The sequence below is a fragment of the Zalophus californianus genome, chromosome 9 (assembly GCF_009762305.2).
Source record: "Zalophus californianus isolate mZalCal1 chromosome 9, mZalCal1.pri.v2, whole genome shotgun sequence".
Lineage (NCBI taxonomy): Eukaryota > Metazoa > Chordata > Mammalia > Carnivora > Otariidae > Zalophus > Zalophus californianus.
The window spans coordinates 9,566,033-9,635,273 of NC_045603.1; the positions used below are offsets into that span (position 1 = coordinate 9,566,033).

Genomic DNA, 69,241 nt, shown 5'->3' on the forward strand with positions numbered 1-69,241 from the left:
CTGGGTGAGGTGGGGGAGATGAGGCAGGAGTAGGGCGGCTGAAGGAAGGGGGAACACAGCTCTGGCAGTGCCACATAAGTCCTGGTGGAGTATTTGGATCTTATTTTGAATGAGTCAGAAAAGTCAATAGTTAAGGAACAAAAGAAGAGCTTGGAGACTTTTACAGACCCACTGCGTGTCTTTTGGCCTACTTCTTCTCTCTCAGTCTTGGTGAAGAGGAGGTAAAAGAGGGATGATGTCCACTTAACACCTGCCTTGCAGAGTTTTAAAGAGATTCAGAAGGAGTCTGGCAAGGGGGCTCTTCTGCGGAGTCCCGCCTGCAGGGAGACGCTGAGAGGGTGCGACTCCAGGGTGCCACTGCCCTGCGGTCCTGGATGTTGATGGGCAGGATCCACCTGGGTGGTGAGGACTGGATAGAATGGATCCCTCCCCCTTTACACGCACACACGCACGCACGCGCACACACATGCACACACGCTGCAGATTGGAAACCAGGATCATGTGGCCTGGGTTCATGGCCTGCCCTGCTGGCCCTGACTGGACCCTGGGCCTGACCCTCACTAGGCCTGGAGCCCAGAGCTCAGTGGCCGACGTTGTCAGAATTTTGGCATTGGGCAAGTGACTTAACCTCTCTGTGCCTCAGTTTCCACGGCTATAAGGTGAGGAGAGTAACCATGGCTCCCTCACAGGGTGGCCGTGCGGGTTAGATAGAGGGTTGCCTTGTGCAGAGTGTCCAGTGTGTGATGATCATATAAATATCAGAAACACACTACCGTCGTTATTCTTTCCCCTACAGCCTTTCCCTCTCCCCCCGTCTACTTCCTCTTTCTCTCTCCTTTCTCTTCCCTCTCCCCCCTGCCCCCCTTTAGTATTTTAGCTTGTCTACCCTCCATTTTGATAAATCCCAGGGACCTCTCTTGTTCCTCCCGAGAGCCCTGGTGGCCAGGGGAGAAGGGACTCTCTTGCCCCAGACGAGGACACTGAGGTCCAGAGGAGAAGCGACCGGCCAAGGTCTCCCGTGGGTCAGGGTAGAGCTGGGCCTGGAACAGGGTGTCCTGGGGCCCAGCACCGGCTTCTGTGAGAAGAATCTCACCCTCAAAGGCTGGCAGGTCTATCCCGGCAGGCCAAGTGGCGGGTGTCACAGTGTGATCAAATGCTGGCTCCTGGGCCCCACAGCAGGCCGACTCCCCAGGGAGGGAGGGAGGGAGGGCCCAATACGCCCCGAGGGCGGTGCTGCCCCCGAGGAGGGTGGAGGACAAGCGGTGGAAGGGGCTTCCTGGGGCTGGGGCTGCTTTCCCCCAGCTCAGATGGGGAGACTGCCTGGGGTCACACAGCCTGTGTGGGGAGGGAGGGTGCGCTCCCGGCCTCCACATTCTCGCTGCTGCCCACGTGGCCTCTGCAGCAGGGGCCGCAGAAAGTGGGGTGGGATGAAGTGAAATCGGCAGAAGGAATATGGCTCTGACGTTTTCCGCCACTCCCGGCACTGCTGTCGGAGTCTCTGTTGTGTTGTGTCGTGTGTGTCGTGTGTGGCTTTGTATGCATCCTCGGGTTGTGCCTGTGTGTCTGGGATGTGGGGAGGGCACCCCGCAGAGAGTCTGGCACCTACTAGGGACTCAGTGCAGGCGAGTTTCTCTCCCTTTCCCGAACCGGATGATACAGGCAAGAGCCTGTCCTCTCCACCAGGGTCATGCAGGTCCCAAATGGGGAAAAACCTGGGCAGAGCTTCACTTACAAGAGGACCATTCCCAGTTTCACCAGCTCCCCTGGGACCCTGGAGGCAGATTTGATTGACAGGTTTCTGTACCACTCTCCCGAGAGTGGAAGCCAGATCTGCATTGCTTTGGAGGCTGTACCCAGTGGCATGGAGAGCAGAGCTCCGGTGTGACTCTGGAGCCCAGTAAACACCCACATACTTTTGGAGACATCACCCAAGTCCCACCTCAGTGATTAGGACCAGTGGCTGTACCCGCCCCCCCAGTTTGGCCAGATGGGAAGACCAAGGTCCTGGGATTTGAACATGGGGCCCCACTGTTACGGTGTAAAGAGAGCAATGGGGAGGAGTCCATACCCTAGGATTGGGGGGTGGCCTGTGGCGGGTGCCCCTTTGCCCATAGACAGCAGAGTGTGAGGTGGAGCGGATGCTTTACTTTCCCTTAAATGTCACCAGTGTTTGCTTTTCTTCTGCCATCTGCTTTGCACCCCAGGGAGGAGAGAGACCGAGCATCGGGGTATAGGAAGAGAGGCCCGAAACCCAAGCGGCTTCTGCTGCAGGTAACCCCGCCAGCCTTGGTGCTCGTCCACAGGTGCCCCTGCTCCTCCCACCAGTCTCCCCCACCCTGTGCATTTGCACCAGCTAGTGGAGCTGAACCACCTATCGTCCTTGCTCTGCCCAGGGCGCTGTGGGGTGGGAGCCCTTAGTGGGTAAGTCTCCACAGGGGGAGGGTGGGGAAGGAAGACAGCCTTGGGGGGGGGAGGTGCTGTGGGGTTTGGGGGAGGGTGGGTATATGGCTGATGGGAGCCTAAAATTTTGAAAGCTTAGAATCTTGTAAATAAGCCTTTATGAGACTCAAAGTCCCCAAAACATTGTAATATTTGTAGGACCTCAGAAACATAAACTTTAGGATTGAGGAAACGTGGGAGCCTAGAGTTTTAGAACCCAAGAAAGGGAGACTCAGAGTTCTGGAACTGTTGTCTTGGGATGCCCTAGGAATGTGGCCTTTTTGAGAAAGGAGAAACCTACGGGACCCCCTTTTCCAGGCCTCTGCCAGAGGTGGGCATCTAGACTCCAGAACACCCCAAGTTACCCAGGTCCTGGGGCCACTTTGCTGACTTCACTGCTTTGCTTGGGAAGCGGGTGGAGTTTGAAATGATGTGGTATGAGGCAAGTCTCTTTGCCTCTCTGAGCTTGAATTTTCTCATCTGTAAAATTGGGATGATAAGCATACCTGCTCTCCTTAATGGAATAAGTTTCACCCAGGTGTTCGAAGCCAAACGATAGGGCTTCTCGGTCTACACAGTGTGAGCCATGGCCAGTCTCCTGCCCACCCTTGAGTATAGATCACCTGAAGCTTTGGACAGAAAAGATGGGTTTCCCTTCACGCAGTGGGCATTTTCCTTGGGGTTTGGCATGAATTGGGTCCCAGGAAGGAAGGTAGTATCTGTCTGTCGGACGTCTTCCCCGAACTTAGCAACTTAGAGCAGTAAACACTTAGCATATCACAGTCGGGTGGGTCAGGAATTCAGGAGTCCTGTAGCTGGTTTAGTGATTCTAGTTCACGTTACAGTCGTGATATCAACCGGCGCCCACTCATCTGGGTGTTTTACTGGGGCAGGGCTGTCTGCTTCCAAGGTGGCTACTCAACGTGCCCACAAGTCAGCCCTGGTTGTTGACAGGAGGCCTGGTACTTTCCATGTGGACCTCTCCGAGGCCTCCTGGGTGGCCTCACAGTATGGCCACTAGCTTCCCCCAGAGCCAGTGATCCAAGAGCGAGAGCAAGGGAGGAGCACAGTGTCTTTAATGAGCTAGCCTTGCAAGTCCCACACCACAGCACCCGGGGCCCGAGGGGACCTGGGTGTGAATTGCTTGAGGCGGGCCTTGCTGGGGCAGTCTCAGAGGCCGGCCACTGCTATTTCTGCACCATCACAGATGGTGATTCCTTCATTCCTCAGATGAAGAAACTGAGGCTTTAGGAGGCCAGGCGTCTCCCCGGGGTGACACAGCTGGATTCAAACCTAGGTCTGAGCCCGGGGGCTCCTGGGTGCCTGTTAGTAGCTGCGGTCCTCCCTTGGTGAGGTGGAGAAGGGCCAAGACCAAGCGCATCGCAGTGTTGAAGTTTCCTGGGCTCGTGATGGCCGCTGCGCCAGGCTGAAGGAGCAGGTTTTGATTGGGCTGCAATAGGATAAGCCTTCCAGACATGGTAGTCCTGCCCCGACCTCTCCCTGGCCAGCCCTCCTCCTGTCCCATAACAGCCTGTGTCCCCGGCCGAGTGACGGGCATTAGTGGGCAGGACGGGAGAACGGAGCCTGTGTGTGCGATTTCTGCTCCCAGCTGGGGGATGTTTGACCTACAGGCCCCATCTCATGGCCTCATTCTCTTCCTAGGGGCTCTTGGCCTCTGGTGACATGTGGCAGCAGAAGGTACTGTCCCGGAGGGATCCAGGCCCTCCCAACACCTTAGCACCAAGGATCTTTCTTGGATCTTTACACATCTTGGCCAAAGTCAATAAAACAAATCCCTAGAGTACAAAACTCCAGCCCTTAAGTGGTGGAACACGTGCCCTCCAGCCCCATCCTAACAAGAGTGCCATGTGGCATCTGCAGAGGGCTGGGCCCGCAGCTCCGAGCGGAGGAGTACCCCAAGAATCTTAGGGCATCCGCCTCACACCATCTCCTTGGCCTGCTGGCTGTTTCAGCCTTGGGGGTCCTTTAGTAGGCAAAAATTCCTTCCCCGTGATGAAGAATAACTCCTTAGTTTATCTGCTTCATAGATCCAGATTTGCTTTTTCTTGGTCAATTTTCAGTCCGTACTCTTGGATGCTCCTCTGCTGTGCAGCCCCTGTCCCTGAGCCACCTGCACCTCCCCACCCCGGAGAGATGAGGTGGCACCAGGCTGGGGCTGGGGCTGGTCAGGGGTGGCATTCTGGGCTGGGGTGGGGGCTGGGGTAATGGCTGGCTCTGGGCCATGCAGCACAGAGAAAGGCACTCCAGGCGGGAGGAACAGCATGAGCAAAGGCGCGGCAGCGGCCGGGAGGGCAGGGCTGACCCGCCGTGCCCTGGCTTGCCCCCGCAGCGGCTGTACAGCATGGACCTGCGGAGCTCCCACAAGGCCAAGGGCAAGGAGAAGCTCTGCTTCTCCCTGACGTGCCCACTCGGCAGCGGGAGCCCTGAGGGGGTGGTCAAGGCAGGGGCGCCCGAGCTGGTGGACAAGGGCCCCTTGGTGCCCGCCCTGCCCTTCCCGCTCCGCAAGCCGCGCAAGGCCCACAAGTACCTGCGGCTCTCACGCAAGAAGTTCCCGCCCCGCGGGCCCGACCTGGAGAGTCACAGCCATCCACGGGAGCTCTTCCTGCAGGAGCCAGCAGCCCCGGACGTCCTGCCCGCGGCCAGCGAGTGGGAGCCCGCTGAGCAGCCCCCCGAGGAGGAGGGTAAGGTGGCCCCTCGGCCCCGTCCCAGAGCCCCTGAGAGCTGGAGAGTCCCCTTGAGTCGTCATGTCCAATTGCTACAGTGCCCAGAGAGGGCCCAGGGTGCTCTTGAGGCCACACAGCCCGCGGGGGCCCTGGCACCACCCCAGCTCTTCCTGTGGTCCCGCTGTGGGGGGGGTGGTCCAGGCAGGGAAGACACTCCTCCCGGGTGTCCAGCCTCGAGCTAGGCCTGGGGCTGGAGCCGGTGCTAGGCGGGCGGGGTTCTGGATGCCCCCGCCCCCCTTCCCTATGGTGTCGTCAAGGCCGTGCTCACCTCTCCGTCTTTCTGTCTTTCTCCCATGCCTGCCGCAGATGCAGACCTGGCCGAGGGGCCCCCTCCTTGGACACCCGTGCTCCCCCCAAGTGAAGTGACAGTGACCGATATCACCGCCAACTCTGTCACCGTCACCTTCCGCGAGGCCCAGGCGGCTGAAGGTTTCTTCCGGGACCGCGGCGGGAAGTTCTGAGTCACCATTTTTACTCTTCGTAAACTGTTTGCTTTTGGGCTTGGGGTGGGGACTTCCAGAGATGGGGAGGGGTTGGGGGCGGGGTAATTATTTTATTTAAAAAAATATGGAACAGGAGCAGGGGGCAAGATCCCGACACCTTCCCGCCACCTCGCCCGTTTCTCTGCGCCTGATGTTTACAGAAAGGCTCGGTGGTCTGTTTTGGGGGCTGGGGCTGGGGCGGCCTGGCATCGCCCTGCCCAGGAGGGGGTCATCTCTGGGCCAGGATGGAGACAGGGCCACCCATCCCTGGACGCCTCCATCATCATTCTTCTCTAGAGACGCAGCAGCTGGTCCCAGGAACCAAAGGAGAATGGGAGGGCCCAAACCCTCTCCCTTGAGCCCCCCACTCCCTCGTTTCTGGTTAGTTTCCCTTTTCCTTTTTTGGGGGTGGGGGGGGTCTTTATTTTTAACTTTCCACTCCAGCTTTGCGGTGGGACATAGAGGCTGGCTTTGACCAAAAATGACCGGGTCAAGACGAGGGGCCAGGAGGAAGGCTTTGCGGTTGTTGGGGTGCATCCCATACCCTTCCCTGGGTGTGGCTGCCAGCTGAGCCCCTTCCACTGGGAGCCCCCCCCCCCCCCCGCCCACATCACCTGGCCTGTGAAAAACACTCATGTGCACACCCAGCCACACAGGCATGCACACCCGGCCCCGGGACCCCGTGACTGTGGGCAGTGTGTCTGCAGATGCGCACAGTGGGTCTTGTAAACCTCCTGTTTAGAACCCCGACCTGGTAAATTGTGGGGTGACTCCCAGTGCCTCAGAACTTGTCACGGGCACCCCACGCTTACCAGCCTTGCCCAGCACGTCATGTGACAGGATCTCTCCCGACTCAGTCTGCTCACAGCTGTCTGCAGAGGGCCGGATGGCCTCCGAGGCTCCAGGCATGCATTGTGGTTCTTTGGCTTTACCTGGCCAGCCGCAGGTACGCCGTGGGTCAGCACAGGCTCTGAGGCACATGGGCCCTGTCCTGCCTCCCCCGAGGGGCTCTTGTTTTCTCTGACTCAGGTGACTTTTCAACCCTACCCATTCCTCTCTTTTGCTGCTCTCCCAGAGAGGGAGGGAGCATCCCACCACCTTCTCAGGGCAGCCTTCAACTCCTGAAACCCTTCCTCCTTCCATTCTGTGTCCCCTCCCCATTCATCTTAAATGCCACAGCTGGGAGTGACCTAGTGTTCCTGGGGGGGACCTCTGCCATGTCTTCCTGCAGTGGGGCTGCAGTGGATGGTGGGTCAGGCTGTGTATGAGCCCCTGCCTGCCTGGCCAGGGGCTGTGGCCGCCAGGAGGAGGGGCTCTCGCCTCCTGGTTTGCACAGATGTGCACTGTGGCCAAATAGCTTCCCAGGCCTCGAGGGGGGGCTGTTCCCCTGCTCCAGCCCTGTAAGGGAGAAAAAGCCAGGTGGGGCTGGGCACCGGGGGAGCAAAAGTAAAAGGCTGGCTCCCTCCACCCTTCCCCCATCATCAGAGTTGGGCACTGGGGGGAGGGGCCCTGCCTGCCCTCTCCCAGGGCCCTCTCCCCACTCTGCTTTGTCCTGAGGAAGTCAGCAGAATCCCGCTGAGGCGAGGATAGGGTGATTCTTCTCCCAGACCCCTTCTTCCCAAGTTCCCAAACCAAAGACAGCCTGGACCCCGTTTTTGTTTGGGGTGCCCTGCTGGCAAGATTCCTAAATCCCTGAGTCTCTCCCCTTCCTCCTTAATCCTTCGTTGTCCAGGGTCAATTCAGTGCTTCCATTCGGGGGTGGTCCCCTTTGGTTGTTCCTCCCAGCCTAGGAAGTTGACTCTAGAGGAGTATGTGAGGGTGGACCAGGGAAGGAGGGGCAGCAGAACTTCCCCCCACAACCCCACCCTTTCCAGCTGTGAGACCCTGGGTCCAGGAAGGGCAGCCTGGAGTTGGGGGGTTCTCCCAGGACACGGGCTCCCAACAGATGTGAGGGTGGTGGAGCGGGGGCGGGGCCGGGGGGGGGGCCCATCTAATCGAATGCTATTGGCCATGGCTTTGGGGCTGGGCTGGCGGCTTGCAATAGAAGGCATACACCCCATCCCCCAGGGGACATGGGACCTCTTCCTGCCTCGTGGGCACTTTCAAAGAGCGGTTTGTGCAATTTGCGGGCTCGGGGGGTTCTGGGGGGGCCGTTTGTGGAGTGAGACAGCTGATGTTCTGTCTGCTGCAGCAGGATGCTTCTTGCCTCTTCCTCAGCCCTTTAAGGCGCGCAGAGTGTCCTGCGTCTCAGAGAGGGGCTCCCCACGGCTCCCCAGGATGGAGACCTCTATGAGGGGCTGGGTGTGGTCTTGCAGGCCTTTGCCCAGCCCTGAGCGTTCCAGCGGGGCCTGGGACACTGAGCTCCCACCCCACCCCACCCCATCCCAGAAGGCCAGTACTCTCAGCGGGGGGGGGGGGGGGGAGGGACGCTTAGAAAGAGTTGGACCGTCTGTCTTTCCTTCCCCAGCCCCCACCCATTTTGAATGTAGAGAGCCCTCTTGCTGTGGGATGGGGCGAGGAGAGGGTTCCCCCACCCCTGGCTGGGCCACTTGCAATGCCCAGCCGAACCCTGTCATCCCTCCAGGGGGATGATCCCATCGCTGACTCCCCTCCTGCAGGGGGAGGCGCTATGCCCATGTAAGGTGGCTTAGCTTTGCTTTGTAAGTGGCCGGCCTGACCTCCACATCTCAGCACAAGAAGGCTGCCTTTGCACGGAATGAGCGTCGAGCTTTGTTCAGACAACGTGAATGTATTTGGGAGGGTTGGGGGCGCGGGCTGATTCCAAGCACATGCCTTTTCTGAGTGAGTGTGTGCTGGGAGGGCTAGAGCGGATGCAGAGCGCGGTTTATTTTTGTACTGATATTGGTAAGAGACTGTATAGCATCTATTTATTTAGATGATTTATCTGGTAAATGAGGCAAAAAAAAATTATTAAAAATACATTAAAGATGATTTTGAAAAAAAGCTCTCGCATTCAAGCCTTCGCTCTGGCAGTGTCACAGCTGGGCCGAGGGAGGAGCTCCAGCCCCCAGGGTGGCAGCCTGGGATGGAGGTCCCGGGTCTGCCGGTTACCAGCCATGATCTTAGGCTGGCCAGCCCATTTTCGGAGACCTCCAGATGTACAGTGAGATGAATTGGGGTGGGGGGTGGGGAAATGGAAGCTGGCGCAGAGATGGGCAGATGCCCACCGTGGGGGTCCCTGCAGGGTATCATCAAAGGTGGAGCGGGGCTTCTGATCTCTTCACCTTTTCTCTGCTTCCTGCCCAGTGTGTTCTATTCTAGAACCCGGGGTGGGGGGGCGTGACGGGGAGGGGGTCAGTATCCCGAGTCTTTGTAATTGCAGGTTCTGGAACGCAGGACTGTCTCGAGCTAACGGTCCTCTGCTGTGTAGCCATGCTCGGCGCAGCTGTCTGAGCCCAGAGGGTGTGGTCGGGGCCAAAATGAGTGACAGCTGGGAGCGTCCTCTAAGTTTCTCTGCATTTAGGTTCACTCCGGGCTCAGGGTAGAGACTGGACGGGAGCACGCAGGGCTGGTGACAGAGAGCAGGTAAGAATCAGCTCACGTCCCGGCCCTCCTCGCGGCCACCCAGGTGGGGAGTGATGGTGGCCACAGCTATGGACATGTCCATGGAAGGGGGGGAACGGAGAGGCTGGAGGCGGACTTAGGTGGTAGAATTGTCGAGACCGGGGCAATGATTTGGTGGGAGGGTTAGGGAGGCGTCACGATTATGCCCGGGCCTCTGGTTCAGACAACCGAGTAGATGGTGGTTCTTCATCTGGATGGAGGCTGAAGGAGAAGCAGCATTGGAAGTACCTTGGTGACCCCCAGAAGCAGAGCCTACGACAGGGGTTTTCTCTGGGGAGTGATCCCAGGAGCAGGAGTGAGGGAGTAGCATGGGTCAGGGAAGGAAGAAAAGCCATGGGAAGGTGCATTACTGAGGTCACCGTGTCCTTCCACCTGGGATGACCTGACAAGTACAGCTCCGTCTCCCAGAGTTGTCCATTCCCAAATGCTCCCGGGAACGGGAGCATTCTTCACTGCCTGCCATCCATCTCAGGCCAAGGGCTGCCCCTGGGTGCGCTAGCCCAAGCCCCCAGCTTCTGAGCTGTGCATGCGCCTGCTCCCACCATCCGTTACCCCCTCTCGTGCTGCTGGAAGAGCCTGGGGCAGCCAGCGGAGACAGGCAACCGTGCGCCCCACCCGCAGCTGAAACAGAGCTGCGGCCAAGACACGGCTGGGGGCGCTTGGGGGCCACTGATGGTGTCTGACACGGCCCAGCCCTCGCACTCTGCTCCCCTCTGTGCGTTCTCCATACAGACTTGCTCTTTCACGGAGTCTCCAGAGAGGTGGCCAGGTATAATTTCTAAATAAAGACTTGACACTGAGAGTCCTCAGTGCTGCAGCTGGCCCCAAGCCTGTCACGGACGCTGCTCATCTCCCTCTGCCCCTCGCTCGGCCCCGGTGCCCACTGGTCCAGGCTGTTTGCCTGGTGGGGTGACCCAGCCTCTCGCCTGGGAGGAGTCTGTGCCCTCGCTGACTCGTCTTTGTCAGATCAGCTGCATCTGCTGCAAGTGCTGTTTATGATTGCCACGGGGCCCCAGGAGGGACCTCAGCGACACCTGTGCCTGCAGCGTGGAGCAGCAACCCTGGTGTCTCGGGTCTTCGAGGCCAGTTAACGCCTCAGTTAAGTGACCACTGTTTTTGCCCAAGGGACTAGGTGGCAGTGGGGGCTTCTGAGGAGTTCCTTCCACTGTCCCCTGGTGGACGTGTTCCCTCCGCTGGAAACTAGGGCCAGGGTCTAAACTGCAGGGGTGAGGAGGGCCAGTGTGGCGCCTGCCCCGCCGCTCTCCCTGGACGCCCCACCGTTGGTTCGGCATATACACTAGATCCTGGAGGGCAATGGCCCGACTCTGCAGGGTGACAATGACGGTGAAGGGCCAGGTGGTGTGGGCAGAGCAGACAAACCTTATTGCGGGTCGGTGTCCCAGTCTGGTAAGCGTGAGCTGCCCACTTCTCCAGCAGGAAAGGAATCCCGCGTAATCAGCTTGCCGGGAAGGGTCCGGCTGCTCTCCCTGAGGGATGATGCTCTATCGAGGGCCAACCTCAGTGCCTGCCTCTGACAGGTGCGCCATTCATCAGCTATGGGAACGAGCCGTGGGAGCAACTTTGCGAAAGGAAGCCTAGGCTGTTAGGCCATGCGTCACCTCGCGTCATCCACTGTGGTCATTCCACGGGTGGGTTTATTGTGCAGGTGCCGGTGGCAAGGACAGAGGCTGGCTGTCACCCTGTGTCCGACGTGAGATCTTTATGCTGAGTGCTCTCCGACGGGCACAAATCTGAGATACAGTGTGCCCCCTTCAGGAGAACATGGTCAGACGTAAGAAATCCATCCCAAATGTCCACCAACCTGAGCCTTCGGGCCCTTCCTCCAAACTACGCCAAGACGGTTTCAGCATCTGTTGTGGTCACCTCAGAGGCCGATGAGCCCCCCACCCCAAATTTGGTGCAGATGTTGAACTGTGTGCCACACACACACCAAAGGGTGTGTGAAAATACCGATTCCATGCATAATTGAGATCTTTGGGGCGAGGAGAGAGAGTCGGGGGGGGGCCTCTCAAGCGGGTCCGGCAGGTGTCCTGCTCAGTCGGGTAACTCCCGACTCGTGGGGGCTTGTCTTGCATCGACACCTCCTCCTGGGCCGTTCATCGCCCCACTCAGTCTGTGAGCCTCCAAGCCAGCGCCACGTGTGCACCCCTCATTCCTGCTCGGGCACGTCAGCGGCTCTCATAATCTCGGGGCAGGTTAGTGATTTCCTCCTGGGGCCAGAGAGTGCTTCCCTGCTTGGTCCATGCCGGGATCAGGGAAGGAGGCGGAGGTGAATCTTGAGAAGGAAAAGTGTAATCTGGAGGCGCATCTGCCTCAGACAGGGCCTTCCTATGGTCACTGGGCGAGGGTCCTGCCTTCCCTAGTCAGGGTGATGGGCTTCCCCTGCCAGCCTCAGGGGTCAGAAGACTTCTCAGACCCCTTCTCCCAAATGTTTTCATCCCAGGGCTTAGGCTTCCCTGTCAGGGTCTCCAACTTGGCGTAAGAGGCCTGTCCAGGCAGCGTGCAGCCTCCTCTGCACCTCTCATGGCTAAATATCGGGCCCAGTGGTCCGCGTGATGTGCCCCATGGCTGTGTGAGGTCAGGGGTCTTGAAACTCTGTCATACGTAAAATGTGAAAAAAATTTATATATATATATATATACATGAAATAACTCTATTTTCCCAAACAAAAAACCTACGAGAAGCTCTCTGGCGTTCCCAGCATAGCCTGGATTGATAGCAACTGAGCTGACTGCCGTTTTCTTTCTCCGCACTTTCCCACTGAGCCCACACCATCCCAGTGCGTCCTCTGCCATGGCTTCTGTTGGATCCCCGCCTCCCCCCCGCCTCTCCCCGCCTCCCCGAATTCATATACTCGAGCCCTAACCTCCAGTACCTCAGAACATGACTTTATTTGGAGGCAGGTTCTTTACAGAGATAATGAAGTGAAAATAAGGTCAGACGATGAGCCCTAACCCAATGTGACTGATGTCCTTATAAAAGGGGACTGGGGCCCAGAGACAGACATAGAGGGAAGACGATGTGAAGGACATGGAGACAGGACAGCTGTCTCCAAGCCAGTGAGAGAGGCCTGGAACAGATCCTTTCCTCATAGCCTCAAGGAACCAACCTTGCCAACACCTGGACCGCGGACTTCCAGCCTCCAGAGCCATGAGTAAACATATTTCTATTGTTTTTAGCTGCCTGACCCCCCCTTTGTTGGAGTGGACCCAGTGAACTGCTACCGTGTCCATGAGAGTGGAGTCTGAGACTAGGCTTGGGTGCGGGCGCTTTATTTGGGAGGTGGTCCTAGTAAGCGAGAATGAGGGCTGGGGGCCATCGAGGCTGATGCTGTGGGCAACAGGAGCTTGAGTCCATGTAGACTTTCTGAGAAGCTTTCAAAGCCTCCCCCAGAAGGACCGTGCTTACCCACGGGCTCCTATCCCTCAGCATCCAGGATGCCCGGGGGATCGACTCTCTCGTACTTATGAGCTGTGTTTGTGCAGAGGGTAAGGGAGCTCCCACCCGGGGTCGGAGGAGCTGGGGAGCCAGAGGGGGCGGAAGCTGCACCCTGGTCGGGAGGGAAGGAGGGTCCAGCACCGGAGAGGCTGCGTGGGGAGCCACCTGCGATTGAGAAGTGGTAGGAGGATCACCTCCGCAGACGGAGGGGCCCAGAGAGGGAGGCCGCCTTGCCGAGACTCTGCTGGGGCAGCCCGCAGCCCTCCTGTCTTTCCAAAGTCTCCCATCTGTCCTTGCAAATCTGAGGGGAAAGGGGAAGAAACAGCCAGGCCCCAGGACTGCACACACCCCTGCATTGCACAACAGGGCCTTTGGTTGGCTCCTGGACCCCGCTTCTTAGAAGGAATCAGATGGCATCTGAGCCTGGTGTGATCCCACCAGCCCTGCGCTCGGGTGCTCTTTCCTGAAAGTCTCAACTCTCCTGCCCTCAGCCAGTGGCTTCCAGTGGTTTCTTCAGCCTTTCTCTGCACCAGGTACATTCAGACCTTGGGAGGGCGCGGGTGGGATGCGGGCTGGGCGCACCCCAGGCGGGAAGGAGTCTTGCTGAGGAAGCGAGGTGGCCCAGGGAGTCTTGGGGTGGCCAAGAAGGGCAGGGGCAAGATTCTGGTTGAATGACCAAGCCAGAGGTCAGCCTGACCCTGGAGCCAGCCACCTGCCAGCCCTTGGTTACTGGGCTGTGCTGCACTTTGCTCACGAGGAAGAGTGAATGTTCATCTGCTCAGCTCTTCATGCACTTTCCCCTTTATTCTTGCATCTATCCAACCATCCAGCCAACACCGCCTGCATTTCTGGTTCAAGTGGGCAAAGCTGAGCTGAGCCTTTACCTCTCCTCCTTCCTAAAATCCCAGTAAAATGACAACCAAGCAACCAATCAGCAAAATGAAAACTAAAACGAGAAATATGGATAGCAGGACTGGAAACCTGGAAAGGGGGGGGGCATTCAGCACATGACAAAGGTTGAGGAATTTCCGGAAAGTGTAATGGTGGCCGAGGGCAGAGTAGCAGAGGGAACAGAGCACGCAGGCAGAAGGTAAAGAGCACATCTAGAAGGACAGGTGAAGGCAGGGATGGCTGGCCTCCAGGTGACAGAGCCGAATTTCTCAAACAGACATCGAGATCACCCCCGGCTCTGGGTGTTGTGACCTGTTCGTCTAGGGTCTTATGATACGTGAACAGAGTAGTCAGCGGGGACAGGAGCTCCCCAAAAATGACTGACCAGGTAGGCTCCTACGGTGGGGAGGCATCCCCAGTGCTTCTGATGGGGACATCAGGGTCAGGGAACATAGCAGGGAGGAGGGAAGACAGCAGTTCCAACAGCTGTGAAACCCCCCTCCACCCCGTCCTCAGCTTTGTACCAACTTCTTGTTGAAGAAGGGCCTGGGTGCGTGGACTCTCCCAGTCCTGCCTTTCCCCAGCCAGCACCTCGCTGCGGCTGATGCCGGTAATTACCGTGTAGCATGCCAAGGCTGCCAGAACTGATTGGTGAGCTTCAACGACACACAAATTCTCTTGCAGTCCTGGAGGCTGGAAGGCCGAGATGAAGGTGCTCGTGGGGTTGTTTCTTCTTCTTCTTCTTCTTTTTTTTTTTTTTTTTTACAATTTTACTATTTAGTTTTTTTACTATATGTCATTTTTTAAAAATTTTTTATTGTTATGTTAATCACCATGCATCATTAGTTTTTGATGTAGTGTTCCATGATTCATTGTTTGTGCATAACACCCAGTGCTCCACACAGAACGTGCCCTCTTTAATACCCATCAGCAGGCTAACCCATCCCCCCACCCCCCTCCCCTCTAGAAACCTCAGTTTGTTTTTCAGAGTCCATCGTCTCTCATGGTTCGTCTCCCCCTCCGACTTACTCCCTTTCATTCTTCCCCTCCTGCTATCTTCTTTTTTTTTTTCTTAACATATGTTGCATTATTTGTTTCAGAAGTACAGATCTGTGGTTCAACAGTCTTGCACAATTCACAGCGCTCACCATAGCACATACCCTCCCCAATGTCTATCACCCAGCCACCCCATCCCTCCCACCCCCCCACCACTCCAGCAACCCTCAGTTTGTTTCCTGAGGTTAAAAATTCCTTATATCAGCGAGGTCATATGATACATGTCTTTCTCTGATTGACTTATTTCACTCAGCATAACACCCTCCAGTTCCATCCACGTCGTTGCAAATGGCAAGATCTCATTCCTTTTGATGGCTGCATAATATTCCATTGTGTATATATACCACATCTTCTTTATCCATTCATCTGTCGATGGACATCTTGCCTCTTTCCACAGTTTGGCTATTGTGGACATTGCTGCTATAAACATTGGGGTCCACGTACCCCTTCGGATCCCTACATTTGTATCTTTGGGGTAAATACCCAGTAGTGCAATTGCTGGATCGTATGGTAGCTCTATTTTCAACCGTTTGAGGAACCTCCATACTGTTTTCCAGAGGGCTTGCACCAGCTTGCATTCCCACAAACAGTGTAGGAGGGTTCCCCTTTCTCCACATCCCCACCAACATCTGTCGTTTCCTGACTTGTTAATTCTAGCCATTCTGACGGGTGTGAGGTGGTATCTCGTTGAGGTTTTGATTTGGAGTTCCCTGATGCCGAGCGATGTTGAGCACTTTTTCATGTGTCTGTTGGCCATTTGGATGTCTTCTTTGGAAAAATGTCTGTTCATGTCTTCTGCCCATTTCTTGATTGGATTATTTGTTCTTTGGGTGTTGAGTTTGATAAGTTCTTTATAGATTTTGGATACCAGCCCTTTATCTGATATGTCATTTGCAAATATTTTCTCCCATTCTGTCGGTTGTCTTTTGGTTTTGTGGACTGTTTCTTTTGCTGTGCAAAAGTTTTTTATCTTGATGAAATCCCAATAGTTCATTTTTGCCCTTGCTTCCCTTGCCTTTGGCGGTGTTTCGAGGAAGAAGTTGCTGCGGCTGAGGTCGAAGAGGTTGCTACCTGTGTTCTCCTTTAGGATTTTGATGGACTCCTGTCTCACGTTTAGGTCTTTCAACCATTTGGGGTCTATTTTTGTGTGTGGTGTAAGGAAATGGTCCAGTTTCATTCTTCTGCATGTGGCTGTCCAATTTTCCCAACACCATTTGTGGAAGAGACTGTCTTTATTCCACTGGACATTCTTTCCTGCTTTGTCAAAGATTAGTTGACCATAGAGTTGAGGGTCCATTTCTGGGCTCTCGATTCTGTTCCATTGATCTATGTGTCTGTTTTTGTGCCAGTACCATACTGTCTTGATGATGACAGCTTTGTAATAGAGCTGGAAGTCCCGGAATTGTGATGCTGCCAGCTTTGCTTTTCTTTTTCAATATTCCTCTGGCTGTTCGGGGCCTCTTCTGGTTCCATACAAACTTTAGGATTATTTGTTCCATTTCTTTGAAAAAAGTGGATAGTATTTTGATGGGGATTGCATTGAATGTGTAGATTGCTCTAGGTAGCATTGACATCTTTGTTCTTCCAATCCATGAGCATGGAACGTTTTTCCATTTCTTTGTGTCTTCTTCAATTTTTTTCATGAGTATTTTATAGTTTTCTGAGTACAGATCCTTTGCCTCTTTGGTTAAATTTATTCCTAGGTATCTTATGGTTTTGGGTGCAATTATAAATGGGATCGACTCCTTGATTTGTCTCTCTTCTGTCTTGTTGTTGGTGTATAGGAATGCCACTGATTTCTGTGCATTGATTTTATATCCTGCTTACTTTACTGAATTCCTGTATGAGTTCTAGCAGTTTTGGGGTGGAGTCTTTTGGGTTTTCCACATACAGTATCATATCATCTGCAAAGAGTGAGAGTTTGACTTCTTCTTTGCTGATTTGGATGCCTCTGATTTCTTTTTGTTGTCTGATTGCTGTGGCTAGGACTTCTAATACTATGTTGAATAGCAGTGGTGATAGTGGACATCCCTGCCGCGTTCCTGACCTTAGGGGAAAAGCTCTCAGCTTTTCCCCGTTGAGAATGATATTCGCTGTAGGTTTTTCATAGATGGCTTTTATGATATTGAGGTATGTACCCTCTATCCCTATACTCTGAAGAGTTTTGATCAAGAAAGGATGCTGTACTTTGTCAAATGCTTTTTCTGCATCTATTGAGAGGATCGTATGATTCTTGTTCTTTCTTTCGTTAATGTCTTGTATCACGTTGATTGATTTGCAGATGTTGAACCAACCTTGTAGCCCAGGGATAAATCCCACTTGGTCGTGGTGAATAATCCTTTTAATGTACTGTTGGATCCTATTGGCTAGTATTTTGGTGAGAATTTTTGCATCCATGTTCATCAAGGATATTGGTCTGTAATTCTCCTTTTTGATTGGGTCTTTGTCTGGTTTTGGGATCAAGGTAATGGTGGCCTCATAAAATGAGTTTGGAAGTTTTCCTTCCATTTCTATTTTTTGGAACAGTTTCAGGAGAATAGGTATTAATTCTTCTTTAAATGTTTGATAGAATTCCCCTGGGAAGCCATCTGGCCCTGGGCTTTTGTTTGTTGGGAGATTTTTGATGACTGCTTCAATTTCCTTAGTGGTTATAGGTCTGTTCAGGTTTTCTATTTCTTCCTGGTTCAATTTTGGTAGTTGATACATCTCTAGGAATGCACCCATTTCTTCCAGATTATCTAATTTGCTGGCATAGAGTTGCTCATAATATGTTCTTATAATTGTTTGTATTTCTTTGGTGTTGGTTGTGATCTCTCCTCTTTCATTCATGATGTTGTTGATTTGGGTCATTTCTCTTTTCTTTTTGATAAGTCTGGCCAGGGGTTTATCAATCTTGTTAATTCTTTCAAAGAACCAGCTCCTAGTTTCGTTGATCTGTTCTACTGTTCTTTTGGTCTCTATTTCATTGATTTCTGCTCTGATCTTTATGATTTCTCTTCTCCTGCTGGGTTTAGGCTTTATTTGCTGTTCTTTCTCTAGCTCCTTTAGGTGTAGGGTTAGGTTGTGTATTTGAGACCTTTCTTGTTTCTTGAGAAAGGCTTGTATTGCTATATACTTTCCTCTTAGGACTGCCTTTGCTGCATCCCAAAGATTTTGAACAGTTGTGTTTTCATTTTCATTGGTTTCCATGAATTTTTTTAATTCTTCTTTAATTTCCTGGTTGACCCATTCATTCTTTAGTAGGATGCTCGTTAGCCTCCATGTATTTGAGTTCTTTCCGACTTTCCTCTTGTGATTGAGTTCTAGTTTCAAAGCATTGTGGTCTGAAAATATGCAGGGAATAATCCCAATCTTTTGGTATCGGTTGAGACCTGATTTGTGACCTAGGATGTGATCAGTTCTGGAGAATGTTCCATGGGCACTAGAGAAGAATGTGTATTCCGTTGCTTTGGGATGGAATGTTCTGAATATGTCTGTGAAGTCCATTTGGTCCAGTGTTTCATTTAAAGTCTTTATTTCCTTGTTGATCTTTTGCTTAGATGATCTGTCCATTTCAGTCAGGGGGGTGTTAAAGTCCCCCACTATTATTGTATTGTTGTCAATGTGTTTCTTTGCTTTTGTTATTAATTGCCTTATATAATTGGCTGCTCCCATGTTAGGGGCATATATATTTACAATTGTTAGATCTTCTTGTTGGATAGACCCTTTAAATAAGATATAGTGTCCTTCTTCATCTCTTATTACAGTCTTTGTTTTAAAATCTAATTTGTCTGATATAAGAATTGCCACCCCAGCTTTCTTTTGGTGTCCATTAGCATGGTAAATGGTGTTCCACCCCCTCACTTTCAATCTGGGGGTGTCTTTGGGTCTAAAATGAGTCTCTGGCAGACAGCACATTGACGGGTCTTGTTTTTTAATCCAATCTGATAGCCTGTGTCTTTTGATTGGGGCATTTAGCCCATTTACATTCAGGGTAACTATTGAAAGATATGAATTTAGTGCCATTGTATTGCCTGTAAGGTGACTATGACTGTATATTGTCTGTTTTCCTTTCTGATCTATGCTGCTTTTAGGCTCTTTCTTTGCTTAGAGGACCCCTTTCAATATTTCTTTTGGGGCTGGTTTTGTGTTTGCAAATTCCTTTAGTTTTTGTTTGTCCTGGAAGCTTTTTATCTCTGCTTCTATTTTCAATGACAGCCTAGCTGGATATAGTATTCTTAGCTGCATATTTTTCTCGTTTAGTGCTCTTAAGATATCATGCCAGTCCTTTCTGGCCTGCCAGGTCTCTGTGGATAGGTCTGTTGCCAATGTAATGTTTCTACCATTGTAGGTTACATATCTCTTCTCCCGAGCTGCTTTCAGGATTTTCTCTTTGTCTCTGAGACTCGTAAGTTTTACTATTAGATGTCGGGGTGTTGACCTATTTTTATTGATTTTGAGAGGGGTTCTCTGTGCCTCCTGGATTTTGATGCCTGTTTCCTTCCCCACATTAGGGAAGTTCTCTGCTATAATTTGCTCCAATATACCTTCTGCCCCTCTCTCTCTCTTTCTTCTTCTTCTGGGACCCCAATTATTCTAATGTTGTTTCGTCTTATCGTATCGCTTATCTCTCAGATTCTGCCCTCGTGATCCTGTAGTTGTTTCTCTCTCTTTTTCTCAGCCTCTTTATTTTCCATCATTTGGTCTTCTATATTGCTGATTCTCTCTTCTGCCTCATTTATCCTAGCAGTTAGTGCCCCCATTTTTTATTGCACCTCATTAATAGCCTTTTTGATTTCGACTTGATTAGATTTTAGTTCTTTTATTTCTCCAGAAAGGGTTTCTCTAATAACTTCCACGCTTTTTTCAAGCCCAGCTAGTATCTTTAAAGTCATGATTCTGAACTCTAGGTCTGACATCGTACTAATGTCCGTATTGAGTAGGTCCCTGGCAGACGGTACTACCTCTTGTTCTTTTTGCTGAGGTGATTTTTTTCGTCTTGTCATTTTGTCCAGAGGAGAATAGATGAATGAGAGAACAAAATGCTAACAGGTTAACAACGTCCCCAGCAAATATAGTCTATACAAATCAGAAAAGACGTGAAACCAGGGGAAAAGAAAGGGAAAGAAAGAGAAAAAAAAAGAAAGAGATAAAAACAAACAAAAACAGAACAAAACAAAACAAAAACAGAATATGATCAAATATGATCAGGCTAGTGCATAGATCAGTGCCACACACTAGATTTTGGGTGTATTTTGGTCTGTTAGAAGAAAGTGCCTCCTAAAATTTTAAAGGAAGAAAGACATATATGTACAAAATAAGGGTTGATACAATGAAGGGATGGAAGATGACTGTAAAGATGAAAATTATAAAAGTCTTTATAAACAGAATTGATAAGAAGTTGTTTGAAAGAAGAAAGAAGATTTAAAAAAAAAAGAAAAAAAAAGGGAGAGACTGTGATCAGGCAGGAGACTAGAACAAAGCCATACACTAGTGATTTAGGGTATATTTTGATCTGTTAGAAGAAACTGTATCTCAAAATTTTAAAGAGAGAAGAACTTATATATATATGCCAAAAATAAGGGTAACTACTATGAAGGGATAAAATATGACTCTAAAAATGAAAAATAAAAAATGTTTTTTTAAAAAAGGGATTGATAAGATGTTGGTTGAAAAAGGGAAAAAGAAAAATTCAAAAAAAACCCCCAAAAAACAGTTAAAAAATTAACTTTGAAAAACTAATGAATCATGGTAAAAAAAGCCATGAATTCTATGTGCAGTATTCCCCTAGCGCTGGAGTTCTCCCATTCTCCCTGATCAGTAAACTTGGTCTTGGCTTGCTGGCTGTTTGTGCTGATCTTCTGGGGGAGGGGCCTGTTGCCGTGGTTCCCAAGTGTCTTTGCTGGAGGCGGAATTGCCCCGCCCTTGTCGATCCAGGCTAAGCAAGCTGCTCGGGTTTGCTCTCAGGAGCTTTTGTTCCCTGCAAGCTCCTGGTACAGCTTTGGAGGACCAGGGTGAAAATGGTGGCCTCCCACTCTCTGCCCGGAGAAGCTGAGAACTCGGGGCCCCGCTCCTCAGTGCGCCCCCCGAGAAAAGCAGTCAATCACTCCCGTCTCCGCGGTCTCCGGCCGCACTCCACGCCCACCCGGCCTGTGACGGAGCGTTTCTATCTCTGGCACCCGACCCCGTGTGGAGTCTCCAAACCCAGCAGATCCCTGCGGTGCGCTCCCGCGCCGCTCCTCCCGGGGGAGGTAGGGGAGTCTCCCCGGATCTGCCGCTTGTTAGGTCCCTGCTGGAGTCGCAGTGGTCCGACTGGGCCACGGATCACAGTTTATGGCCACCCCGAGCTGAGAGCCCGCGCCTCGGCTCCGTCTCTGCAGCCGGCTTCCCCGCTCTGATACCTGGGAGCTCTGCCGCACTCAGGCACCCCCGGTCTTTCTGTGACCCCGAGGGTCCTGAATCCACACTGTCCCGCAAGGGTTCCACCCCCAGCTTAGCCACTGGAGCGACGTCCCTCAGCAGAGCCGACTTCTAAAAGTTCCGATTTTGTGCTCCCCGGCTCTAGCACTTGCCAGGAGCGGCCGACGGAGGCCCCCTCCCCCGCCGTCTATCCTCCCGAATATCGCCTCTGATTCACTGCTCCGCACGTCCTACCTTCCAGTAAGTGGTCGCTTCTCTCTTCAGAGAGTTGTTGCTACTCTCTTCTTCGATCTCCTGTTGAGTTCGTAGGTGTTCAGAATGGTTTGATCCCTATTCAGCTGAATTCCTGAGACCAGATGAAATCCAGGTCTCCTACTCCTCCGCCATCTTGCTCCGGGGTTGTTTCTTCTGAGGCCTTGCTCCTTGGCTTGCGGATGGCCAGCTCTCCTTGTGTCCTCACCTGGTCTTCCTTCCATGTGTGTCTGTATCCTAATTCCTCCTCTTCTTTTTTTTTTAAAGATTTTATTTATTTGAGAGAGAGAGTGAAAGGAGAGCACAAGTGGGCAGAGGGGGAGGGAGAAACAGGCTCCCCACCGAGCAGGGAGATCGAGCCCAGGACCTGGGGATCATGACCTGAGCCAAAGGCAGACGCTTAACCCACTGAGCCATCCAGGAGCCCCGATAATCTCTTCTTATAAGGACACCAATCCTACTGGATTAGGGTTCACCCCTGTGACATCATTTAACTTCAACCCCTCCGTAAAGGCTCTGTCTCTAAATGCAGTCACATTCTGAGGTCCTGGTAATTGGGACTTCAGCACAGGAAATTTGCAAGGGGGTGGGGTGGGGTGCCTGGCTGGCTCAGTGGGTAGAGCCTGTGACTCTTGAACTTGATCTCCGGGTTGTGAGTTCAAGTCCCACACTGGGCGTGGAGCCTACTTAAAAAAAAAAAAAAAGGAATTTTGCAGGGGACACAGTTCAGCCCATAACACTTAACCACCAATACCCAACTTGTCTTCCTGCTAACAGAACCTTCATTCATTTGGGAAGAGAGGAAGCTAATGACCCAGCGACCCTACGAAATGCCGCTCCCCACCGCTAGGGGCGCTATATGACCAACGATAGGCTAGGGAGCCATTGGCAGTCTGCGGGCGAATTGCGGCTCATCCAATGCTTCCTCATGATTAGATGCAAGTCATGCATCTTCAGCAGGGACATCACCAAGGTGATGCTGTGTTCTCACGGGACCCCAAGTCCTAGCACACGATGTCTGTTTGCCCCATTGCTCATCATGTCCTCTTCGATCATTTGTTTAGGGTGGTATCCACCAGTTACTCCTTTTCCTGTTGAAATGAAGAACCATTTTCTGGAGGAGATCATTTGAAACTATACAACTATGCCCGATTCTTCATCATATTTTTTTTAAAGATTTTATTTATCTGACAGAGCACAAGCAGAGGGAGCAGCACACAGAGGCAGAGGGAGAAGCAGGCTTCCCGCTGAGCAGGGAGCCCAATGCGGGACTCGATCCTCAGACCCCAGGATCATGACCTGAGCCAAAGGCAGACGCTTAAACGACTGAGCCACCCAGGCGTCCCTCTTCATTACATTTTCAATGTAGTTATGTATTTATATTAGTACAGATTCATGGTCTCCCTATTTCATTCAATGGGCTATAGTTCATTATATCATTATTTACTTGAATGCTCAGAATTTCTCAGATTTGGCTAGTGGGAGCCCTTGTAAGCTAGTTCAACTACTCTAGCTTTAGGTTATGTTTAATATTCAATATTCTTAAAGTTCTAAAATACTTCGTGGGACAATCTCTCTTCCCTCCCAACATTGTTATTCTTTTTCAGAATTCTCTTGGCTATTCTTGCAGATTTTCTGTTTTCATATTGAGATTAAAACTGACAGGCCAAATTATGGAAACAAATTCAAAGGAAATTTTGGTTAAGATGGCTGTGAATTTATAGAAGGAAAAGAAAAAAAGAATATTTTCTGTAAGGATATTAAATTTTTCCTCACTTCATGTAGCTTCTATTTTTATGTCCTTTATTCACTTTTTAAATTATATTCATAAAGTGTACAGCCTTTTCTATGCATTTCATAATTTTTGTGACAGTCGAGAATAGTAATCCCTCCACTAACCACACATACATAAATACTTGTAAATCAGGGATCATCAGTTCATAAGAATGCTCTTTCTATATACGTTGTGTTCATTTCCAGGGCGCCATGACAAAGTACCACAAACTGAATTTCTTTAAGCAGCAAAAATTTATTCTCTGGTTCTGGAGGCTAGAAGTCTGACGTCAAGGTGTCCGCAGGCCGTGCTTTCCCTGAAGGCTCTAGGGGAGGATCTTTCTTGCCTCTTCTATAGGTGGTGCCTTTCCCTTTCCAGTGTTGCTGGCAATCCTTGGCATTCCCTGGCTTGTAGGTCCAAACTCTCCTTGAGTCTTCCCAGGCCCTTCTCCCTGCAAGTCTGTGTCTGGGTCTCCCCTCTTCTCATAAGGACACGGGTTGTATTCGATTAAAAGCCCACCCTACTTCAGTGCGACCTCATCTTAAAATAATTACATCTGCCATGACCCTGTTTCCAAATAAGATCACATTCTGAGGTTCTGGAAAAGGACACGCATTTCGGAGGGGACGCTATCCCTCTCAGCGCACACACATTTCGCATTTATTTTTAGATACTTTCTCACTTATGTGGCAGAGACTAATTGTCCCACTCTATTTATTCTCTCTTTTGGTCAGTGTATAACCCCTGAATTTCCCCAAGTTAAATGACAATCCCACATAAAGGTTACATTTCCCAGAGTCCTTTGCTGCCAGATGTGGCCGAATGACTAAGTCTTGGTCAATGGGATGTGACGATAAAGGCCAGATGGCAGCTTCTGGGGCCCTTCCTAGGAGACAGCCAGCTGGGTCCTTTGCGCCCCCCCCCCCCCGCCCCGTCTTCTCCACTTCCCCATCCTGGCTGACAGAACACAGATGTTATGACTGCACTACATTTTGGGGCCACGAGAACAAAGACCCCACACATCCCGAGAACGAGTGGAAAGCTGGAAGCAGCCTGGGTCATCCTCGCTCTGCAGCTTATATCTGGATTTTTTCTGTTTGAGATAAGTGTCCATCCGGGGCTGCCGTTCTGCACAAACCCAGGGGCGCCTTCACATGGCAGAGGACGTGAACGGAGACCTAGGAGCTTGGAGGTGAACAAAGCATCCTCAAAGGCCCCCGCTCCCGGCTAGTTTCAGCCCCTGCTTTGGGGGCTTCCAGTTACGTTCAGGTAGTCTCAATTTAACTAATACATTTTTGATAGTTCTTTAACATCCAGGAGGTTTCTGTGCCTGGAGGGCAGCACTCAACTGGATTGGTACTTAGTGCATTGAGCAATTTATGAAAGTAATAGAACTCTGGAAATCAATTTCCTTGAACATTTAAACATTATTTTTAATGTGATTAATTACAGTTCCTTAAAACCTAGATGGTAATTACAAGTCTGGTAATGATGGATTCTTCTGACCCCTCCAGACATCCTAAATAACAGGCCAAACGGACAGGATATTTCCGGCCCGTTGAGAGTGTAGGATCCGAGTCATCTAGACTGATTTCCTTACTGAGAGGCGCACTCGAAGGAGATTTAAACTGAAATCTTCCATCATTAGGCTTGGTCTCTCTCTCTCTATTTTTTTTAATTTGCAATATTTATTTGTGGCATTGGGGACTGTTAAGTTTTCCTTTGTCATACAGATTTTAATTTTGGAAACTTGGCATCTTCCTACAAACTTCTGTGTTTTCTAAGTTTGCATGGCAGTTGGGGGTCTCTTAAGATTTCATACGAATTTTAGAATGGTTTTTCCCGTTTCTGCAAAAAAAGGATATTAAAATTTTGTTGGGGATTGCACTGAATTTGTAGATCACCTTGGGTGCTGTGGACATTTTAACAATATTAAGTTTTCCAAGCCATGAACATGAGACATCTTTCTAGGTATTTGTGTCCTTGATTTCGTTCAGCAGTGTTTTGTAATTGGCCATTTATAGGCCTTATACCTGCTTGGTTAAGTTTAGTCCTAAGTATTTTTTTCTTTTTGATTACATGGGATTGTTTCTTAGTTAGTTAGTTATTTGAGGGAGAGAGAGGAGCAGAGGGAGAGGGAGAGAGAATCTCAAGCAGATTCCCTGCTGAGCTGTAGCCTGATGAGGGGCTCCATCTCACAACCCTGAGATCATGACCTGAGCCGAAATCAAGAGTTGGACGCTTAATCGACTGTGCCACCAGGTGCTCCAAATGGGATTGCTTTCTTAATTTCCTTCTCAGGTCGTTCGTTGTTAGTGTATAGAAGTACAACCGATGTTTGTATGAATTAGATTTAATACTTTTTATTGCTATCTTAAGTGTAATATTTTCCCCCTTTTCCATTTTTAGATGATTGTTGTTAATCTAGAGAAAAAGGTTTTATGTATTTATGCTGTATTCAGCTGTCTTATTTACTCTATTTTTCCCCCCACAAACTGGAGTCTCTTGGGTTTGGAGGGGGTCAAACCATCAACAACAGAAAATTTATATGTTTTTTCCAATGTTCACACAAATTATGGAATTTCTTGGTCTTATTGCACTCATTAGAACTCTATGACAATGTGGAATAAATGGTGATAGGCACCCTCCCTGTCATGTCCCAATTTAATTGAAATGGTTTGAATGTTTTACCATTTATAATAATATTCTTGCTGTCTTTTCTATAAAAATCTTTTATTTATTTTTATTATTTTTATTTTTATTTTGGCTTAGTATTTTAATGATGGCCGAATCCTATGAGGTTCTGTTCAGCGTTTATTGATATGATACCACATAATTTTTCTTCTTTAATTGGTCATGTAATGGATCATGTTGGTCTATTTCCTGATATAATAATTATACTTGCATTTTTGAGGTACACCTATATGGTTGTAATATATTATTAATCTCTTAATGTGCTGTTGATTCTATTTGTCGTTTTTTTTTTTTTAACTTATTTTTGGGGCCCCTGGGTGGTTCAGTAGGTTAAGCGTCTGCCTTTGGCTCAGGTCATGATCCCAGGATCCTGAGATCACGACCAGAGCCGAAATCAAGTCAGCTGCTTAACTGACTGAGCCACTCAGGGGCCCCTAAATTAAATCTTTAAAAAAATATTTTATTTTTTAAGTAATCTCTCCACCCAACGTGGGGCTTGAACTCACAACCCCAAGATCAAGAGTTGCACACTTCACCGACCAAGCCAACCAGATTTGTAAATATCTGATTTATAATTTTTGCATCTATATTGACTTGGGGAATTTAGTGTTCTTTGTTTTGGGGTATTATCTTTATCAGTTTTTGTATTAAGGCTGTTTCTTTACAACATGAATTGGGAGAAATTTTCCTATAACTTGTAATCTCTTATGAACACTGAAATTATATATTCTTTAGGAGTGTGATAAAAAGACTTCTGAATACAATTGGTCCTGGTGTTTTTTTATTTTTTGTCTTTTTTTTTTTTTTTTTTTAGTGGTAGATCTTTAATTATCTTTCCAATTTCTTCCATGAGAATAGGTCTACAGAAGTCTTCAATTTCAGGGCGCCTGGGTGGCTCAGTTGTTAAGTGTCTGCCTTTGGCTCAGGTCATGATCCCAGGGTCCTGGGATTGAGCCCCGCATCGGGCTCCCTGCTCAGCGGGGAGCCTGCTTCTCCCTCTCCCACTCCCCCTGCTTGTGTTCCCTCTCTCGCTGTCTCTCTCTCTGTCAAATAAATAAATAAAATCTTAAAAAAAAAAAAGAAGTCTTCAATTTCTTGGGTCAGTTTTGTTAATTTTTTTTGGTCAGGAAATTATTCATTTCCTCAAGTTTTTCAAATTTGTTTCTATAAATTCACATGAAATATTCTCTTACAATTTTTCTAGTCTTTTTTATATCAGTTATATTTCTTTCCTCATACTTTATCTTGTATATTTTTGTTGCCTTTATTCTTTTATTGGGTTCTTTCTGGATTTATTTACTTCCTTGGTCTTTTCAAGGAACAGATTTTTGAATTTATTTGTGCTTCCTACCATTTAAAATTTTCTAATTAACTTCAGCTTTGATCTTTATTAATTTCCTATCTCTGGTTTCTTTCATTGCTTTTTCTAATTTCTTTTTTTATTAACATATAATGTATTCTTTATTTCAGTGGTACAGGTCTGTGATTGCTTTTTCTAATTTCTTAAAATGGGTAGTAAATTACTATATTTTTTGGTAATGAAAAAATTCAGTCTATTCATTTTTTTCTGAGGATAGCTTTTATTTTAAAGCCACTTTTTAAAAAAGATTTGTTTATTTTAGAGAACGAGAGAGAGTGGGGGAGGGGCAGAGGGACAGACTCTTCAAAGCAGACTCCCTGCTGAGCATGGAGCCCGATGCAGGTCTCAATCCCACAACCCAAGAGATCATGACATGAGCTGAAACCAAAAGTCAGACGCTTAACCAACTGAGCCACCCATGCACCCCAAAGCCACTTTTTCTAAACAGCCCTTAAGTCAAGCCACTTAAGTCAATTTTTTTTTATAGGTAAACTCTACTTCCAACATGGGCTTGAGCTCATAACCCTGAGATCAAGACTTGCATGTTCTGTCTGCCAAAGGATCCAGCCAGGTGTCCTTCTCAGTGTAGCTTTTGCTGTGTTCTCTAGATGTGAGTTTGAAATTACATCACTTAGGGCTCATTCAGCTATAAATAACAAAATATTTGACTAACAATGACTTAAATGATGCAGATATTTATTATCTTATTTAAAAGGAAGATTGGAGGTAGGTATTTCTAGGGTAGATATTATTTCAGTGGCTTAACAATGTTATTGGAGACTCATGCTTTTTCTGGCTTTTTGCTTCATCATCCTCAACATGTTGGCTCTTTGTCCTCATCTGCATCGTCTTATGGTTGCAAAATAACTGCCACATGTTCTCTCCCACTCACAGGCAGGAAAAACAAGGGAGGGACAGGGCAATGAGACCCTACTTGCCTGAAATGTCTTTAAAAAGCAAAAACAAAACCAGAGAGCTCTCCTAGTAGATATTTTCTTACATTTGATTGGTCCTAACTGGCCACTCCTAGCTTCAAGAGAGGCTAAAAAAGTGACAAAGGGGGAATAGGATTACATGGCAGGCCTGAGTCAGTTTCCAACCATTTTCCCTTTATGTATGTATTTGGCTGCTACCTTGTTTGGCACATACAAGTTTATGATTATTTTATTCTTTCATTGTTCCTTTGTGCCATTATGCTAAGTCCCTCTTTAACCTGTTTGATTCATTAAAGTGTACCTTGTATGATAGTGTCACTATTGCTTTCTTCTTAAATTTTGATTTGCCTGGTATCTTTGTTTAACCCTTTTTATTTTCAATCTGTTTCCTTTTTTTTTTTTAAGAGTGCTTCTTGGAAATAGCATGGAAGAATTTGTTCTGTTCATATTTAGTGTAATCCACTTGATTTTACTCTTTTCATCTTATACCATGTTAATTTTTTTTTGAGAGAGTGTGCATACGTGAGTGGGGTGGGGGGTGGCGGGGAGGGGCAGAGAGAGGGAGAGAGAGAGAATTTTAATCAGGCTCCACGCCTGGCGCAGAGCCTGTCTCGGGGCTTGATCTCATGGCCCTGAGATCATGACCTGAGTGGAAATCAAGAGTCTGATGCTCAACAGACTGAGCCATCCAGGTGCCCCTGCTGTGTTCATTATTTATTGTCACTCCTTTCTTCTTCCCTTTTCCCCATTCTGGGCGGGGGTGTTGGCAGTAGAGGCAGCCAAGGCAGGGGCTCCAGGTCAGTGCCCAGCTTCCAAGTGTGGCTGATGTGTGTGGGGGGGTGCATGCTGCCATGGGCAGCGCCATCTTCATCAGACCAGCTCTGCAGCATAGTTTGGGGGCTCCTTCCTGGCTTGGAAGCCTCCAGATCTAGCTCTCCCTCTTTCCTAGAGCTTCGAGGAGCCACCCAACATCTTTTTAACAATTTTTTTTTCTTGTTTTAATCGGCTGGAGTTGGTGCTTATTGCTTCAGTGAAGAACACCGAATAACACTGTTCAACTGGTTTTATTTATCCCCCCAAGCAATTCAATGAGCAACTGCATGCACTCAACAGTTTTATCTTATTTATTTAGACACACAGTAGATACTCAGAAGGAACAGAGAATATTGGGATGACAAAATGATCCAACTATTCTAGACTTTAGAGGGAATTCTCAAATACATTTTTTTCTTGGTGCAGTAGGATAAAAAGTCCTTTATACTCATTTTTTGTGAGGGAAAGTCCTGATCTCCCTTTTAGAAAATAACCCAAGTTTTACAGACCTAAAAATTATTTTTATCTTTTCAGTTATAAAAATACATATCCACTTATTTAAAAAAAAAAGAGGAACAAAAGAATGAAGGAGGCAAGGAAGGTTTTCTGGACTCGGGGGAGGCTCAGGTGTGCCTGTGGAACTCACAAGTTGCTCCTAAAAGTCAGCAGTTTATGAAGCATTGAGATGCTCCAGGGACGGGGAGGGGTGGGGGGGCTGGGGGGGTGGGGGGTAGGCGATTGATGGTCATCAAAGATGCAAATTTCTGAATTCATTCTCTAAATCATTCTGCGGCGGCTGCTGAGAGAGAAACAGAATACTTAGAAGTGTCATTGGCAGCCAGCAGTGCTGGGAGCAAGCGAAGGAGAGGGGACATGAAGAGCCGGGTCAAAGAGGGCCAGGGAGGTCTCGAGGGAACCAGAAAACAGACAAGATCCTAAGAAAAGGGAGACAAGGAAGGAACTGGGAGCCCCTGTTGGGGTGAGGGGAAGGGTGTTGGGAGAAAAGAGAAAGGTGTGGGGGGACAGTGGGGACAGAGAGCAAGGAGAGGAGGGACAGAGACAAGGGGGCGCTGGAGCTGGGATGAGGGGGCGCGGGGGGAGAGGGGGGCCAGGCGCCTGCAGCAGGGACAGCTTCTCACCTTGAGGATCTTCCGGAGCCGACGGGTTATGTTTTTACTGTACTGTTCCAGCTTGTTCCAGGGCTGGAAAGGCTTGCCCTGGTTGTCCACAAACTCCCTCCAGCAGTCCTCAAACTCTGAGATGAAGAGGGAAGGCAGTCAGGCCCCAGGGGCAGGAAAGCCACAAGAATGCACCCTGCAATTCCAGGGACCCCTCCTTCCTTTGCCCTTCCTGGTGGTGTCACAGCTTGGGCCTCAGCTGGGCCACCACCTTTTGGTCCAGCAACCCCCCTCCCCCAGTGGCTTTTCTGTCTTGGAGCTGCAAACCCTCCCATCCCCTGACAGCTTTGCCCTCTCCCTACCCAGGGAGCTCATGACAGCCACTGGGATCCCAGATGCGTGCAGTTGCTTCAGCCCCTGCTTATTCTCCTGGAGCCAGTGGAAATACAGGCGGGAGGCAAAGAGCCGCAGGCTGATGTGGCTGTGTTTTCTGGCAAATGCAACCAGTTCCTTCGCACAGGTGGGGCAGGGGCTCCACGTGACATAGCAGGTGATTTCAAATCTCCGGTCTTTTTCCAGTTTTAGTGCCATGATACTGTCAATAAAGCGAATTTCTGCATGGCGCTTCTTCTAGGGAGGGTCCCAGATAGAAGAAAGGTCACATACGGAGGGCACCACTGGGGATAAGGGGCTCTGCCCCGTGAACTTGCCTAACATGGGGAAAGAACCTTCCTTCCTTCTTTCACTCATCCATTGATTCAGCACCCCAAAGCATCTGCAGCTTGATCTGAATCAGACCCAACCCCCTGGGAGGAGATGGGTTGGCAGAGAGACATCCCCATGGCACCATTCCCAGATGGTCGGCAGACCTTGCCTTTTGGACATCAGGAGATGTTAGAACGTGGGGTTCCCAAGGAGCAGGTCAGAATGGGAGGGAGGCAGGATGGGGCAGGTGGGCAGGGGGGGCAGAAAAGCAGGGGGCAAGTGTATGAGGGAGTTCTTGGAGGTGGGGTTGAGCGCTCAGTCCTTGGAAGACCGCTTGGCTTCTCAGAAGCAGCGACTGAACTGACATCCAGAGGACAAGTAAATATATTCTCAAAGAGGGGCAGGAAGAGCATTCTGCTGGAGGGAAGAGCTTCTGCAGAGGCCCAGGGACAGGAAAACCATGGAGAGTTCCCGGGAAGCAGGGCTAACAGACCCAGTTAAGCCTCGGTATTTTCCCCACCGGCCCTGTGTCCAGACAGCCCGCCTGGCACCTTGTTTTGAAGGCAGGCTTTGGCAGTTACGGAGCCGTCATGTGGCTTCAGCTGGTAGCACAAGTAGGTCTTCCTCCGGTGGTAGGGCTTTGGGGCCCGGGGCTGGTTGCCGAACTGATAGAAGAATATTTCTTGTTGTAGTGGATTCATTGTGGTTCTGCACAAGAGGAAGAAAACCAAAGATGCAGAGAGCATCTTCTGGTGTCACCCCAGGCTCTGTCACCCTCTGAACCCAACTCCTTGGTCCACTTGGGCCCCTGGGGTGGGGAGGGAAGGGACATTCTCCTCTTTCCTTGTTGTCCAGGAGGGCTGGGAAGGAGGAAGGAAGAGGGTGAGCTCTCCCACTTGCACACAGCCCCACCTCCGGTCTGGTGGAGCACCCACCATGCCCACACTGAAGGTCATTGCAGGCAGGGTGCCTTGGGCTGGCTGGGGGGCCCCACCCTGAGAACTTGACATCAGAACTTTTTGGCTCACCCATCTTTGTCCTGTGCCCCAGACCCCTCTGTTCAGGTCCCACGGACATCTCAACCCTGATGTCCAATGCCACAACCCTTCTCTTTGGGGATGGAGGGGCTGCACTGGTAATTCTTCTAACTCTCTGCTCTTTGCTTAGGCGTGGGCATCACAATCTTAACTGCCTGTACAAAGCACAGAGAGGCTGGTGAACAGGAAAAACTGTTGTCACCAACGGAGTGTTGTGACAGAGACTTTGGCTAAAGGTCAAATAGCTTTTCCTCCCCCCAGTTGTGATTATACTCTAGAGAGTATTCCATCTTGTATCTCGCTTGTTTTTCAGTTGCAGAGTGACCTGGCTCATGTAGGCTTGCGTGCACGGGATTCTTTTTGATAAACGCTGTCGGCTCTGCAAAGATACAAGTAGGTGGACAGAACGAGGAGCCCTCCTGCCTGCCCCAGAGTGGTGCATGAGAGCTCCAACCAGCGGAGCCCCACTGAGTGTGGACATTATTGACCAAGCAAACAGTCTGAACGAGCTGGGGAAGCTTGATGGGGCCCCAGCCCACTCTCCTTCTGGACACTCCACCCAAAGCTAACGTGACCTGGCTGACCACTGAGTCTGGCTCAGGTGACCACAGACGCTTGGAACCGGACACAGGAATCAAGCCAAGGGTGTCATTCCTCAGAGCACAGACTACGGGATACCGTGTTCCTGCAAGGCCAGAAATGTTTTCCCCATATTTCCAGCCAACTTGTTGAAACACCACAGATTCTATCAACAAAAGACCATTTCTGTCATCTGTTATGCTAATTAACAAAGCCACTAATTTCATCAACGGAAACCCATCTCTGATACCCCTTATGCTAATTAGTAAAGCTTCAGGTGCATTTTGATGACTGTCATTTAAAAGCCATCTCTGAGTTGTGGCCTTGGATTACCGGCCAGTGACCTCACCTGAAGCTGCTACTCTCAGGGCACCTGGTTGCCCTCAGCATGAAGATTAGAACAGAAACATCCATTCATAGCACACTTAGGACAACCAACTGCCCCGTGGCTTCCCAATTTTAGCACTGAAGTTCCCACGTCCTGGGAAACTCCTCAGTCCCTGGGAAACCAGACACTCAAGGCTGGACTATTTCAAATTTTAGACAAGTGCACTGTCTTAATAGCACAAGTGTTAAAGCTTGACCTTGAATGGCTAAAATTGAGGGATGATAGAAACAACTCGTAAGGAGCATTTAAAGACTAATTTAATTTTTCACACTTGGTAGTGTCTTCATGGGAAACAATTTATCTTCTTGTCTTGGAGATGATTTTTCCCTCCACAGAACAGAAATGAAACCATCCACAGAACTAAGTCTGCAGAAAGCTGCCCGCAGTTAAAGATCGCTGGGAAAATTCCCGAGGGAACTTAGAGGATGCTTTGCTTAAGATGATGAACGTCACCCAGGGAACACGGTCTATGTGGTCATCATAGCCACGAGGTGCTTGGCTTCTACAAACAGAGCAGCATCACTGATGCGCACGCACTGCTGAGCTGGTCTTCCGACCTGGGCCAGGGAAGCAGTAGGACCACTGACCACAATCTGGATGAAACCAGACCGGTTGGTACCAGAAAGACAAGTTAATCAATGTTGAAGTTTACCTAATCCCCAATCAATCAGAAGAACCCATGAGCCTGGACCCCTAACCCTGAATTTTTGCCCTTAACACCCTTACTTGCAAACCATCGAGGAGTTTAGGACCTTCGAGCATCGGCTCCCAGTTCTCCTGGGTGGCACCACACCAGCAACTAGCCTGTATCTTCAGCACAGAAACCCAGTGTCAGTTCATTATTGGCTTCCCGAGCATCAGGCAGATGAACTCTTGCTCAGGTCGGTTACAGAAATTAGAGCATCCTTTGCAAAACTGTGCAAGTCTTTAAAATAAAATGTATAAATATGCTTTTATAGCTGACTCCAACAATTGTCTCAGTCATCCTTGAATCTAAAGTCTGTAACTAAAGTCTACAACTAAGCTTAAATAAAATGCTTTAGGAAGACGCAGGGGCCACGCCTAGGGGAGAGGGCCACGGAGGCAGAGACAGGATGTGGAGGCAGGAGGGGTGGGGGTGGGGGGTTGGGGAGATGGGCACCTGCCCAGGCGGTGCCCGCAGGTCAGAGGCAGGAACAGACCCCGCAGATGGAACGATGAGGTGTCAGAGAGGGAGAGAAGTGGGGCTGGGAGGAGGAAGGAGGCAGAGAGCCAAGCGAGCAGGGGTACTTGGTCCCTGCAGCCCTGTCCCACGCTCCTTGGCAGGCTCGTCCCATCCTGGCCTGAGCCCTGGGCTCTCCAGCTCCACTTCCCTCTCACGAGGCTGCTCTTGGCCTTGGGAAAGCCCCGTATCTGTGAGTGTCCTCCCACAGTAGTCTGAGTGGTGGACCCACCCTCTCCCTGCCAGACAAAAGCTGGGGTGGGAGGCCCTAGCTTGATTGTGCTTCTTTGGACTCCCACCCACCTTCTCCCCCTGCCCCCCCCCCCCCAGCCTTACCTGACCTTGGGAGTTCCGGGGTAGCTGCCTCTCCTCAGCTGGCTTGTCCCAGCCCTGCCCTTTGTCTGGGGCACCAGGGCTCCATTCTTCTCGCTGGCCTTGCTTTGGGAAAGCCCCAATCTGGAGTGACCTCCCCGGGCTGCTGGCTGCCTCCCTGGATGCCCCACCTCCTTCCTGCTTTGCTTCAGGGGTGGGAGGGCCCTCGGGTGGTTGCACTTCCTTGGGCTCAGACCCACCTTCTCTCCTTCTCTGAGACGCCCCGCCCGGGGCAGAGCCGTCCTCGGGTGGGGCAGCAGGACCAAGTTATTGCAAAGAGAAAGAGAAAGTAGGATATGCAGAGGGGGGTTGGGAGAGCCTGGCTGGAGAGAGCTGGACGGAGGCTGGCTTCTGGGGAGGGGCAGGCTCTCCGAGGAGTGGAGTGAACCCTTTCCTCGTTACCCCTGTGTTGCCCTTAGGAGTCATCCACTATCCTGTCAGGACTCTGGGCATCTGGAAAGTGAGGTCTACAGGTCAGATCTTCATCTCCAACCCTGGAGAAGGCAGGTGTGTTGAGCAGTTCCTATACTCCATCCTCTACCACAGGCCCCAGTAGCTTTGGAAGGGGCCTATCATTATCCTGACATCTTCGATGAGGTCCCAGCACAGAGAGGCTAAGCTACTCTCTGGGGCCACACAGCAAACCAATGGCAGAGCTGGAATGCCTTCCAGGGGCACTGGCCTGGCTCCTCCCGCTTCCTCAGTGTTCCATGAGTAGGAGGGATCTTGCTGCCCCCACAAGGCCTCCCAGGTCAGGAATCAGGGACCTGGACTTGAAGTGTGCGTCCTGAAAGCTATCCTCTTGCCTTGTCACATGTCCACCAAGAACCCCGGATGGAAAAACAAAGAGCACCTGGGGAAAGTTGAATTCTAGAGAGGAGGTCTTAGAGCAGCCGCTGGCCACCCCCAGTCCGGACCGCATGCGTATATGAGTCCCTGAACTTCCAGCTTGTGGCCCCTGCCATGCACACCTCATTTTGCCCTACAGGCCCTGGGATGGCCCCAAGGGGGTAACAAGAGCACGGGCAAGAGTTGGAAGATCTGAGGGAATGGCGTCCCCTCCACACCCATCTGTTCTCATATCCAGAGGCCCCTGAAGAAGGTTCCAGAAAGAGAACCTGGGCTCGGGCCCTTCCAAGAGAGTGATCAGATCTGCGTACTCAGGTGTTGATCAAATTGACAGCTAAGATGCCTCTGGCCAGAGAAGCAGGAAGGCTGAACTCCTGCTGGCCATCAGAGACGGGCAGAGAACGGAGATGTGCGAGAGCGGGACGGTGACTATTTTGGAAGAAATGTCCTGAACGCCCCCACGGATCTCTAAGACTGGCCTTCCGCATGGTTCTTTTCTCCAGAAGGAGGGGATATTTCGAGCAGGCCACTTTGGCCCGTTTTGACGACGCAGGCGGTCGCGAGATGTGCCATCCACACGTGCCTGTCTGTGCCTCCCTGCGTGAGGCTGCGCGGGCAGGGAGAGCGGCAGGGCGGACTGGGCGGGGGGCAGCCCGAGCCCTTCTGCGTTCTCCCCTTGGCCCCCAGGCAGCAGGACAGACAGGGAGCCGCGGGGAGGGCCAGGGGTCTGTGGCCACCACCAAGTCACACCTAGCCGGCCAAGACCAGAGGGAGAAATAGCTGGTCTGAACGGGACCTGGCACGTTCTCCACAATGATTTTAGGGATGTCCTCCAAACCGACCACCGGCCCTCTTGCTTCTCCTGCCTCTGCCCGCCCAGCATCCCGCCGTCTAGGGCTGACCTCTTCCTCCTTTTCCCCGTGCCCTGGTCCAGGCCAGCCCATGGACCGCTGCCGCCGACCTCCCCCCCAGTATGTTCACGGGGTCGTTGGCTCTGGGGTCAAAGAAGCAGATGCTCCCTGTTTTACCTCTACGGCTCGTGCTTCCCTGTCTCCCTGACTTGACTCTTGGCCACCTGCCACTTTTGATTCTGCTTTTTTGGAAAAGTTCTGATGATCTCAGTCCTCCCATACCCAATCCTACATTAAAAAAAACCTCAAAAACTTATTTAAATGTAAGCTCACTCTCCATTGCTGTCTCCAGGCTGCAACCTGCCCAGAGCTTCCCCTCTGGCAGCAATGTGGGAAGGGGATAAGGGACATGGGAGTGAGGGCAGGTGTGATGGTGACCTGGTGGGAGGCGGTGGCGGTGGTGGGGAGGGGTCCAGGGCAGCAAGGATTAGAAGGGAAGCACGTTGCGGGGGGGCGGGGGGGGGGCGTGGTGGGGGGGCAGCTCAGGCATAACCCAGGAGACAGATATGCAGAATAAGGACCCTGGTTTTGCCCCACGCCTTCAGCTCAAAAAGGCCCCGGGTCATTGTCTGGGCTGAACCGTGTGACCCCAAATCCATCCGCTAAAGTCTCAACCCTAGTGCCTCAGCATGTGACTATATTTTAGGTACAGACTTTAAAAAGATGGCTGTTAAAATGAGGCCCTTTAGGATGGGCCCGAATCCAATCTGCCTGATGTTGTTATGAGAAGGGGAGACCGGGACACGCAGAGGGACACCAGGGGCTCCCCGCGGTGAGCCCAGAGGACGGACCACTAAAGTCCTAGCGCAGCAGTACACCCTCATCAAGGACCCTGGTTCTCTGAGAAGTCACATCCTCGGGAAGGATGTTTCTCACAGCTTCTGGTTTTCACACTTAGACATATTCATGCCCATATACCGTCAGTTTATTAACGAGATTTGGTTAATGTGGTGAGATGGAAGGAACCAGGTGGGGGGCCCCTTCATGCGGGAGAGGGAAGCCTTGAGGAAGGAGGGAGGATGCACAGGAGGAAAGTGGGGGGGGGCTGAGGGACTGGGGAGGGAGGTGAAGGTGGCTGGAGCCCAGGAAGGGGGCGCAGCAGCAGGGAGAGGCCAGGGGGCTGAGGACGCCCTCACCTAAGAATACTCTCAAGCTCTGTGGCCAGGAAATCATTATCTCTTAATAGATCCCGACTCCGGAAGCGCATCCCATTGTGGTCCACAAAGGTGTCCCAACAGTATTCATAATCTAAGATAAAGAGGGAAGAGGGCAGTCAGGTGGGCCCTGGGAGGCCTTCTGCTCCTGACCCCCCCGTGCCCTCCCTGCCAGGCGCCACCAATCCTGCCTCGGTTTCCCAGGCTCTCCTCCCACCCACTCTCCCTAGGGATAGTCTAGATCCTTCACCAACCCCACCCCCCGCCCCAGTCCTATTCCCTCCCACAGCCTCTCTCGTCCCCCAGCTCCTTCTGCTCTCACCTTCAAAAGACATGACATCCAGGTGGACCCCTGCAGACCATAGCCTGTAAAGCCCGTCCTGGAAATCTGGGCGCCAGAAGTAGTAGAGGCGGGCGGTGAAGATGCTCAGCGTCACGTTCCTGTATTCCCTCAGGAATCTGACCACCTCCTCTGCACAGGTGGGGCAGGGGCTCCAGGATAAGAACCAGGTGACATGGTAATGCTCGTCAGGGGACAGATCCTGGTCACAGAACCAAGAGAGGAAGCAGAATTCTGCGTGGTAGGGAGCCTCGAAATAGACCTGGGAGAGGCAGAGAAGAGAAGGGGATACTCTTGGCTGGCAGAGCAGGCAGTTTGGCAGAGCTGGGGGCTGTGGGAGGAGGGGGGAGGGCGCAAGAGTCACAGGGGCATGGTGTTCATTGATTTATCCCTCCTTTCCATCTCCCCCCACACTGTCTCTTCTGACTGAGCCATTCCTTCCCACAGTCATCGACATCAATTCCAACATCAACTCTCCATCCATCCATCCATCCATCCACCCACCCACTCACCCACCCGTCCATCCATCCATCCATCCATCCATCCATCCATCCATCCATCCATCCATCCACCCACCCACCTGTCCATCCATCCATCCATCCATCCATCCATCCATCCATCCACCCACCCACCCGTCCATCCATCCATCCATCCATCCACCTATCCATCCACCCATCCTACAGACATCCTACTGGCCCCGGTCCAGGCCCTCTGGGGTCCAGGCTGGTTCCGTGGGTGCTGTCTGCTGGGGAAGGCCACACAGCCATGCTGCCCCACAGGGGAGCCAGTAGCCCCACTTGTCTCCAGAGCACTTGACATGTGGCTTGTCTGAATTGAGAAGTGGGGCAAGTGTAAAATACACATCTCGTTCCAACAACATAGTAAAAAAGATGAATGTAAATGACCTCATGAAGAATTTTTATATTAATTATAATTTGAAATAATCTCTTAGATATATTACCCAATACATTATCAATACTAAGTTCATCAGTTTATCTTAACTCTTTAAACACTGGGTACTAGAAAACGTTAAATGACATACATGACTCAGATGATGTTTCTGTGGGTTAGTACTGGGGTACCCTTGACCCGCCCATAACGGCTCTCTCCTGCAAAGAGGCTTTGAAAAGCCTGCAATGTCAGGAGAGAGGAGAGGGCAGGGGTGTGGTGCAGTGGGACATCTCTCAGGAGTGGCAGGTGGTTAGAGGGCAGGGCTGCAGGAGGGTGGCCTGGCTCCAGCAACCGCTGAAGCTGGTCATGGGTGCCATGGCAGCCTTCCAGGGACACCTGGGCTGTGGCTGGGAGCAGGCCGGGGGCGGGCAGATGAGGGGTACGGGCTCTCTCCTGAGGGATCACAGGTCCTGAGTCTGGATGAGTCAGTGGTGCGGCCGCGGCCGAGGACTCGACCGGCAGAACCATTACTAGGGCAGAAAAGGCTCTGGTGTCCAATCGGCCCCGACTTTCCAGACATGCTCTTTTATCAAAGCCTGCTAGAGGCCAAGCTCCATGACAAGACCGGAGATGAATGCAGGTGGACTCTCTGAACAAGGCCCACAGGCTACATCAAACGTCATCCTGTATCCAGTTCCAGGAGGGCCAAGCAGGGCGCTCTTGGGTCAAAGACTTAGAACAATGTCGGGGGAAGGAGCATGCACCATGGAGAGCCCCCACCTGGCATCTTATTCCATTCTTTTCCACCTTCCCAACTGACTCAGCTCCTGCCTCTTAACAGGCCTTACCTTGTTTTGAAAGACCCCCCAGTCATAGGAGGAGTGCCCCTTCCCTTCTCTTTCCACTTGGAAGCAGAGGTAGCAGGAGTTCCGCCCGAAAGCGTAGCGCAGGCTTGGGAAGTGGAAGAAGAAGGTTTCAGGACTTATCCACCCCATTGGGTCTCTGGGGGTGAAAGACAGAAAACCAAAAATGCGGAGAGTGCTCTCTGGAGTTGTCCCTGGCCCATGGCCTCCCCTGGGCACAGGGGCTCCCTGCCCTGCCCCCACTCCAGGGCCCTGAGCCTTGTCTGCCGCTTTTCCAGGCTGGACTGTTGCGGGGTGGGGGGGTGCTGCTAGGGACAGCAGGGACGGGGGACCTCTCCCGCCGGGGCCCCTGCGGGCCTGCTTCTTCCAGCCATGCTGGTTTTTCTGCCCATTCATCCCCCAACCCACTAGAAAAATTGCAAAGAGAAATAGGAAGCCTCCATCCCCAGAGAACGGCTTTTCTAATACTTCACTTCAATTCGTTCCTGATTTTTTTAACCTATGCGTTAAAAAAAAAAAAAAAAAGTATCAGGTTAATACATACCTTCAGACGTTCAGGTTACTATTCTAAGTGCTTTAAATATCTGAACTCACAGAGTCCTCCCCAGATCCCATGAGAGCCAACCCCACCCTCAAGGGAAGGAAGGTGGGCAGGAGGTGGAGCAGCCTGGGCAAGCCCAGGGCTAGTGAGTGATGGGGCCCTGGCTCCCCAGGCTGGCTATTTCCCGCAGGGACCTCCCATGACTGCAGTGGCAGCAGCCTGCAGTCCTGCCTGGGTCTTTTTCTCGACTTCATTGTAAATATGTGCATTTCTCCCAACCATGGCATCTTTCCCCCAGCTGCAGGTGAGTGGTCCTTACAAACATGAAGCCTGAAGCTCGGTCACCAAGGTTGGGGGTAAGGTTGAGAACAGGTTGCATTTATGTGTCTGCCCGTGATTGGGAGAGCCCTGCAATAGGTGACTTCTCTTCTTGCCTCCGAGAGCTAGCCTCACACCATGTTTATAATGGTGTAAAAATTATAGAAAATCAATCAAAGTGCTCTAAACTAAATCCACCCACTTCTTCGCTCATGCTTTGGTTAAATTCTGAGCGCTAAGAGAGCACAGAAACTTCCAGAAGCCTCAGAGAGTGGCATCACCCGGCACTGTCTGGGAGGGGCAGGCTCCACAGACTTTCAGACCCAGAGGTTGGCCTGGAGGACCCTGGGGCTGGGTGGAGGTGCAGGAGGGGCGTGTTCAGAAGCAATAGTGGGAGCATCCCCAGAATAGGGTGAGGAGCCAGGCAGGAGTGGGTCCTGCAGAGAAGGAGTCCAGAGAGGAAGAGAAAGGAAGCAGGACCACAGGGAGGAGGAAGAGGCCAAGGACAGAGGCACACAAGGGCAGGGCCACCAGGAAGGAGGGGCTGCGGAAGGGGGCCCAGTTGGGGGGGGTGGCGCGGACAGAGGAGCGGGGGTACCTTGGGCGGTGGCGCCAGGGCTCCATTCTTCTCAGCGGCTTTGCTTTAGGAAAGCCCCCCCCCCCTCGGGATCTGAGACCTCCTAGGCCGCCTCCACCGAGGCCCCACCTCCTTCCTGCTTTGGCTTCAGGGGTGGGAGGGCCCTCGGGTGGTTGCACTTCCTTGGGCTCAGACCCACCTTCTCTCCTTCTCTGAGCGCGCCCCACCCCCCCCAACCACGCGGGCAGAGCTGCCCGGCGGTGCAACAGGATCCGAGTTATTGCAGAGAAAGAGAAAGTAGGATGCCAGAGGAGGTTGGGACAGCCTGGCTGAAGAGAGCAGGAGAGAGGCAGACGGGAGGCCGGCTCCAGGGAGAGGCAGACCCTGGAGGAGCAGAGTGAGCCCCCTCTTCATCACCCCTGTGCTCCCAAGTCTGGACCCAGGTGTTGCTCTCCACCTGTCTGCTGGATGAGTGGAAGAGAAAAGGAAGTGTGGATCTCGTGTCAGGACTCTGGTGTTTTCTCCTGATTCCACAGCAGTGAGGGCACAGATGTGCTTTGAGCTCCTAATTCTGTGGTGGGTCCTCTGCCTAAGGCCCCTCAGCCTTATCTGACAGAGCCAGGGGGAGAGGGAGAGATGGAGAAGGAGGGGGCAGCTTTAGTTTCTCTTCCTTCTCTTAGGACACTGATCCCCTCATGGGGCCCCACTCTCATGATACTGTCTAAACCTGATCACCCCAAAGAACCCCCCTTTCCAAACACCACCACACTGGGGTTTAGCGCTTCAACATATGAATTTGGGGGACACAAACATTCAGCTCATAACAGTTGTGACTGACAGGATTCCCGTCACTGACTCAGGGACAATATGGCTGACCCTGTCATACTGCTGCATGAGGGGTGAGTGTTGCCTTATCCCCGGAGCTGAATCTCCAGGCTCTGTGGCTGCCTTTCTGGAGGTTGGAGGTCAGAGGCTGTGTTCCCTGCTACCTCATGGGAGGCCCAGAATGTTAGTGATGGTAGCTGGGCCAGTGCTGCCCCTAGTGGGATGGGGATTTCCTCATGGGAATAAGAGAAACAGGGCGCCTGGGCGGTTCAGTCGGTTAAGCGACTGCCTTCGGCTCAGGTCATGATCCTGGAGTCCCGGGATCGAGTCCCGCATCGGGCTGCCTGCTCGGCGGGGAGTCTGCTTCTCCCTCTGACCCAAGCCCCTCTCATGCTCTCTCTCATTCTCTCTCTCAAATAAATAAATAAAATCTTAAAAAAAAAGAAGAAGAAGAAGCAAAGACACGTTGGCTGGGAAGTAGATTCATAGTGATGCAAATTAGAGGAGCTGTCCCTGAAGCTGGTGTCTCAGGTGGAGACTGTGGGGAGTCCTCACCCTCTGCCCTGTGTAATCTTGACAAAGGAGTGATGGACACTGGGTGCCTCCTGTTGCCTCCCCAACCTGGGCTCTTTGGCTGTGCAAATTCCCTTGGCTGCTTCTTTACCCTTTATTATAAGGCCCAGCCTTGACAGGGGCATTTCCATGCTATCATGGAGGTAGTTCCCCCTGGGCACTGTCTCGTCTTTGTTAGAGAGAAAGAAAAAGAGAGGGAGAGAAATTTTGGGGAGCATAGATATCTTTGTAGCACTGAGGTCTCTATCCATAACATGGCATATACCTCAATTTATATAGGTCTTCTTTTTATGTTTTCAGTGAGTCTTGCACTTTTTCATAAAGGTCTCACACATTTTGTTAGGTTCACTTCTAGTAAACTTTTTGGGAGATACTGTAGGCTTCATCTACCTGTATACTTTTCGTTTGTTGCTAGTATCTGGGAACACTGTTAATTTTCCTAAATTGAAGTTGGATCTACCACCTCGCTGAGAACTTGCTTACTATTTCTAGTAGTTTCTGTTCTTTTTGCAATCCCCACAGCTCTTGTCCTTTATTGTGGCTCCTGGGACACCGGCTTGGACAACAGCACAGTGTTGAACAGTAGCAGTCATAAAGTGGACTCTTCTGTCCTTCCATTTTAAGGGAAATTCTCCTAAGAGGGAAATAGAAAATTGTAAGTCCCAGGGTGCCTGGGTGGCTCAGTAGGTTAAGCGTCTGCCTTCGGCTCAGGTCGTGATCCCAGGGTCCTCTGATCGAGTTCTGCATCAGGCTCCAGAGAGTCTTCTCTCTCTGTCCCTCCCCACAATAAAAATAAATAAAATCTTTAAAAAGAAAAGAAAATTGTAACACCCATGTTCTTTATTTATCTTTTTTTTAAATAATTTTTTTTTAGTATAGTTGAAGTCCTATGGTCTTTAAATCTTTCTTGGCCTAAACATTTGTTTGCTAACAGTTTAATTATGATTTTTGCATCTGTGTTTATAATAAATATGGCTATAATTTTTCTTACTCATGTTCTTACTCAGTTTTTTTTTTAAGTAACCTCTACACCAAACATGGGGCTCAAACCCACAACCCTAAGATCAAGAGTCAAATGCTCCACTGACTGAGCCAGCCAGGTGCCCTCTTCTTATTTAGTTTTAAATCAAGATTATTATACCTGCCCAAAATCAATTGGGGAGTTTAACTTTTTTCCAGTTTCCAAGGAAAGTTCAATTCTGATCCTTACACGGTTGATTGAACTTATCATAAAACCTCTGGAGCTGGTAATTTGATATGGTTGTTTATGTGGTCATTTTAAGTAAAAATTGCATTTCTTTAATGGCTTATGGTTAACCCATGGGTTGTATTTCTTTTGGTATCATTTTTATCATATTTTTTCTGGAAGGTTGTCCATTCCATCTCATTTTCAAACTGATTGGTGTGTGTTCATAGTATTCTCTTCTGACTTTCTACACTTCTATAAAAGACAACCCCAGGGGCACCTGGCTGACTCAATCGGTGGAGCATGTGACTCTTGATCTTGGGTTCATGAATTTGAGCTCCACATTGAGTATAGCGATTACTTCAAAATCTTTAAAAAAATTTTTTTTACTCATAATTTAGTTTATTGTTGCTTTCTCTCTTGTTTTTTTCAAAGTACTAGCTTTTGATTTTAATGTTTTTGTTATTCCTTTTTCATATATATACATATATTTTTCATATATATATATTTCATATATATTTTTCATATATACATATGTATATATAATCTCCCACATCTTCTTTCTCTACTCATCAGTCAGCTGGGCATGTAAGTTGTTTCCACATCCTGGCTATTGTGAATAATGCTGCAGTGAACATAGAGTTGCAAATATCTCTTCAAAATACTGATTTTGTTTCCTTTGGATTTTGTCACAAGCATGATAGGCAGGTGCACACATGAGTCGTCTTCCCGCAACGCCAGCTTTGGTCAACCATAAAGCAAGATTAACGTAATTGTAAAGCAAGTTCAGGATTCCAAACTCAATGACATTTCATATGCATTTAACTTGGCTTTATACATGTCACACCAACCAAAGCACAAGACAGGGTCACACAACAAACAAGATACAAGGGTTAAGAAGTTAATGAACCAAACTCGAAGTCAGTCTGTGGGCGCACAGTTGAGACGAGGCCTCCATCCAGTCAAGGTCAGCTCTTGGCACTTGCTGCTTATTATGGTCAAACAGGGGAGGATCTGTGTTATGTTCAGAGATCAACTGGGCAGAGCCTTTGGTCATATTTCCTTTTTGATGCGGCCAGATGTAAAAGGATCAGCATCTGGAGAGATGGAAAGTTTGCTACGGTTCCTTTTAAAACTCCTTTGGAGTTTAATCAGCCTTTGCCCTTTGATCTGCTGGTTATCAGTGCTGGGGGTTGTCAGCCTGTGCTGGTTTCGGGGATATTTGGTCTTATCCGCAACACCCTTGGCTGCTTACATCATCACTTGACATGAGTCACTGCTTGACATGAGTGACTCTATCTTGCTCTCTACAGAGCTATCTTGCTTTATATACCCAGAGGTGGGATTGCTGGATCATATGGAACATACAAGGACTTCTTTTTTTTTTTTAAGATTTTATTTATTTATTTGAGAGAGAGAGAGAATGAGAGATAGAGAGCACAAGAGGGAAGAGGGTCAGAGGGAGAAGCAGACTCCCTGCCGAGCAGGGAGCCTGATGCGGCACTCGATCCGGGGACTCCAGGATCATGACCTGAGCCGAAGGCAGTCGCTTAACCAGCTGAGCCACCCAGGTGCCCCACATACAAGGACTTCTTATGGGACTCTGACCTTATGCCATTGTAGGAGCAGGTTAAGCAGTGTCTGTAAGGTGTTGTCTTTATGAAGTCCATGGGACAAGCACTTTGTGACGGGACGGCGGATGTAGGGTGTGGGAGAGCAAGGACAAACTGGAGCCTAAAGGATGAGCTCTAGAGCTTGTGAGGATGGGCAGAAACCCATGTCCTTGTTCTTGCCCCTGACTTTAGTGGTTTAGGTGTCCTGTGGGGTCCTGTTAAAAACAAACCTCAACTGAGTAAATTTGAAGATCTAATTGGCTTCATTAAATGCTTCAAGAATTGGGCAGCATCCCACTTAGCAAGTAGAGATACTCTGAGGCATTGTACCAGTGGAGGTTTTCATAGGTAGAGGGTGGAGCAAGGAAGTTGTTAGCAAAACAAAAGAAAGGGTTGTTTCAGGCCAGGACATCTTCTTTTTGGGCAGAAGGGACCAGTAGAGTTTTTTTTATCAAGCAGATGACCTCACTAGTGCTGATTACAAAATTTCAGATTGACTGTTAAAAGGTCACACATTCTTAGGATAGATTGAGCCTGCAATTGAGTCTTGGCTTGATGTCACGGGGAGCAACCGACTCCATTTTGTGTTTGTTTTTTTCTTTCTTAACACTTCCTCTGCCACAGGGTTAGCAAACACACCCCACTCCAGGGTGGGAGAAGCTCAAGGAGGATGTGGGGGAGGTTCTTACAGTTGTGGTTTCACACTAAGGAGGTGAGTCAAATCAGCACCTCAACATGGGCGCCTGTTAGAAAAGGTTGCTTTTTCACAGCGTCCCACTCAATTGGCCAAACTAAATTCTCTTGTGGCCCACCTCTATCTAAGACTACTGTTAAGGGGAATTCGGGCAAATATGGTTCAGCCTGGCCAAGTCCATGCATCAGAGCTGCTGCAAGGGGGCAGAACCCTGAGAATGCCTTTGGGATTACATGGAATCTACAGAATTGACATTTTAACAATATGGAGCCCTCTGATCCACGAACATGGTATATCTCTCTTTTTTTTTTTAACATCTTCTTTGCTTTTTCTTAATAATGTTTTGTAGTTCTCAGTGTATGGATCTGACACTTTCGCAAGATGATATTTAGTGCTGCTTTCAGAGATAGATTTTTAGTAATAGGTAACAGCAAACCCTCCTATCAAGTTTACTATAGGTCAGGCACTCTTCATAATATATGTAGATATAAATATAAACAAATTCATTTAAGCCTCACAAACATCTAGGTAAAAGTTGTGTTATTATCTCCAATTTATATGCCTATAATTTGGCTAAAGAACTTGCCAGATGTCATAATCTAGCAAGCAGTAGGGGCAGGATTGGAATTCAGGCAGCTGGCTTCCAGAGTCCCTCCTCCAGCCACTACTCTATACTGCTGGGTAATAGCTGCTGGTGTTCACACAAGAACAAAGAAAATCAAGACTGATGCTTCGTGAATGTAAGATTTTTAATCTTACCTTCAGATTCGTTGAACTAGTTCTTTGAACTAATTTTGTGACACAGCAAAATCTCTCTCCCTCAATTGTTGTGGTGGCAGGGAGGGATATTTTCATCCCTATCTTACATTATTCTGTATTTATGAAGATTTGCAGATTTTTTAGAATGAGGCTGTGAAACATCATTAGTTAGCAGGAAAGCCAATAGAAGGCTGGTAGGGCCAAATCTTAGAAAAATAAAGGGAGTGGGGGAAGGTGGATAGGATTTCCCTTGAAAAGAGTCTAAAACAAAGGCCTTACCCCATCTCCTCCCTGATAATCAGGGAATACACACTAGGACCAATACCAGAGCCCATATCTGATTGGAAAACATTGAAGAGACTAACTGAATGAGTCAATGAGGGATGTTCTGGGGGAAGAACATCACCCTGGTGAAGCTGGGCTCGGATGACCTCAGTTCCTCTTATGCCCCTTATGGCCTCCTGAGCTCTGCCACAGTCACCTGCCTGCAGCCAGTGCCCATGACAGCAGAGCTGATAAAGGAAGTGCTGTGTGCTCACTGGATGGAATATCCTGCAGCCAGGAGAACTGATGATCTACAACCACAAGAAACAGGACACTCCTAAAGGCCTGAATAGGATGGGCAGGAGGCATGGGAGAAGATATTTTCTTTCTCAATCTACTGATTACAAATTGCTTGGGTGTTTTAGTAGATGCCAGCACTATTAAAAATTTTTAAAAAAAATATACAAGAATGGGTTCCCAATAGCTTTTGTTATAGTGGTAACTAATATACCCCATGACTATGTTAACGGGTTCTCCTTTGATGGGGCCCAGTTGAAAGGCAAGGGTACAGCCTGTGACCAGAGTTGCTGAGCCAATGACTGAGTGAGCAGTGGGGTGGAACAGAGCCTCCAACCATTGTCTTGACAGGTGCGTGCTCTTTCCCAAGACGTACTGAGCTGGGCATCAGAGGGCAAGTGGGCCGTGGCAGCTACTCCAACAGCAGCTGGACATCAACATGAGGGAGCAAAGGATGCTGTTTCCTGCTCTAAAAGAGCAAGGATGAAAAGACAGGCTCTAAATTCTACTGAGGAGTACAGAAAGACATCCAGACACAGGGACACAGTGGGGCAACAGCAGTCTGTGGTGATCCAGGGACACGGCTCAGGGTCCAAGGTGGCATCTCAAAGAAGGGTTTTTTCAGACCGTGGACATTCGAGGTGACTCATGCCAGGGCATCTTGGAGAGGAACGTCCCAGAGGGTCGAAGGAGAAGCTAAAGGCCTTAATTCATGCTGAATCTAAGAGAGACAAAGAAAAATGAAGTCTAGTAGTCAAAGGTGAAGCTCCAAGGAAGGAGAGAGGCAACCATGAGGGAGAAGAGGAGAAAAGTGGAGTGGGAGAAAGAATCAGGATCAGAGAGGAAGATAAAGCACTCTGGGCAGATGGAGACAAGCAAAGGATCCAAGACAAGAAAAATGGAAGAAGACAGGGAGAGAGGGAGGGAGACACAGAGGAAGGAACGGACAGACAGAAGGACAGGGAACTGACCGGGGACAGCAGAGCTAAGCTGAAGGGAGCACAGGGACCAGAAAGAGGCAGCAGGAACCTGGGGGAGAAAGGAGGGTCTCCCTTAAGGGGAGGAAGGGCCAGTGAGGGGGGACATGGGAAAGAGAGGGGCCGAGGGCGTCCCACCGCACGACCCTTCCAGCACCTGGGTGCAGGCCGCACCAGGGCTCACAGGCCTCCCTGGGGTCCCTGAGTCCTGCCAGCATCCTGTGAACTCTGTGGTGGGAGAGGAGACAGGCAGCTTCCCTGCAGGAAGCAGAGGCTGCCCACCACACACGCCCCCGGCTGCCCCCTCGCCCTCGCAGGGACGCTGAAATTGTCCCCCGTGTCACCTACCCCGGGCCCTGCCCCACACTCCCACAGGCCAGAGTCCTCCCTCTGGGGGCTGGCTGGGCACTCCCACCACCCCTGCCGGGCCGCTGATCCCCGGAAACCCCCCACCCCGTGCTGGGTCCCAGCTCCTGCCCATCTGCAGGGATGACCTGGGGTGGGGGGTCCGGGCTACAAAGTCCTCAGGCAAGGGTCTCGGTGCTCAGGTCAGGCACCTAGACCTTCTGGGCACAATCAGAACCAGGGCTCTGGGAAATGTACCAGGGGACCCGGCAGCCCCCGTGTGCTTCCAGCTTCCCCCCGGAATGTTCTCCAAGCGTGTGGGCCGCATTTCCACATGGCGAGACTCCCGCCCACGGGGAAGGCAAGGCCGGGTCAGTCCTCCACTGTGTCCCCCAGCCGTTCAACAGCACCCAGGAGCCCGGACTCGGGGTCCCACCCCGGCGGGAACCTGGCGTGCAAGGATGGGCCAGGCACCGTCCTGCGCTCGAGGAGATCGCAGTCTGGAGCAGACGGGGGCGGACCCGGTGACCTCACCTCTCCATGCCACAGACCCCCCTCTATCCGCCCGCATACCCCGCAGTCTGGACGTGGCCCCGCCAGCCGAGGGGACGGCTCAGGACGGGGGGGGGGGGGGTCCATCTTTGTCGTCCCCCCCACCCCCGCCCCCGCCAGGCCGCCAGGCCCTCTGCGCTACACATGCTGGGAGGACAGGGGCGGGGTTGAGAAGAGCCCTCCGACAGCCGCACTCCTCTCCCCGCACGTCCCTGCCCGGGGCCTGACTGCGAAGAACACGGTTGTGAAGCCAGACGGGCGTCACTGGCCAGTTGCACCAGATGGTAACGTCGGTAAGCCTGGGGCCACCCGCCGCCTGTCCGAGAAAGACAAAGTCTTCCGGGGGCATCTGGCTACCGGAGGCAGGAAAAGGGAAGGGACAGAGGGCTTTCTGGGGTCCAGGCAGGTGCTTTTTTGTCTCTGTGTCTCCAACCACTGGGACCAGCCTGGGAAGCTTTTTGTGACCTTTGCTGGTGGCCCCTGGGCAGCCCAGCCCTGAATTCAGCTGGTCCCTGTGGGCACATCTCATGCTTTCCTCTGTGCGGGTTGGGGACATGGTCACCCCTGAGACCCAGAGGCTGCCTGCTCCCTCCCTCAGGCCCCCTATGTGTGATGACTGTCCCCAGGGCCCCCGGCCCAGGTCGCTGATCCTCTGTCCCCCTGGCCACTGGGCTTCTCCCCTGCCCGTGGCCCCTGACCCCACGGGTCCCAACCTGAACCCCTTCTCCTTTAGGGAGCAGCTTTACGTGGCCAACATGGGACCCTCTAACTGGGTGACTCTGCTGAGCCCAGCTGTGGCAGGTGGGGCCTTCCTCCAGAGTGACGCGAGCTCAGGAACACAGGGAGTTTGTTCCAGAATAGTGGCCGGGCTTGGTTTGGGGCTGATCTGCTCCCAGGCCGCCGGCTGGTCCTGTTCCTCCCCTGGCAGGACACCCCAGACGCAGGAGCGCCTGGGGTGGGGGGTGTCACCAGGCGCCTCTCACAGCCTCCAGTGGGAGAGGAGCTCCAAGCAGGTTGTCACAGGAAAGTCTGTCCAAGCGCACCGAAGCTTCAGCATCCAGTCTTTGGGGATTTCCTCCCACCATCTGTCCAAAATGCCAGAGCATCTATAAAACTCAGCGCCGCAGCCTTCTTGAGAATACCAAACATTTGGAAAGAACCTCAGTGTGCTCCATTAGAGGATCGTTTGGCTCAAGCGAATCAAGGCTTCTCCGCACACAGAAGATTGGGTATGACTCATCCTTTTGAATATGGATGCCGTCCTCCCAGTATTTGAAGAGTATGCGTTCCTTTTATGACATGTTCCAGACTTGGGGGAACGAGTATGACATGCTGGGGCCGGGGGTTGGGAAGCAGGCCTGCAGCTGTGGGCACAGTCTGGTTTCAGGTGCGGGGCAGCGGACGCCCTGCGGGCCAGAGGCCGGCCCGCTCCCAGGGCTGTGCCTGTCTTCCTCCCTCGACTCCCTTGCCCCTCCTGAGTCTGAGCTGGAAGTCAGCGGTGACAGGTTTTCCCGAACCTTACGGGCCAGCAGGAAACGGGGGGCACGGGGGGCACGGGGGCCAGGCCGGCTGTCTTGTGTCTCTTTCTTAAGTCGGGTGTGGGCACTGGGTGCTCACGTGGCGTCCTACTTAAAGCTTTATTTAAATAAACGATTGAGAAAGCATGTGAATGGTGGGCTTATAATGTGACAGGGGAGTGACTTAGATGGTTGGGAAAGTACCGTCTGTGAAAATACAGGACAAGTGGCCTTCCTTTCCGAAAAGTAATGTTTCCTGGAGGAGCCTGTATAACTTCATCTTCCCCTAAAAAGGAGCCCCTTGCTTTTGGCTTTTGAACATCGCATCTGAGATTAGGATGTTGCTTGTAAAATCGCATAAACCTCTATCCTTACCACGGAACCACTCTGGCGAGGCCCCAACGCTGCCCGCCCAGCACGGCCTCCCAGCCCCTGGCTGCTCAAGCTGGGGGCCAGAACGGGCAGGACAGGGGCGGATTTGTGGACTGAGGGATCCCCGGAAGCAGAGACATCCCCTCTGTCCTGCACCAGCCTCATCCTGTGTGGACGCACAGCCCTGTCCCACCTTGTCCTAAGCCCTCGACACTGACCGGTCCCACAGCCCCCGGTCAGCCCCTACTGCTCTCAGTGTGGTCCAGGTCCCCAGTGGGAACCGTGCTTCTGGGGTCTCCCGTCTGCCCCCGTCCGGGGAAGGACACAGCTCTTGTCCACTGAAGGACGCACAGGCTCCGAAGCTGTGGGGTCTGTCCCCCTTCTCTCTTCCCCCAGGAGTGAGCCACGCAGGCTGCAGGAGGTGCTGTGCGGGGGGCAGGCTGCCACTGGGGCCCCGGGAGCCCAGCAGGAGAAGACAGGCACGTGGAGGGGAGCCGGGGAGCAGGGGCCAGGATGGGGGGGCAGCTCCCTCCCCTCCTGCCTCCTGGGATAGGGCCCCTAAGTCCACCCCCTGGGGGCGGCCCTCCCTGGCTGGCAGCCCCGCTCCCCCAGCGCCCCGTCCTTCGGCCTCCACGGCAGCCCTGGGCCCCCGGGGTGCCCCTGTCCTCTGCTTTCTACCCTCTCTCTGGGTCACTTCGCTCCCCCAGCTCCTCCCCTTTGGGGTGCCTGCCCTCCCCGACGACGACGGAGCCCCAGTCCTGCCCGCTGGCCCACGGTGCTCTAGGCCTCCCTCCCCGTCCCTCCCTTGTCTCAACCCGAATGATGCCTCTCCCCAGCCCCTTACACTCACTGTGTGAGGCTGGGACACCCCTTGGGCCCTGACAGGGCCGCAGAAATCTGTGAGGAGGGACCGGGGCGTTGCACTGGGCCTCAGGAAGGCCTGTGCAGACCCACCGGCTGCCAGGGCCCCACTCAGGGGGTGTGGCCTCCACAGAGAGGAGCGCGGGGGCGGGGCCAGGCCTGTGGGGCATCCGGCCCTGCAGCTGGTCCTGTGTGGGCCCTGACCCTGACCCGGGGGCTCTGTCCCCGGGGCCCTGGGTCATGAAGGGGCAGAGCTCAGCTTCTGAGCAGGGAAGCCCCTGCCTCTGGCTTCCTCTCTAGGGCAGGGCAGGTAGCAGGGGTGAGGACTGGAGAGCCTGCCGCCCACCCCCAGCCTCCAATGCGCGGGTTCCTCCCCAATATTTGGACTCATTCTTTCTATTCTCTGACAGCGTGGCTCTCCTTTCAGATCAGCGGGCTGCTGACAATAGGATGGGTTGGCAGGCGGGAGGTTCCTGAGCTCTAGAGCCCTCCCGCCCCTCCCCCAGGTGAGGCTTAGCTGATTCTTGCTCCCACCAGAGGGAATCTGGGTGACCGCAACCCTACCTCCCCTTAGGGGCCCACCGCAAAGGGAGAGGTATTTGCAGGCTTGCAAACCTTGGCAAGCCTTTATGTAGCTCTCTGGCCTTCATGACACATTGCCAGAGAGAACCTTTGGTAGAAGAACCTTAAGATTCCCTTTCATGGCTCTGGTATTTGAAATCGAGTAGGGTAATTACTTCTCTAAAAATCGAAAACTCTTCTGACAGCGAGGAGTGCGATCTTAATCATGTATCTTCGGAACCCAAGATAGAGTTTCCACGACAAATAAATCTACTCAGATTTTGTTTGTAAAGACAACTTCTCCTGGACTCGTTGCCTTCTGCTGCTTTCTTTGCATCAATCTGGAGACGGTGGTGGAGGGCAAGTTTGCGTTTCTTGGGAGGCAGTGTTTTCTTCTGCGGTTCACAGAGGTGTCCTGTGGTCTTTTTTTTTTTTTTTAAAGATTTTATTTATTTATTTGACAGAGAGACACAGCGAGAGAGGGAACACGAGCAGGGGGAGTGGGAGAGGGAGAAGCAGGCTTCCCGCGGAGCAGGGAGCCCCATGCGGAGCTCAATCCCAGGACCCCGGGATCACGACCAGAGCCGAAGGCAGGCCCTGAACGACTGAGCCACCCAGGCGCCCTGTCCTGTGGTCTTTAGCCAGACTGAGGTCCATCCTTCAGGCTCCCTGCTCCAGGAGGAGAAGGTGGAGTTGCATGGGGCGGGCCGTGGGACCGGTGGGCAGAGGGAGCAGAGAAGGGGTCTGGCTGCCCCAGAGATGGGAAGGGAGGGGACACAAGAGGTGAGGGAGCAGAGGAGTGGGGGGGGGGGCGGAGGGGTGGAGCCGGCTCCCTGCTGGGAGCAGGTAACCCAGTGGAGGCTCTGAGAGGGGCAGGAAGAGGCCAGGGAGGGGAGAGGAGGGGGGAGGGCAGGGGAGGTGGCAGGGAGGGAGGGAGGAGCCTCACCCGGGGAATGCGCTGCAGTTTCTCAGAGAATTTCCCACTCTCCATGGCCAGACCTGGCCAGGGCTGGAAGGGGTTTCCCTTGTGGTGCTCGAAGGCGGTCCAGCAGTGCTCAAACTCTGCAGCGGGGCGGGGAGGGGGGGGCCGAGAGCCGGGCTCTGGGGAGGGCCGCGGGCCACAGGGTGTCTGACTCTCAGGCACAGGCCGTGCTCCTCCCAAGCGCATCCCCATCCCCGCTCTCTCTCCTCCCCTAGCACTCCCCTGACCCCCGGGACGCTTTCTTCAGCCTGGAACCTCAGCCAGCCTGACTCCCCTTCTTCCTGGAAGCCCCACGTCTCTCTGCCGTGTCCACCCACCATTCTCCCTCCCCTTGCGGACACCCCTGTCCTGCCCCGACGGCTCTCTTCCCGCCGACGCTGCTGTCCTGTGCCGTCCAGGCTCTAGCCTCTCCTCCGCAGGCGGCCAACAGGCCCTACCGCCAGGGACACGGCTCCTGCCCACCCCCCTGTAGCAGCGCCCCGCCCCCGCCTGGCCTCTCCCTGCCCTCTGCCCCCCCACCCCCGGGGAGGCCCACACTGACCCCTGGAGGTCATGATGGCCATGCTGGCCCCAGCCCTCTTCAGGGTGCGCAAGCCCTCGTCATAGTGTCCGCGGGTATAGAGGCGGGAGGCGAAGAGGCTCAGGCTCACGTGGCTGCTCTCCTTCAGGAACTGAGCCATGTCCTGGGCACAGTCAGTGCAGGGGCTCCAGGAGAGAAAGCAGGTGACCCTATAGTGGAGCTTCGGGCCCAGGTCCCAGGACTGGATCTGCTCCAGCAAGCGGGACTCCGCGTGGCAGGGGACCTCAGGTCCCGGGGCACTCTGAGCACAGAAGAGCAGGAAGGGCTTCTGTCATCGGCGGTGAACATGGGGGAGGGTGGGACCAGGGTGAGGCAGGGGGCTCCTGGCCTCAGGCACAAGACACAGGGGGAGCCCTTCTCAGCGCGGAGATGAATGGGGGTTCCAGGGCAGTATCCCCAGGATCCGGGGTCACCACCACTGGCGGGCAAGCACACAGGAGGACAGTTTCCCAGGGGCCCGATGAGCGGTGCCGAGCACGTTGCCTTCTGCCTCTGCTCACTAGGGCTCGGCACCGCACTGCACCTGACGGGGCTTCCTTCAAACTGTTGCGATTTCATTTCTCCTGGGATTTGCAGCAAGTTTGACTTTTAAACGACTGCTTTAAAATATGATTCAACCTGACCACTGAGTTTCTGGAGCTCTCTAAATTTGCGCCCAAGAGAAGGGCCTTCGGGACCCTCACCTAGTGGGGGCCCTGCAGACAGCAGCAGAAGAGCCCCAGGAAGGGAGAGAGGAGGCCAGGTGAGCTCCAGGGTCACTGGCCGGATGCCCTGGAAGCGGGTGCTTCCTCCAGGCGGGGATCCACCCCTGTCTCCAGCCACCCCACCGAACCCCACTCCCACCCGTGCACCAGCACGTCCACAGGCTTCTCTGCTCTGGGCCTCACCCTGCGCCGAGCCCGCGGGGGATCCAACGGGCTCCCTGTGCGGAGAGGCATGGGGTAGGGGCGCCCAGCGGAGAGGTGCGCCTGAGTCGTGGGATGCATGTCATTGTCGGGACCCATGGGGCTGTGAAGATGGGTCCGACCTGTCCAGGGAAGGGTTGGCAAGCAGGCACCGGGGGCGAGTCAGGTCACTGGTGCAAGCACAGACGTGTGGGCGGAGTGGTTTGGGGACGCGGGGACCGAGGGGGCGTCCCCGGGTGATGCTGGAGTGGGGAGCAGTGCCCTTGGCAGGATCTCCAGGCAGTGGGCAGGGGTCCCGCCAGGGCCCCCGCTGGTGACCAGGGGGAGAGTCGAGAGCCAACGGAATTTGGGTTCTGTGGCCAGCAGCTGCCCCAAGCAGGGGCCAGGGAAAAAGTTGACCCCCCTGTCCAGGAGCCTTTTCCTCTGTCCTAACCCTTCCTCGGAGGCACAGCGGGTGGGAGAGGCTGAGCCCAGGCCTTGGGGTGACAGGGGCTGACGGTGCCGGGCCCTGGGACACTGTGACTGCTTTCTGACGTGTGGCTCCGAGCCAGCACCCACGGCAGAAACAGTTTCCACCTGACTCCAGGCCAAGGTGTGGCCGCTGTGGGGACCGAAGGGGAGACCCCGGGGAGACCCTCCCGGTCCACCCCGAAGCTTCTACGCTGAACGCCCCGGGATGGGGAGGCCGTGTGAGCTGCGGTCAGGCTGGGCCGGTCACCTTATTGCGCAGGATGCCCTTGTCCTGGTCCAGAGGGACCCCGGAGCCCCGATCGGGACGCTCCACCTCGTAGCAGAGGTAGGTCCTGGGCGGCCGATTATCACTGCGGAAGTTCTCGGTGAAGGTGTCCTCATCCAGTAGGTGTCTGTGGCCAAAAGGGGTGGGGGAGAGGCTGAAAGACACCGGCCTCGCCCTGGACTATCGAGAGTCCCCTTGCGGACGGATGTTTGGAATAGAAGAGAGATTTTCCATAAAAAGTGAAGAGACTTCGATCTTTGAAAATCTGAATTATTTCTTATGGGCTCCTTGCCTTTTGCTGGTTTCTTTGGATCCTCCGCCCCATGCCCCTTCCCCCTGCACCCCACACACTGGCCAGACCCACCGAGGACGGGCTTCCGCTGGCTTTGCTGGAGCCCCCCGGCCTCCCTCTGTGACCCCTTCTGGGAGCTCCCGGGGAGGTCAGCCCAATGCTCTGTCGGGTGACCCCCAGGAGCCGCCCAGGGCGCTCAGACCCTCCGCTGGGGCCTCTCCCTGTGCCCAGGGTAGGCTCTCATCCCCTCCCCTGGCCTCACCATCCCATCCCATCCCATCCCCGCTGACCTACTGCCCTGCGTGGAGGGACACCCTGGGGCCTCCCCCCCTTGACTTCACGGCTATCCCGTGCCCCGGGGTACGTCGGGGCCGACGCACGCCCGTGGGCGACGACTGCCGGAAAGAGAACACCAGAGCCCATTCTTCTTAAATCCTCATGGGATTTTCTGTAATCATGAAAATACCCCAAACCCTTTACAAAACTGAAATCGTAAAGCTAAAAGGGACCTCCTGGCCCACAGCTCAGAAGGGATTCCCCAGGCGGAAAGAGGAGGTTCCCGAGGCGATTGCAGGAAGCCCCGGACGGGCACCGACCGTCAGGGATGAGCCCCCGGGCGCCCGGGGGCGGCTGGGCATCAGCTGCCAGGGCTTGGTGGGCCTGGGACGGCCGGCAGGAAGGGGGCAACGAAGAGCAGGAGCCCCCAGGGGTCCCGGAGGAGCCCTTGAGGGAGGGGCGAGTCCCCATCAGGCAGCCCCGAGGAGGGGCGCAGGAGCCGGGGTGATGCGGGGGGGCCGGGCTTACCTGCCCCAGGCCCCTGCCCCCGCATCCACGGGTCGGCCCCTTCACCACCTCCGGCTCTGTGTCCGCCGCGTCTCGGCCTTGTCACGCCTATGCTGTCCTCTTGGGTGCTCTTCAAGGACCCGGGAGCCTTAGAAGCCATCGGAGCTCCTGGAAGCGGCTGAGCTGGCATTACTGGGACACACCCTTCCTAGACTCAGGCTACTCATGCCACCTCATGGGTGCTGACGTAGAAGGAACTTCTCTGTCAGCTGTCACATCCCTAGGTCCTCGGGGCTCAACTTAGGTTTTGGTTTCTCTGCTCTGCCAAAGGCCCTGCCCGGAAGCCTCAAGGAGCGACCGAGGGCAGAGGAGGTCCGGGGAGGGTGCGACCTCTCTGGGCAGCAGGGACCAGCAAGGCGGGAGGCGAGAGGACGGGCGTCCGGCCCCGGAGGAAGGCCCCGGTCCAGGACCCAGAGCCCCCGGAGGGCAGGCTCCTGGGCAGCCCCACCCTGAGCCCCCCTCAGCAGCCAGCAGGGCTGCCTGGGGCCAGCTGGCCGAGACCCCTGCGCACCTGCACCCGCCGGGGAGCTGCGGGGGGGCGGGGGCCTCTGGTCTGAGAAGCCACAGCAGGGCCTTCATCCCTGGACCTGCCAAGAGAGGAGGACAGACACGTGCTGAGCCACCCTTAGGAGCCCACCACCCAGTGGATGACTGCAAACGGGACGTGCAGCGTTTCACCCCCATTACCCGCAGGGGAAAAGAAAGGCTCCCAGAGGGAGTGGGACTTGGCCAGGACCCCACAGGCGTGGATGGATGTCGGGATGGGGGGATGCAGGCCTCCCACCGGGACGGCCACCTGCGCTCTTTCTGTTCACCTCCAGCCTGGAGGACTGAGGGGGAATTTGTATTCCAGCCCCGAGCAGGTCCCTGAGCCCTGGCTGGCCGGGTGTCCTCTCGGGGCTGCCCCCTCCGCCCAAATGACTCCCCCATTCCGGCTTCTCTTCGCCTCCCCCCTCCCGCCACCAGCCCCCCGCCGTCCTGGCCCAGTGCCCACTCCCTGAGGGATGTGTCTGTCCCGGGGCTGGCTGGGCCAGCCGGGGCCTGAGTCACACCCTGGCTGCCCTCACCGAGAGCCACCGGGTTGATCACCCTCCCAGGCTGTCTAGTCTCATCCTGAGAGTGGAACCCTCAGCACCGTGTCCCCTCCTTCTCGGGTGGGCATCCCTGGTCCCGGAGAGACGGGAAGGTGTCCTCGCCGTACCTGCACCGAGGCCCCTCCCATGTCCTCCATCCTCTAGCCCTGACACGGTCTCCCGGGGGCCCAGGTGGTCTCTGGGCTGTCCTGCCTGGTGCCCATACTTCCCAGCTCCCAGCCTCCGCACACGACAGACCACACCCCCCCAGCAGTCTCCAGCCCTCCTGATCCCTGCCTGGACCGGGGCCGCAGAGGCCAGGCCTGGGCCCCTGAGGATTTCCCCACACGGTCCTCAGCTCTCGCCTTCCAGCGGGGGAGGGTGCGGCCCTGCCGCAGGCCAAGCGCTCCTCCAGGACCCCCGATGTCTCTCCAGTCACTCACCCTGCTCCAGTGAGTGCTGCCGGTCCCCCCCACATCGTAGGGTTCCGTGCAGGGACCCCGTGCGCCAAGCCCCATGCTGGGCGCAGAGGATGGCTCCAGGAGCGTGGGGTCCTGCTGCACAAGCCCCTGGCCCTGGGAGGCCCTGGGAGGGCAGAGCCCTCCCCATCTGCCCCCTGCCTTCCCGGGAGGTTCCCGCAGCCAGCGCGCCAGCATCTCTCTGGGCTCAGCCTGCCTCGCTGGCTCTCTTGAGCCAAGGTGCCCCCTCAACCGTGCTGCAGCGTTTTGTGGGGAGACCAACGGGGGCTCCATGGCGGGGAGGGCATTTGGCTCCTGCCTCCCCGGGGGCGGTCTCCCTACCAGTCCAGCTCCTCTGCCAGAAGCTCTGAGGTCTCTGGTTCTGGAATGTTCCCCGGCACCCCCTCCTTCACGGCTCCCCTGACCCGGGCCTGGCCTGATCCCCCCGCACTCTGTGCCGCCTGCCTACGGCCCTGCTGCCCCTCTAGTGCAGGCAACACTGGCCCAGCGTGTCTCCACGTCCGGAAGTCAGTTTTGCAGTGAGCGACCAGAACGCAGGCGGAGGACGATCCTTGTCCTGGGGAGACCAGAGGGCACGTCCTGGGTCACAAGGTTTTGCCCCTCTCCTGAAGCTTACGTCTTGAGTCACCGTCTGAGTCTCGGCAATGAGCGGCAGGAGCACGAGGAGACACCGCCTGGGACGTGGGTGGGCCTCCCCCCTCCGTTCTCGTGCCCCCTGTCCTCCCAAAGGACCCCCGCCCCGGCATCCTCCCACACACGCCCCCCGCCCCCCGGGGCCTGACTCCCTGGCGCAGGCAGAGGCCCAGGGCCTAGTGTGCTCCCTGGCCGGGTCTCCCCGAGGCCAGGGGACGACATGCTTTGGTAAAAGGCCACAGTAGAGCCTGGTGGTGAACTCTGGGTCCAGGAGTAGCCCTTGACACCCCTGACGTGGCCACGACCTAAAAACACGCAGGCAGCTTCCCTCAGGCCCCGAGGCCAGAAGCAAGGGGAGGGCCGACCTGTCCTCCACGGGGAATGACAGCCCCTCTGCCCCGAGTCAGCCTGCGGGACCCTGGGTGCGCGCGGGAAGAGGTCCTTCCGGGAGTCCAGCTAGCCCTCTCCCTCAAAGCGTGCGACGCTCCCAGAAGGGACGGGAGGGCCTGGGTCCCCCGTGAGAGCGGATCTGTGTCCCACCCCCCACCCCCCCCGCCCCCAGACCCCGGGCAGGTGCAGGCCATGCCAGGACTGACGCTGTTCCCCTGTCAGGGAAACTGGGAACAGGGCGGTCTGCCCCGGGGAAGCGCAGCCTGGGGGCAGAGACACAGACTGAAGCCAGAGGACCCCGGGGCGGGGTGCACACACGCCGGCTCAGCCTGAGTTTCTCTGGGACTCTGGGAATGGCAGGTCCCGTTAGTGTCTGGACTCCAGGCCGCGCTGCTCTGGGTGAGGTCCCAGCCCTGCCCACCCCCCCGTAGGGTGGCCTCCCCTCCGTAGAGCCAGGGGCGAGGACAGACTGCCCGCGCCCAGCCCAGGATGGAGCCGTGTTCCCAGGCTGTGTCATGTCCGCTTCCCAGCGCCTCCCAGTGGTCCCTGGGCCATGGGCAACGCTCCGGGACCGGGGTCCCGGGGAATCAGGGCCCTGGGGAGACCGGGCCCTGGGGAGTTGGGGTGGGGTCTTCCTGGAGCCGACCCTCCGTAAACAGCGGGTGTGGGGGTCCTTCTCCCCGCGTGAGACGGTCTGGTTGTCCCTCACCCCTGAGTGACCGTATTGCGGAGTTTTCGGTGACTAGCTTCTCGCAACAGAGGTGGGGATGCTGTCAGAGTCCAGGAAACAAAAACAAAACAAAAAAGGCGTGATTTGATGATGAGTTTCTTCCAACAACGACTGATTGGGAAATGTGGACATCCCCAGCTTGCCTACCTTGGTGAGAATGCTCTGGGTGTGTCGGGGAAGCCCGAGGAAGCTCCTTTTTTTATGTCACTCTGTGTGTTTGTGTGTGCGTGTGTTTATCTTTTGATTCGGGGCAGCTGCCTGGGCACAGCTGTGTGCCAGGTCCCCCATGTGTTTGTGTATATGGGACACCTGAGTTCCCGGGACAGCCTGGTGTAAACACGAGCTGAAATCAAGCATAAGCCTCTGGTCACAGAGCCAGGAAGCAGTGCCACCGGTGCTGGGGACAGACCCAGAAATTAAGCCACAGCCTTGGCCCCCTGGCGGCCCCTGCCCTAGGTCTGTCTCAGTTCTGAGCACTCCCCTTCTCTGTGGCTCTGTCTCTTGGTGGTTGCTCCTCTCCCCTGCCCCCTCTCTGGGCACAGCCCTGGACACCCCATCCTTTCCCCTGCTCCTTCCCCAGGAACTGGCCCCATCCTGAATCTCAGGGGTGTCTGCTCTGCTCGCCCTGCCTCTGCCAGGCGGGGCTGCTAGGGTCTCAGCCAGAATGTCCAGGGGGCTGGGGGTACACTGGGAATTGAGTGATTTGTTAAACAAAGAAAGACCCTCTATATTTTTCTATTAAGAACATCACCATTTGTTGAGGAATAATGATCTCAGACAGTCTAAAGCACTTGACATTTGCTTTGTCATTTAACTGTCACATCAGCCCCCACAGTCCTTCATTGCAATTGTCCCTGTGTTTCAAGGGAGAAGCCCAAGGCCCCTGAGCATGGAGAAGCTGGGGCTCAGAGTGAAGTCCAGGGTCTTCTGACAGTAAAGCGTCCCGGTAGAGACTCCACAGGGGAGCTGCTCAGGCACTGGGGATGCAGGAGGTGCACATGGGGGGCCACGGGAGGGAGGGTCCACCCAGGAGCCTGGAGGGTGGCGTCGGGACAGGGCTGCAGGTAAGGAGCATCAGCAGAGAGGTGAGCAGTGTGGCCAGAGCAGGAGCAGGGCCAGAAAGAAGTGTCTGGAGAGAGAGGTGGGGAAGGGGCTTGGGTGGGGGACACTCAGAAGAAGGGGCAGGTGAGCAGGAGGGCTCAGAGAGGGGGAGGACAAGGGGGGGTCTTCAAATGAAACACCGCTAGGGACCGTAAATGAGGCGGTCTCTCCTAGACCACTCTCACACTAGGTAACCGCAGTTCCCAGGCAGACGCCAGGGCGTTAGGTTGGCCCTGCTCTCTTTGGCCCTGGGATGAGACCCGGTGCCTGGAGGCAGCAGCCCTCCATTCGAGGAGGAGAATAGCAGAAGACAAACACGAAGGGCTGAGATGGGGGAATCGGGGGCCCGAATTCTGACAGCATCCCTGACTATAAAACGGAAATTTCTGTGCGGCAGAGAAGAACACCCAGGAGCCCGTGAGAGAACCCTCACTCAGCAGCGAGTGAATCCCCAGACACTTCATCTGTACATTTTGGTGATTTCCCTCCCCTTCTGAGAGCCCAGGATGGAGGCCACATCCCTAGTTCCCAACATGGACCCTCCCATCACCCCCAAAGTCTGCACACACACGGAGCACAACAGTAGGCATGGGAAAGGGAGGGGGGACAGATCCAGGAATGGATCCAGGAGCTCACAGGCCCAAGGCCTAGGTCTCTATCCTTGGAGGAGAGGCTGTGAGAGAACAGAGCCACACCCTCACTGGCCCAGAGCCGGAGACAGCTAGAGCTTTCTAGAATAACCTCAGGTTGTCAGAGCCTGAAACAGAAACAGCCTCCAGACGCTTTCCTCAGAGAACTCAAAGGTGGGCATGGAAGGGCCCCACAAGGTTCAGTTTGTCTTGAGAGTGGGAGAAACTGGGTATGTTGGACGCATCCGCAGTCTTCCTGTCTCCGTATCTGCATCTCTCTGAAGCAGGTGTACCTTGGTAAAGTGAATAATATCAATAATATGAGTCAATTGGCCCACGTTCTTCCGTGCTGAGGGTCCCCAGTGCAGAGCAGAGTCAGGACACCAGCCCAGGAGGAGGCCCGGAGCAAGCACCGGTAGCCAGGGGCAGACACAGGAGGATTCTGAGGAGGGAGAATGCGCTGAAGGAGAAAGGGAAAGGGACGCCAGCGTGGGCTCATACCAGCCTCCGTCGTACTCCCAGGCTGAACCGAGGCTGGACATCGTGCCTCTGTTGCTGGGCTGTGAGCCTTGCAGGTGCATCACATTAGGTGGTTCCCTTCTCCGGATATCCCTGGGACCTCAGGACACACAATTATGACAAAAACCTGGCGTCCCATATACCGTGCCCGAGTGAACCGGCCCAGCCGGCCCAGGACACAGCACAGATACTCCTACAGGCGTGGACAGCACAAAAAGGAACCACCCCAGGGCCACCGGACAAACCCAGGGGCCTATCTGGGTTCAGAGCAAAGTCAGAGTGTCGAAACTTCTCAAGGGGTAGTTGTTGGAAGAAACTCATCATCAAATCACGCCTTTTTTGTTTTGTTTTTGTTTCCTGGACTCTGACAGCATCCCCACCTCTGTTGCGAGAAGCTAGTCACCGAAAACTCCGCAATACGGTCACTCAGGGGTGAGGGACAACCAGATCATCTCACGCGGGGAGAAGGACCCCCACACCCGCTGTTTACGGAGGGTCGGCTCCAGGAAGACCCCACCCCAACTCCCCAGGACCCAGTCTCCCCAGGGCCCTGATGCCCCAGGACCCCGGTCCCGGAGCGTTGCCCATGGCCCAGGGACCACTGGGAGGCGCTGGGAAGCAGACATGACACAGCCTGGGAACACGGCTCCATCCTGGGCTGGGTGCGGGCAGTCTGTCCTCGCCCCTGGCTCTACGGACGGGAGGCCACCCTCCGGGGGGGGGCAGGGCTGGGACCTCACCCAGAGCAGCGCGGCCTGGAGTCCAGACACTAACGGGACCTGCCATTCCCAGAGTCCCAGAGAAACTCAGGCTGAGCCGGCGTGTGTGCACCCCGCCCCGGGGTCCTCTGGCTTCAGTCTGTGTCTCTGCCCCCAGGCTGCGCTTCCCCGGGGCAGACCGCCCTGTTCCCAGTTTCCCTGACAGGGGAACAGCGTCAGTCCTGGCATGGCCTGCACCTGCCCGGGGTCTGGGGGCGGGGGGGTGGGGGGTGGGACACAGGTCCGCTCTCACGGGGGACCCAGGCCCTCCCGTCCCTTCCGGGAGCGTCGCACGCTTTGAGGGAGAGGGCTAGCTGGACTCCCGGAAGGACCTCTTCCCGCGCGCACCCAGGGTTCCGCAGGCTGACTCGGGGCAGAGGGGCTGTCATTCCCCGTGGAGGACAGGTCGGCCCTCCCCTTGCTTCTGGCCTCGGGGCCTGAGGGAAGCTGCCTGCGTGTTTTTAGGTCGTGGCCACGTCAGGGGTGTCAAGGGCTACTCCTGGACCCAGAGTTCACCACCAGGCTCTACTGTGGCCTTTTACCAAAGCATGTCGTCCCCTGGCCTCGGGGAGACCCGGCCAGGGAGCACACTAGGCCCTGGGCCTCTGCCTGCGCCAGGGAGTCAGGCCCCGGGGGGCGGGGGGCGTGTGTGGGAGGATGCCGGGGCGGGGGTCCTTTGGGAGGACAGGGGGCACGAGAACGGAGGGGGGAGGCCCACCCACGTCCCAGGCGGTGTCTCCTCGTGCTCCTGCCGCTCATTGCCGAGACTCAGACGGTGACTCAAGACGTAAGCTTCAGGAGAGGGGCAAACCTTGTGACCCAGGACGTGCCCTCTGGTCTCCCCAGGACAAGGATCGTCCTCCGCCTGCGTTCTGGTCGCTCACTGCAAAACTGACTTCCGGACGTGGAGACACGCTGGGCCAGTGTTGCCTGCACTAGAGGGGGCAGCAGGGCCGAAGGCAGGCGGCACAGAGTGCGGGGGTGGGGGGGGATCAGGCCAGGCCCGGGTCAGGGGAGCCGGGAAGGAGGGGGTGCTGGGGAACATTCCAGAACCGGAGACCTCAGAGCTTCTGGCAGAGGAGCTGGACTGGTAGGGAGACTGCCCCCGGGGAGGCAGGAGCCAAGTGCCCTCCCCGCCATGGAGCCCCCGTTGGTCTCCCCACAAAACGCTGCAGCACGGTTGAGGGGGCACCTTGGCTCAGGAGAGCCAGCGAGGCAGGCTGAGCCCAGAGAGATGCTGGCGCACTGGCTGCGGGAACCTCCCAGGAAGGCAGGGGGCAGATGGGGAGGGCTCTGCCCTCCCAGGGCCTCCCAGGGCCAGGGGCTTGTGCAGCAGGACCCCACGCTCCTGGAGCCATCCTCTGCGCCCAGCACGGGGCTTGGCGCACAGGGGTCCCTGCACGGAACCCTACGATGTGGGGGGGACCGGCAGCACTCACTGGAGCAGGGTGAGTGACTGGAGAGACTTCGGGGGTCCTGGAGGAGCGCTTGGCCTGCGGCAGGGCCGCACCCTCCCCCGCTGGAAGGCGAGAGCTGAGGACCGTGTGGGGAAATCCTCAGGGGCCCAGGCCTGGCCTCTGCGGCCCCGGTCCAGGCAGGGATCAGGAGGGCTGGAGACTGCTGGGGGGGTGTGGTCTGTCGTGTGCGGAGGCTGGGAGCTGGGAAGTATGGGCACCAGGCAGGACAGCCCAGAGACCACCTGGGCCCCCGGGAGACCGTGTCAGGGCTAGAGGATGGAGGACATGGGAGGGGCCTCGGTGCAGGTACGGCGAGGACACCTTCCCGTCTCTCCGGGACCAGGGATGCCCACCCGAGAAGGAGGGGACACGGTGCTGAGGGTTCCACTCTCAGGATGAGACTAGACAGCCTGGGAGGGTGATCAACCCGGTGGCTCTCGGTGAGGGCAGCCAGGGTGTGACTCAGGCCCCGGCTGGCCCAGCCAGCCCCGGGACAGACACATCCCTCAGGGAGTGGGCACTGGGCCAGGACGGCGGGGGGCTGGTGGCGGGGGGGGGGGAGGCGAAGAGAAGCCGGAATGGGGGAGTCATTTGGGCGGAGGGGGCAGCCCCGAGAGGACACCCGGCCAGCCAGGGCTCAGGGACCTGCTCGGGGCTGGAATACAAATTCCCCCTCAGTCCTCCAGGCTGGAGGTGAACAGAAAGAGCGCAGGTGGCCGTCCCGGTGGGAGGCCTGCATCCCCCCATCCCGACATCCACCCACGCCTGTGGGGTCCTGGCCAAGTCCCACTCCCTCTGGGAGCCTTTATTTTCCCCTGCGGGTAATGGGGGCGAAACGCTGCACGTCCCGTTTGCAGTCATCCACTGGGTGGTGGGCTCCTAAGGGTAGCTCAGCACTGAGCTGTCCTCCTCTCTTGGCAGGTCCAGAGATGAAGGCCCTGCTGTGGCTTCTCAGACCAGAGGCCCCCGCCCCCCCGCGGCTCCCCGGCAGGTGCAGGTGCGCAGGGGTCTCGGCCAGCTGGCCCCAGGCAGCCCGGGCCAGGCCCCGCCCCTGCTGGCTGCTGAGGGGGGCTCAGGGTGGGGCTGCCCAGGAGCCTGCCCTCCGGGGGCTCTGGGTCCTGGACCGGGGCCTTCCTCCGGGGCCGGACGCCCGTCCTCTCGCCTCCCGCCTTGCTGGTCCCTGCTGCCCAGAGAGGTCGCACCCTCCCCGGACCTCCTCTGCCCTCGGTCGCTCCTTGAGGCTTCCGGGCAGGGCCTTTGGCAGAGCAGAGAAACCAAAACCTAAGTTGAGCCCCGAGGACCTAGGGATGTGACAGCTGACAGAGAAGTTCCTTCTACGTCAGCACCCATGAGGTGGCATGAGTAGCCTGAGTCTAGGAAGGGTGTGTCCCAGTAATGCCAGCTCAGCCGCTTCCAGGAGCTCCGATGGCTTCTAAGGCTCCCGGGTCCTTGAAGAGCACCCAAGAGGACAGCATAGGCGTGACAAGGCCGAGACGCGGCGGACACAGAGCCGGAGGTGGTGAAGGGGCCGACCCGTGGATGCGGGGGCAGAGGCCTGGGGCAGGTAAGCCCGGCCCCCCCGCATCACCCCGGCTCCTGCGCCCCTCCTCGGGGCTGCCTGATGGGGACTCGCCCCTCCCTCAAGGGCTCCTCCGGGACCCCTGGGGGCTCCTGCTCTTCGTTGCCCCCTTCCTGCTGGCCGTCCCAGGCCCACCAAGCCCCGGCAGCTGACGCCCAGCCGCCCCCGGGCTCCCGGGGGCTCGTCCCTGACGGTCGGTGCCCGTCCGAGCTTCCTGCAATCGCCTCGGGAACCTCCTCTTTCCGCCTGGGGAATCCCTTCTGAGCTGTGGGCCAGGAGGTCCCTTTTAGCTTTACGATTTCAGTTTTGTAAAGGGTTTGGGGTATTTTCATGATTACAGAAAATCCCATGAGGATTTAAGAAGAATGGGCTCTGGTGTTCTCTTTCCGGCAGTCGTCGCCCACGGGCGTGCGTCGGCCCCGACGTACCCCGGGGCACGGGATAGCCGTGAAGTCAAGGGGGGGAGGCCCCAGGGTGTCCCTCCACGCAGGGCAGTAGGTCAGCGGGGATGGGATGGGATGGGATGGTGAGGCCAGGGGAGGGGATGAGAGCCTACCCTGGGCACAGGGAGAGGCCCCAGCGGAGGGTCTGAGCGCCCTGGGCGGCTCCTGGGGGTCACCCGACAGAGCATTGGGCTGACCTCCCCGGGAGCTCCCAGAAGGGGTCACAGAGGGAGGCCGGGGGGCTCCAGCAAAGCCAGCGGAAGCCCGTCCTCGGTGGGTCTGGCCAGTGTGTGGGGTGCAGGGGGAAGGGGCATGGGGCGGAGGATCCAAAGAAACCAGCAAAAGGCAAGGAGCCCATAAGAAATAATTCAGATTTTCAAAGATCGAAGTCTCTTCACTTTTTATGGAAAATCTCTCTTCTATTCCAAACATCCGTCCGCAAGGGGACTCTCGATAGTCCAGGGCGAGGCCGGTGTCTTTCAGCCTCTCCCCCACCCCTTTTGGCCACAGACACCTACTGGATGAGGACACCTTCACCGAGAACTTCCGCAGTGATAATCAGCCGCCCAGGACCTACCTCTGCTACGAGGTGGAGCGTCCCGATCGGGGCTCCGGGGTCCCTCTGGACCAGGACAAGGGCATCCTGCGCAATAAGGTGACCGGCCCAGCCTGACCGCAGCTCACACGGCCTCCCCATCCCGGGGCGTTCAGGGTAGAAGCTTCGGGGTGGACCGGGAGGGTCTCCCCGGGGTCTCCCCTTCGGTCCCCACAGCGGCCACACCTTGGCCTGGAGTCAGGTGGAAACTGTTTCTGCCGTGGGTGCTGGCTTGGAGCCACACGTCAGAAAGCAGTCACAGTGTCCCAGGGCCCGGCACCGTCAGCCCCTGTCACCCCAAGGCCTGGGCTCAGCCTCTCCCACCCGCTGTGCCTCCGAGGAAGGGTTAGGACAGAGGAAAAGGCTCCTGGACAGGGGGGTCAACTTTTTCCCTGGCCCCTGCTTGGGGCAGCTGCTGGCCACAGAACCCAAATTCCGTTGGCTCTCGACTCTCCCCCTGGTCACCAGCGGGGGCCCTGGCGGGACCCCTGCCCACTGCCTGGAGATCCTGCCAAGGGCACTGCTCCCCACTCCAGCATCACCCGGGGACGCCCCCTCGGTCCCCGCGTCCCCGAACCACTCCGCCCGCACGTCTGTGCTTGCACCAGTGACCTGACTCGCCCCCGGTGCCTGCTTGCCAACCCTTCCCTGGACAGGTCGGACCCATCTTCACAGCCCCATGGGTCCCGACAATGACATGCATCCCACGACTCAGGCGCACCTCTCCGCTGGGCGCCCCTACCCCATGCCTCTCCGCACAGGGAGCCCGTTGGATCCCCCGCGGGCTCGGCGCAGGGTGAGGCCCAGAGCAGAGAAGCCTGTGGACGTGCTGGTGCACGGGTGGGAGTGGGGTTCGGTGGGGTGGCTGGAGACAGGGGTGGATCCCCGCCTGGAGGAAGCACCCGCTTCCAGGGCATCCGGCCAGTGACCCTGGAGCTCACCTGGCCTCCTCTCTCCCTTCCTGGGGCTCTTCTGCTGCTGTCTGCAGGGCCCCCACTAGGTGAGGGTCCCGAAGGCCCTTCTCTTGGGCGCAAATTTAGAGAGCTCCAGAAACTCAGTGGTCAGGTTGAATCATATTTTAAAGCAGTCGTTTAAAAGTCAAACTTGCTGCAAATCCCAGGAGAAATGAAATCGCAACAGTTTGAAGGAAGCCCCGTCAGGTGCAGTGCGGTGCCGAGCCCTAGTGAGCAGAGGCAGAAGGCAACGTGCTCGGCACCGCTCATCGGGCCCCTGGGAAACTGTCCTCCTGTGTGCTTGCCCGCCAGTGGTGGTGACCCCGGATCCTGGGGATACTGCCCTGGAACCCCCATTCATCTCCGCGTTGAGAAGGGCTCCCCCTGTGTCTTGTGCCTGAGGCCAGGAGCCCCCTGCCTCACCCTGGTCCCACCCTCCCCCATGTTCACCGCCGATGACAGAAGCCCTTCCTGCTCTTCTGTGCTCAGAGTGCCCCGGGACCTGAGGTCCCCTGCCACGCGGAGTCCCGCTTGCTGGAGCAGATCCAGTCCTGGGACCTGGACCCGAAGCTCCACTATAGCGTCACCTGCTTTCTCTCCTGGAGCCCCTGCACTGACTGTGCCCAGGACATGGCTCAGTTCCTGAAGGAGAGCAGCCACGTGAGCCTGAGCCTCTTCGCCTCCTGCCTCTATACCCGCGGACACTATGACGAGGGCTTGCGCACCCTGAAGAGGGCTGGGGCCAGCATGGCCATCATGACCTCCAGGGGTCAGTGTGGGCCTCCCCGGGGGTGGGGGGGCAGAGGGCAGGGAGAGGCCAGGCGGGGGCGGGGCGCTGCTACAGGGGGGTGGGCAGGAGCCGTGTCCCTGGCGGTAGGGCCTGTTGGCCGCCTGCGGAGGAGAGGCTAGAGCCTGGACGGCACAGGACAGCAGCGTCGGCGGGAAGAGAGCCGTCGGGGCAGGACAGGGGTGTCCGCAAGGGGAGGGAGAACGGTGGGTGGACACGGCAGAGAGACGTGGGGCTTCCAGGAAGAAGGGGAGTCAGGCTGGCCGAGGTTCCAGGCTGAAGAAAGCGTCCCGGGGGTCAGGGGAGTGCTAGGGGAGGAGAGAGAGCGGGGATGGGGATGCGCTTGGGAGGAGCACGGCCTGTGCCTGAGAGTCAGACACCCTGTGGCCCGCGGCCCTCCCCAGAGCCCCACTCTCGGCCCCCCCTCCCCGCCCCGCTGCAGAGTTTGAGCACTGCTGGACCGCCTTCGAGCACCACAAGGGAAACCCCTTCCAGCCCTGGCCAGGTCTGGCCATGGAGAGTGGGAAATTCTCTGAGAAACTGCAGCGCATTCCCCGGGTGAGGCTCCTCCCTCCCTCCCTGCCACCTCCCCTGCCCTCCCCCCTCCTCTCCCCTCCCTGGCCTCTTCCTGCCCCTCTCAGAGCCTCCACTGGG

The 69,241-nt window shown here is 54.5% G+C and overlaps 2 protein-coding genes across 3 annotated transcripts in view; one reads left to right on the forward strand and one right to left on the reverse strand.

The window, feature by feature from the left end:
* Positions 1-8,629, forward strand: part of CBX7 (chromobox 7) — a 19,765-nt gene extending 11,136 nt beyond the window's left edge. Inside the window, exons 4-6 of one of the 2 annotated variants that reach the window (XM_027592364.2) lie at positions 2,205-2,271; positions 4,790-5,141; positions 5,490-8,629. In XM_027592364.2, the coding sequence (XP_027448165.1) occupies positions 2,205-2,271; positions 4,790-5,141; positions 5,490-5,644 (574 nt within the window). In that variant the 3' untranslated portion in view covers positions 5,645-8,629. The remainder of the gene's footprint in view (positions 1-2,204; positions 2,272-4,789; positions 5,142-5,489) is intronic. The other variant, XM_027592365.2, reaches the window with a different exon arrangement.
* Positions 8,630-29,179: 20,550 nt separating this feature from the next.
* APOBEC3B (apolipoprotein B mRNA editing enzyme catalytic subunit 3B) lies at positions 29,180-57,692 on the reverse strand. Its single transcript, XM_027592360.2, has 14 exons — positions 57,663-57,692; positions 56,211-56,278; positions 55,309-55,453; positions 53,647-53,926; positions 53,070-53,185; positions 50,705-50,774; positions 40,749-40,872; positions 39,277-39,430; positions 37,520-37,799; positions 37,180-37,291; positions 31,258-31,414; positions 30,364-30,631; positions 30,023-30,138; positions 29,180-29,682 (listed from the first exon to the last, which is right to left on the reverse strand). Exons 1-14 carry the CDS (start codon positions 57,690-57,692, stop codon positions 29,632-29,634), a joined length of 1,971 nt encoding a protein of 656 aa, XP_027448161.2. The 3' UTR covers positions 29,180-29,631.
* Positions 57,693-69,241: the final 11,549 nt, after the last annotated feature.

Bases quoted from the DNA above. Each gene is read 5' to 3' on its own strand.
- APOBEC3B (XM_027592360.2), bottom strand. From the start codon at position 57,692: ATGGAGGACATGGGAGGGGCCTCGGTGCAG. The intron at 40,873-50,704 runs GTAAGGATAGAG...CCACCCCTGAAG, and splicing joins CTCGCCAGAGTGGTTCCGTG to CCAAAGCAGGAAGGAGGTGG. The intron at 37,292-37,519 runs GTGAGAGCAGAA...TCTTTATCTTAG, and splicing joins GGATGTCATGTCTTTTGAAG to ATTATGAATACTGTTGGGAC.